The 72089-nt window shown below is 46.1% G+C and overlaps 1 pseudogene; it reads left to right on the forward strand.

Moving 5' to 3' along the window:
- Nucleotides 1-28896: 28896 nt before the first annotated feature.
- Nucleotides 28897-58983, forward strand: LOC121045506 (annotated as a pseudogene).
- The last annotated feature ends 13106 nt before the right edge of the window (nt 58984-72089 follow it).

The raw sequence follows: 72089 nt of genomic DNA on the forward strand, positions 1-72089 counted from the left end.
CCGCTCAACGTCTATACAGGAGAGGGCGCTGCGGTCAAATGCGTATACAATTGCGTTAAACTTTGCATGCATTGGATCAACGTTTATAGATGAGAGGGCGCTGCGGTCAAATGCGTATATAACCACGTACCATACCACACATTCTGTTTCTGATATGGACTGTTGACTCGGGCGGTGGAGATGCGTTCCCACGGCTTCTAACGGATCCAAGCTGATCCGCCAGAAGAACCACTGGCTCTGCGTTTCACCGACCGTAAAGCAGTAATAATGAAGTTGAAACGCAACCCGGAACTCGGCACTACCTATGAACAAAATCAGTATCATCAGCACCACCAGAGCTTTGCCCCAATCAACATCATTCACCACATGGAGATGCGGTCATTTTATTTTGTCAATGTTCAGCTTCTTAGCTTTCAGATTCTTGTTTGGTCGTCTTCATTTGTAGCTCAAGAAGGGACATAGCACTTGGTCCTTAGCTGTTTGATGATTATGTTTCTCACGAATTTTCAGGACACCACAAAAAATTAGCACTTGTGCCAGAGAAACAAGTACAGTTCCCAAGTCAGCAGCAAGTACTTCACAGGTGCCCATGCAAATTACCTCTATTAGTGTGAAACATTCTTTAACTAGGTGTTCAGCATTTCTTGAAGCCTGGATAAAAGCGTGGCCGTGGGGGTCAACACTGGTTAGTTGACGGATGAGGGAGGAGGAGTGAGGTGCTCGACACTGATTCGTTAACGGGGAGGTTGTGACCAGGGGTGGAGTAAAGCAGGAAATACATGAGCAATGAAGAACAGGTGCCGCCAGGCAGCGCCACCAGTATCCATGGCAACCAGTGCTGGCGTCCCTACGTCACTTCTGTGCGGCACCGTGGCACTCGGATCTGGTCGATACAGATCAAAGCCGCGCAATGCGACTGTGGCACGCCCGTGGCGTGGCAAGCAATGAATGTTGCGCGGCACCCACTTCGATTGCTTATTACATGTTCCATGCATGAGGAGAGGTAACTGAGGTGGGAGAGCAGGAGTGGGTTAGAAGGTTCTGGAAGATGACCAAGTTTATCATTTAAAATGTATGCATGTCACTTGTTAAATTATCCCATGAAGAGCTCCGGGAATGTAAGCGTCTCGCTGAACAGGCTAGGCGTGCCGCTAAACGAACTTCACTAAACGTTTAAGATGCTAGAACATTTCATGTATGCTACACAATTGCCTAGCACTTTGCCATATTTTTGAAGACTGAAATATACCTGGACGTCGAGGACATAGAAGCTGGAGATTGAGGACAGATTTGCTAGAGGAAAACCACAGCTCGGCAAATCAGCTCGCAATCTCAGTGATGGAAGGGCTGTGCCGTTCACACCAAATTGCGCCATGAACGAAAGCTTGCTACATCTTGCACCAAAAAGCCATTATCATTGAGAATTGCGCTACATTTGTGCCAAGATGGGCTTAAGGAAAGCAAAAACTAAGCATAATATGTTATTGGTCGACCCTAATATTCAGAGAAGTAGGAGGAAAGAAAAATGGTACAAAAGTAATAATTTACAGCATTTCTACCCATTGTATATTTAGTTTAATTTAGGTCAAAGCAGAAATGAAGTATTGAACATATACAACCACAAACACACGCACTTAAAGCGCAAGTCACAGGACATACACTGCACTTGATTTAGTCGATGAAAGAACACGTACAGGAAGATGGGCTAAGGCCATGATATGTTGATGCCACGCTTTGAGGATGTTTGGTTGGTCCCATTGGCACGTAGCATTGGCTGCACTTTGAATTAAGATGAAACGAAGCATACAAATTGCTTGTCCACTGCACTGGAGGTTGATCACCCACGTCTAAATTTCCATGTGATGTCGGCAATGTCAGGAGCTAAAAGTCCCGATAAAACATTGCATAATAGTAGGATGGCGACTACTGTGATTAGACAGAACTATGGTGTTGTACTCCTGATGCGATCACTTGATTGTTATGTCTGCTACATCCCTCAGTACCGCCTCTCGCAAGCGCGTCGAGCTTCACTGCTTTGCACCGGAGTGCTAGGAGCAGTGGCTGGCATGGGGGTGCTCCTGGGTTTGCCCGATAGGCTCGGAAATTATGCCCAGTAATATTACAGATCACCTTCTTTGGTCTTGATGTTCAGCCACATGGAGGCTAAACAAGAAACTCCTTGTTTATCCACCCGTAGGGAAAACAAACCACACCATTTCTCTGCTCAACAACCACACTGGGCAACAGCAGCACTAACAATGAGTGATTTTTAAAAGCAAACTCTTGTACACTACACATAGCGTAGAACAGCACCTTTAAAAATGCCGTCGGAGTTAATTTAATGCCTTGGGAGTTTCGCGTGACCCTAGGGAGGGGTTTATAGTCACGTGGTATGTACACAGTGCTGTATTAGCTCCGATAAGTTGTGGCGTCGGCTGCAGTCCATTGTGAGGTGAAACGAAATATATATTCCAAAAAATAGGGCAATCGGTGACCTTTAGTCAAACAGTCTATACTCTTTTCACCACTAAGCTGGCAGTGCGGTGGAAGCTAGTGCTCGTTGGATCAGTCGTGTGTTCATCTGTCGCCGCGGGATCTCGGTCCGCCAACACCCACGCGCAGAGAGCGGGGCCATGTGATGTAGAAGATGCAGCTGACTGTGCCTGCGAGCGTGTATCTCCCACCTCACTGTCAGTTTAAGGGTGAATGGACTAGTCCTGTTGTACGTGTGCCTTCTTTGTTGTCCTTGTCAAGTTTGCGCTATTTTAATCATGTCTTGACATACTTCGTTCGTGTGAAGATCAGTCGTGGGTCTTTCCTATAAACCACGAATGGGGCGTAGCCGAGTTTGGGCCCTTTGGTGTGTCGTCTGCTTCTGTTTCTTAGTCTCGAGTTTCCATATTGTTGAAAGTTCACCATTCCTACTTCTAGCTTGCCTGTTACTTTTGTTTCCATGAGATAAAACGGGCTCATCGACGCTGGTTGTCTGACAAAATGATCTTCCTGGTTGAGCGAGGGGAACGGCGACTGTACCACTAACGCTGTTCAATAAATTCCTGAGCTACGGTTGAAAACTTTCGCGTGTTTGTCATTATTCTGTGTTGTCTCGTGACGAGTAGACATGAAGATGACTCGCCAGCGTAAACTCGTTCAGGTTATAATTTCACAAATAATTAAAAGGCGTGTGCAACTTAAGACGAAATATGTAAGCAATCAATGTCGGTAAACAATACAACTGACTGATGTCATCCTTGTGTACTCGTAAACTGTCTGACAGGAATCTAACATATGGCAGAACCCAGGAACGAGCACTTACCTGCGACTTACCAACTGTCATCCGATGGTTTAAATGATAGTTTTCCAAGTCAGTCAAGTGTGGAAACTGCGATTCAAGCAGCTACTTCTCGCCGAACGATTGATCAACGCGGAGGTAGCGGAGGCCCGAAGACAATGTAGGCCGCCATTTTGTTGATGGGATTGATGCCGTTGGGACTTGTTTTGACCGATTTTGAATTGTGAACGCCAGAGTTATTTAAATAAATCATAAATGACATTTATAGCTTTAAATATATTATAATTTATCTAATACTGGATACAAATAATTCTTAGGTTAAAACTAGCAACGTCATTAACCAATCGTGCGTCTATCATCATCACCAAGGAAAAATGGCTGCCTCCAGACGAGCGATGGAACTAAAGTGAACTACACTTTAATGGAACGTACCCTTGCAGGCGTTTGCATGTTGAGTATATTTATGAAATTTGAATGCATAACGTTTATGTAAGCCTAGGTAAAGAGCTAAACAAAAAAAAAGATCAATTTCGTCGCTTTATCTTATTCACAAGCTGCGAGGCTTTGTGACTGTTATTTTATTTTTACATATACCAGCTTGTTTGCGCCATTACATTTAGTGAATTCGTCCTTGTCGTAAACCAATTTTGCCCGTATTGTCCTTCGTGGAATGGGTCATCGGCCCTTCTGAGGCACCGCTGCTTTCGATAGTTCTTAGTGCGAACGTGTTTCCACCACACTAGCATAGTAACTTTTTGAGGGATAAGTTCCAGTGGTGGAACTGCTGCGCCATTTGCGCTAAAACGAAAACCCTGCTAATATACTGCAAAGGTGGTATTTGCGCACAATTTGCGCCAAAAGGGAGCTGTTCTCAAAAAAGAAAACGAAGTGTCTGGCTCGTGGAATTCTTGGCGATGTTACTGAAAAAAGTAATGCTATATGCACTCCAGAGTGCAGCTCGGCCGGAAATTGCTATATGCACTACGTTTGTCTCGTAGAAAATGAATGATCACAACGAGTTTTCCAACCGGTGGCATTTTTTTTTTTTTTTCTTGAACGTTGTTTTGACGAGGCATTTGGCGATATTTATAGACGCTTTCAGGCAGCTGTGCATGGGCGCCGCCATAACCGACCTTCAGTTTTTGTTTCCTCTTTTTCCGTTCGATCCACATCATCATTACCACAGCAGGACAGGTAATTGCCATTTCAGATTCTACCGTGTCCTTCTCCCCAGCATAGGCCCTTGTGGAGACTCGTCAACGCCCGCTTCAGTCGCTCGACATCTCGGTAAGACAAGAGAAGGTCGGCTATGGCGGCTGAATTTGGCGCGCGCTGAAAGCGTCTATATTTCTTTTTTGCAATGAACACTAAAAAAAAAACAAAAAAAAAACACCGAATGTTGTTGACGAAACTTCGCAGACTTCGCAGATCGGGGACAGCGGGGCTTGGGTTGCCGGCTGGACGCCGCGACGCGGCGTGTACTGGTTAACTTTTCTAATTAGCAGCCGCATACTGTCGCCGCGAAGCGGCGTGAACGCAGGCTGGGGGCTGGGTTAACGAGCTCCCCAGTGATACACGCGCAGTTCGAAAAAGGGTGGCCCGAGCGGCATGAGCTCTCAGCGTAGTGCATATAGCAATTTCCGTCCAAAGTGCACTACGTAGTGCATATAGCATCGCTCTACTGAAAATTAAGAAAGTACAGTTGTTTCTTTGGATGCCTAAGTACCATGTTTGCATTAATGCAAAGGTGCAAGCGAGCTGGAAAAGAATAACGATAAGAATGCCTGGAGAAGGGAGTCTAACTGATAAAACCCATTTGCTCTACTGGCATCTAACCCCTGGTTAGCTCAGTTGGTAGAGCAAATTGGACGTTTTAGTGATTTTTACAGCGTAAGGTTGGTCTGCCAGTAGGGGCGACACTGGTTTAAACTGTAGATGAGCAATTTTGCCAGTGCAGTACGACTGCTAACGTGGGGTCTTTAACGTGCTCACGCAGTAGTGATACACGACCGCACGCCGGTACGATGCTCATCCAGATTGGAACGGGCAGGGGTGGGGCTCAAACCCAGGATCCCTGGGTTCTGCAGCGCGAGCTTTCGCTCCACGCGCATCGAGCTGGGTGTGCGCTTCAGCCCACTCGGCCACCGATGGTAGAACACTCCACTGGAAATGGAAAGGCCCCTGGTTCGGTACCAAGACCAGGCGGATATTTTCAGCCGTGCACCAGCCACCTGGCTGCGTTTGGAGATTTGTCCTTTGTCCCCTTTTTCCAGGGATCATTATCGTTACTCTGGTACAGTGAGCTAGAACGCACAAACTGCAATAAGGCAGTACAGACAGCACCATACAAATGCTATCAAGTGCTCGGCAGAGTGCGGAGAGGTATCGCGTGTAGGGGGTGCTTCTACGAAGTTGAACATGCTCACTTCTGCCAACGCTTTCGCTTGCCACCCCCTTGGCTCTGCAATCTGCACTGCCCGATCGCTGTTCACACAATTTAACTCATATCTCGGACCACTGTACTAACCGTTATCCCTGAAAGCCCTTTAATGGTACCATACACTCATGATTTACAGTAGATATTATAATAGAAAGTCCCTACAACACTAAACAACACTACTAATGCTCAAGCTATTAAGAATTTATCCAATTTTTATATAACATCCTATACTTCGCTTCAGCTTAACTCCAGACGCAGCCAATGCTACAAGTGTGAGCATGTGGTCCTGCACAGTGCTTGCAATGCACAAGCACGCGTGCTTGGCAGAAACACTGAAAGCCCAGAGCGCACGCTTGTAGCATTGGCTGTATCTGGACTTAAGCTGAAACAAAGTATAATGGGATGATTATTGATGTTCAAAATGTATAGGCATGATTGTCTTGCATGTCACAGTAAATTTCAATGCTTTTCTCCTTAACTCGGCTAATCTTCTTTAGATTTCAATGCTTTTCTCCCCTACTCGGCTAGTCTTCTTTTATTAAAAGGCATACCAGATTTGCCATGGCTTACAAGAGTGCTGGACTCGTGCCCCCGTTCTCATAGGAGAACCAAAGAGCTTGTAATAATGAGAATTGTTGAGGATTAGGGGAATAAAAAAGAGTATGAGCAAGGAACAGCGATCCAATCTGAGACCAGGACTAGACAGCCAGGTCGGTGGGCTACAAAGGGAGTTGCCTCCTTGTAAGACAAAGCCCCAGAGGTGCCCGTGGGATGTTACAGGCAGTGGGAGGGGGCCAAAGCTCCTTATAGACCAAAACTGGCAACAACCCAACCAATTAACAGCAAGGGAACAGTGCAATTTGACAGAGGACAAGAAAACAAGTGCTCAAACACGCTGCTGACGCTCATTTGAGGGTTTATTTTCAAGAAAACCAAAAAAAGAATACAAGAAAAAAAAAGACAATTCATAAAACAATTTTTAACATGCCATATCATTTTCACACAGATCTGCCATAATTCTTGATAAAACAAAACCCGTCGCCCCCCGGTATACCGACGGAACGCTAAAACATTCGTCTTCCCTTCTCGATAAAATGAAAAAGGCCCTATCGATTTCCGTCTTATTTCTGCTATGCGCCAAGATCGTCAAATCATTGACCGAAGGGATGCAGCCACACCTATTGAAATGCACCATAAGGTTGCCTGAGGGGGAGGAACGGAGAAAAAGGGAATGCTCCCTCACATTCACATACCTCCTTATCTGTCCATGGTACAATCTACGACTAGGGAGGAGGATCTGATACCAACACCTGTGGCACATAGGACAAAGGAAGTACAGTGGTTAACATCAGATTGAGAGTCCTGGGTTCCACCTCGGTTTGCGGCACTGAAAAGACCACTGGCAAACTCTGCTTGTTAGCCAAAGATTTGACTTGGTGAAAAAGGGTGTGAACATAGGGTATCACCACTGGTCTGGATGTCAGTTAACAGAGACAGCCAAACCTTAACAGTCATCACAAAGAAACCCACCGAGGTAAGGCTGGAGACTTGTAAGCATACTGTCCTCGCATCTATGTCAACATGACTTTAACAATGAAGCTCGTTTGCATGATGCAGCAATCACGTGCTTCACCAGCTTAAAATGTGTCGAATCATGTAGCATTAGCCCCTTTTTAGAATGTGGTTCATAGGACCAACAGATGTGAGGGGGCTTAAGAGCAAGCTTCAAGCCTAAATATTGCAAAACCTTACCTGTGGATGTCTCATACTTTGATTTTAACCCGAAGGAACACTCCTTAAAATTGCCCAATGAAAGTGACAAAGAGCGATTAGCTACAGATGTCTGTCCAGGCGAGAACCCAGCAACTGCCGCTGAGCAGAGAGACCGAACAACATTTCACTGAAGACTAGAAAATCAGTTACGGTAATCCAGATTGATCTTCACATCTCATGCAGGGGCGGACGCAGGTATTTTCGAAGGGGGGGTCAGCGTATCATATAATTACCCCCCCCCCCCCCACCTTTCCCGACCCTGAACTTTTACACATGCAGAATTCAAGAGGGGGGTCAGGACATCCGGACCTCCCCTCTGAATCCACCACTTTCATGTGCTGTGAATTGGAAGGGTCACAACGGAAATGGCAAGCAGCCATTATGAACACTTGGGGGGTAGCGCAATGATTTTAATGTTGAAATAATTTGCAGTTTGTATTTTTTATATTGTTTATCAAAGCACCAGTGAGAAAAAACGTGTCATCTTCCCCCGAAAATCTGCTATTCTGCTGCGTAATTGCACAAGAAAAAAAAAAAAGAAAAAAAATAATCGGCCAATTTGCAGCTGCGTGTAGCGGTTATAGAAACTACAGTGGCATGTCACTGGGGTACACGCAAAAGTCAACCAAACCTGTCCCCTCTCCTGCTACACTCACCGGCGGGCTTGTGGCAAACCGTTTTTTGTGTGGATCGCTTGCCACGACCTTTGGCAATTATCTTGGAAAGTCGACAATGGAGCTGGATGGATGGATGGATGGATGAATACGGCTGAGCCCTTTGGATCGGGCGGTAGCTTACGCCACCTAGCCATTTTGTTTTACCGTTTAAGCTTAGAATATTTAAATGTGAAATCTATATTCACTCCGCAGTGCAAAGAAAGTGAGGCTATGAAACCCCCTTGCCATCAGTGAATAAGAAAATACCTAGTTTTCTCTCGATTTCTGCCACCATTCACTTAATCTTTGCTTGGTAATCTCTACAGTCTTGAAATCCACTCTCCCTTCGCTGTCTCTAAAATCCGATGACTTTATTAAATCTATGTTGTCTTCGGTAGGCCTAGGGTGAAGCCCTTTACAGTAGAGTATCAAGTGCTCAGCCGTCTCGTCCTCCTCTCCACAAGCAGTGCACACTGTATCCATTTCCTGGTACTTCACTCTGTATGTTCTGGTTCGCAGAACACCCGTCCTCGCCTCAAACAACAATGAGCTTCCCCTAGAATTGTCATAAATGCTTTCTTTGGCAATAACTGTTTTGTTTAATCTATAGCTTTCCAGAGCCGTCTTTGTCTGCATTCCCTCTAGCCACCAATCTCTTTCTGTGGCCTTAACTTTCTTCTTAACTGAGGCTTGCTCTTTCGCATCTTCGCTATAGCCCAAAAACTTTCCTCTCAATTTCCTAGTGCGCTGTCTCCACTTTGTGTCTACACTCATGTATAAATAGCTGAAAACCTTTCGTGCCCATTGCTCCCCATTCATTTGCCTCAACCTATCCTCAAATTCTATCTTGCTCACCGCTTCCCTACTCTCAAATGACGCCCATCCCATGTCTCCTTGTACTCGCGTTTTGCAATGTGCCCCCAAAGCCAGTCTACCTACTCCGCGCTGTTTTATTTCTAGTCTCGCATGCACTTCGGATTTCATGCATAGCACTGCGTTTCCAAAAGTCAAGCCAGGCACCATGACGCCTTTCCAAATCTCTCTCACCACCTCATACCTGTTGTAATTCCAAAGTGCTCTATTTTTCATTACACCTGCATTTCTGTTGCCCTTACCTATTATATACTTTTCATGCTCTCTGAGATATTCTGCACCATCACATATCCATACTCCTAGATACTTGTATTTACTAGCTCTCTCAACTGTAATATTCTGTATCTTCAGCCTCTCAACTTCATTCTCGTTAAAAATCATGACTGCTGATTTTTCGCTACTGAATTCTAAACCTAGTTCCTCTCCTTCCCTACCACAGATGCTCATTAATTCCTGCAACTCTGTCCTGTTAGCCATTAGTACGATATCATCCACATACATCAATCCCGGTAAGGATTGCTGAATTTTTTGGCCCAGCTTACTGTAAGAAAGGTCGAATCCAAGCCCACTCTTCTCTAGTCTATCCTCCAATCCTCTCAGATATAACATAAACAGCAAAGGCGATAACGGGCACCCCTGCCTAAGGCCTCGTCTTATCTCTATTTTCCCTGTCGCCTTTCCTTCCCATGTTATAATCACCTTGTTATCTTTGTAAATGTTCCTTAATAGTGCTGTTAGTCCTTCATCTAGGTTTAAGCTCTCCATTATGTCCCACAGGTTCCTTTGGTTCACATTGTCATAGGCACCCTTGATATCCAGAAATGCCAGTCAGAGCTGTCTGTTTTCTTTTTGCGCTATTTCTATACACTGTGTTAAAGAAAATAAATTGTCCTCCAACCTTCTTTGTTTCCGAAACCCGTTCTGTAACTCGCCCAGTATGCCCTCGCAATCTACCCATTCCTCCAGTCTGTTCTTTATAATCTGCATTACCAACCTGTAAATAACCGGTGTCACGGTTATGGGACGATAATTCCTAATATCAGACTTATCTCCCTTTCCCTTATATATCGTACTCATCCTACTAAGCCTCCATTCATCTGGAATATTTCCTTTTGTTATCATGGTACTCACTACCTCCCTTAGTTTTGCCTTAGATTTAGGACCCAAATTCTTCACCAGCTTGATAGGGATGCCATCTGTACCTGTCGACGTGCCACTAGGGACCCTTCGTTTCGCCTTTTCCCATTCTCTTTGTCCAAAATCCACGATGTCACAAACTGGACTGCTACTTCTTTCGGTTCTCCTACCTTCTACATGTACCCGTTCACGAAATTTCTCCTCCATCACTGCTCCTATATATTGTATCGCATCATCTCCCTCTAATTGATCTCCCTGATGTGAGAGTATGAACCTCTGTCTAGCTTGCGTCGTTTCACCGAGTGAGTTCAGGTGCTTCCAAAACTTCTTGGCAGCGTTTCTATCTTTCTTACTTACATTACTCATCCATTCCTCACCCTTTCTCTGAATTTTCGCATTGATCAAACTGGATGCCTCTCGGCGACATGTTATAAAATTGTCCCATTTTCTTTTTACTTCCGTTTCGGACTCCCCACTACACTTGGAATACCTGTGTTCTCTAGAGGCTTCCTGCCGTTTTTGTATCGCTTGCTTCACTTCTTTGTCCCACCAGCTTTTTGGTCTATGTCCTTGCTTCCCCTTTCGTTTACTCTGAACTTTGTCTAGTTCTTGAGCAAAAAGCCTAGTTAAGCTCTCATAGGTCCAATCTGTATACCGTTGCCCTGAAACTGCTGCCTCTATTCTTTCAACAACTATTTCCAACTCTTTGTCGCTGCAGAAAGTTTGCTTTGAATTATGTTGTCTAGTTTCAGCATTTACTTCTCTGGAAAAATTCAGCTTAATACGTTTGTGATCACTACCAAGACTTTTGGAACCTTCTTCATCTATTTTCATTACTTGTAACTTACCATATATTTTGTGTTACATGAGTATGTAATCTATAGTTGAATGTAGATTGCCAGTTTCCCAAGTTATGTGCCCGTCACACTTCTGACTGGTATTACATAAAACTAAGTCATGTTTTTCCACCAGTTCTAGTAATAAGCTTCCAGCTGAGTCCGTATACCCATCCAAACCCTCAATATGGGCATTCATATCTCCCATAATAATTATTTCGGAGCCTTCCCCTAGTTCACTAATGTCTCTTGATATGCAATCAATCATTTTTCTGTTTTCCTCTTTAGCACCTGTCCCTGTCCATAAGTAAACAACTCCAAGGACTGTTGATTCCCCAGCGACTTTTCCTTTCAGCCACAAATGTTCGGCGCACTCCTTTCTGATCCTTTGAAAGTTCATATTCTTCTTAATAAATGCTCCAATTACACCACCCTTCCTCGTTCCCTCCATTCTGTTGCATTCTTCCCAGCTTTTTCCAGCAACGAGCGCCACCCGGGGAGTCGTCTTTGAACTACAAATGAAGGGCAGCCCAACTTGCCTCCGCCTGCCAGAATACATTGGCATCATGCCGTTGAATTGATCTTCGTTGCCCTTTTAGGCCTGTTCACACACTTGCAACTCCTTACAACTGAGTGCTTTGAAATCTCTTAAAACTTCTTAGTCAAGAGAACACACTGGCAGCCTAGCGCCATTTACGCGGTGACCCTGGAATTGCATTTCACAAGAGCGGAGGTTTTGCGGTGTTGGGGGAAGCGCACATATGCATGCACATAACATAGGCTGCACCTCTCGAATGGCATGAGCGACCGCTGTAAGTGTTTCGCGCCGAGCCCGAGAGATGGCGCAGCGGCCGCGGGCGGGACAGAGCCGTTTATACTGAGAGAGTTTGGCCGATGGGCGGAGCTTGTTAGCCGCTAGAACAAGCGGATTTCGCGATAACACAATATGGCGTTACTTCTTTGTCTTGTTCATTCCTGAGAAATCGCGTAGAGTTCCTATGAGTCAGAGCCACAATATGGCGGACGGAAGTAGTAATCCCCCGGTTGTCAGACTACGCTGCTGTGGTTGTCAGACTGTCAAAATTTCCTTAAGGCCAAACTCTCTCAGTATAAACGGCTCTGGGGCGGGAGCGGTGAGGCGGGGTGAGGAAGACGAAGTTGTCGGGCGGAACGCGAGGGTTAGAGACAGGAGCGATACCGCTGCGCGCAGGTATGCGAAGGAATAAAGTGTTTAAGAGATTTCTTGCGTGTGAGTACGACCGAGGCAACCAGTGACGAGGTACGTCACAGCGGGACTTCAGAGGTAAAATGTGCGTAATACCTATTAGAAAAAGTTGTATATAACATTGACAAAAGTTTTTCCGAGCCAAGAAAGGATGATGTGCGAGAGAAATAGAAAATATGCAGGACCACCAAGTTCCCACCTGGCAGTCCCGCAATCTACCTGCTACCCAATACAGTGCAATCCACTTATAACGATACCAGATATTACAAGTGCTGCTTATAACGATCAGTTTCTAGAGTTTCAAGACTAGAAATGCCCAGCTTCTAGTCCAGATACAACAATAAAAGGTTATAACGATTGAATTATCAGGTTTTCTAATTATCATTATAAGTGGAGCCCTGCATATCTGTGGATTATCTGCGGATATCCACAGTAAACTGGCGGAAGCAGATAAAAATCAGACAACTTTTGGCGGATTGCGGATCAGATGCGGATGCGAGGGACTGCGGATAAGGATATTTGCGGATCCGGATCTAAATTTTTGCCCGGTGGCGTTCACAGGGGTGGAACTCATGAAAAGCACTTTGGAGCAGCTGAAACAGCTGTTTTGGAGCAGGTTGGGAGCAGCTAAAACTACATTATGCAGCAGGCTAGGAGCAGCTCAGATCAGTTTTCATTGAACTTCAGCTAGTGTCTTAGACAAGCACGGGAGAAATTTCAATTGTGCTTAGCAGCACGGATAACATGAGTGGTTGGGGATTTAGGTAGATGGGATAACAGTGTAACAGATGCAAAAACACTTTGTAAGCCTTAATGAGAACCAAAAAGGAAGTGCCATACATTTCTGAAGACAGTGTCCTTGATTGTTTTTGAGTGGCTTTCAGCTGCTCAAAATTCAAACTGCACTGCTTATCGCACAACCCACACATGCTCAACATAGTAATTATATGTGCGAACCACGTGACGTGTGTAAGCAACGGACCTGCAGCTGCGCAAAGGAACAGGGCAACAAATTTTGAGTTTATCCTGTTGTGTAACTCAATATCGAAGCAGCAGACTACGATTAACGGAGTTATCGTATTCGAAGCGATAAGCAGGAGCAAGGTTAACGTACGCCGAGGAGATCTACCGTTCGCGTAAGTGCTTCTGGCCAGTAACGTTTCAAATAGGACCACGTTTCAGTTCTACCAAATCGCGAATTACTTTGCGTGAATGCGGTTCCAACTTCTAACAATAAAGTACTAAAAGGAATCTTTTGCTTATTTGTTTTTAACTGGCTGACGTCCGGATCCCGGGCCGCAGAGCTTTACGTAATCTGATGCTTAACGACTTGACCTCACCTCGGCCGACTTGCTTAACCGCTTATGGTTGAAGAATAACAACCCAGTCGCAGGTAATGTGGTGCTTGGAATCCGAACCCCAGTTTTTTCGCGCGTTTCCGACTCGGGATACACAGGGAGAGTAAACAAAACAAACGAATCCGAGGCCAACCAGGCTAAACACGCTCATTGTTGCCAGTCAGGTCGATAGAAACCGAAACCAAGTCAAAACAGAATTTTTTTTGCTGCACGTTTTGCGATTTAGTGCATAAAGGCGCAAGGTATTGGCTGTGGCGCAGTTTCTGCAACAAGGTGCAGGATGGCGCAGACAAATGCGTCTGGCGCAAGATGGCGCAGCAGTTCCACCCCTGCACTCAGTTCGTCGACTGACGTTTCATCTACAGATTGTTTCGTTGACACGTGATGTTTGATCAAAAGGCTTCCCGTGTTTGTTTCATCGAAAAACCTGACACGTTTCGTCAAACACAACCCTGTTATTTTCGTAACAAACGTTTTGCGTCTCACCTGGATTACAGGGGAAAGGGAGGCATGGTTTGGTTAGCAGGCCTTAGTGAATCGCACCATAGCTTTTAGCGGCTTAGTGAAGAAATGCGTAGTCAACAATACAACAAACAGTCTGTCCATGAAATGTATGTCCATGAAACGTATTTCCACAAAACGTTTTTCGAAGAAAGGATAGGAATTCTAAGAAAGATCTGATTCTCACTAAAGATCGCTTCAGTTGATGCGTCCCATCTCATCAAAAATGCTATCTGTACAAAAAGCAAAGAATGCAGGGCATCAATCGTCCCGAAAAAGCTAGTACATTGGCCGGGAAAGAGTGGAGAATTTTCTCCAGGCAAAGAAAACCTCAAACGTACAAGTCACAAGAAAGTAGAAGAAACGTCCCCCTCTCTGCAAAGAGTAGTGTGGTCATGATTCCAAAAACAAAGGACCCTGTGGTGGCCACAGTTTGTAAAGTTTCAGAATCAACAGCGCACGCACATAGGCAGCCCGTAAATTGCCTGTGTGTTTCTTTTTTGTATGCTTAAAGTCCTAGCCAAAAAGTCTGGTAGTTCATATTCGTCCAACTACAACGCCCTGCGTCGTGGCCGGACGAATATGAACCTCTTTATTTTTGATTGTTTGATGGAACTGAAATGTCATAATTTAATATGCCCTTTTTTAACTTTTATGTTTCAAAAGTATGCGTCTGCATAAAATAGGTGTTACAAAACAAAAAATACATAAATATATGTATCCTTTTTGTGCGCTTCTTTTGGGCAGAGTGTCGCGGACTCCTAGGATGATCGCATAACTGAGATAATTTTTCCTTTTATGCGTAGTGTCTCGGGAAGGCTGATCGCTTTTAATATAAATATGATGAAACTGATAATGATAAAATGATATCCCCTTAGAATGGTGACCCGAAGATTTCTTTGTACAAAAATAAAAAAACAACATAAAAATGCTCTTTTTTTTTTTTTCAGTTACGCTTGATGTTATGATGTACAATGAATGCTTGGATTGTGAGTTGGATCTGGTTCCACATTTTGCGGATGCGGTTCGGGTTCAGATAAAAAGTCTGCAGATGCGTATCGGATACAATAATGTAAAAAGTTTGCGGATGCAGTTCGGATGCGGATTAATCAAACTGTTATCCACGCAGGGCTCTAGTTATAAGTGGATTGCACTGTAGATGGTGTCAGTGTGTCCTCTCGTTGTAAGATATTTTAAGAGGTTCCAAGGCACTCTGTCTTAAAATTCGCAAGTGTGAGAACGGGCCTTTATGCCCCATACTCGAACAATAGCCAAAAAACATGTAATACGTGCTACGATAAGCGCTGAATATGTTGGTTGACTGGAACTTTGCCCCGCCAAAATGGTGACAGCGGGAAGCAAGAACAAGGAAGGGGGCGTATGCATGCGCAGAAGCTTCTGGAAAAAGGTCCATTGCTGGGGTCTCTGAAGAGAAAACCGAACAGGAAGCCAGGACCTATTTGCTTAAAGCTAATTAACTTTAACCATGGTAAAAAGTTTCCCTGCTAGGTATTTACAAGTACCTAGCCAAGTTTGGCGAGGGCAGAATGAGCGATCTCCATATTTTATTATGGGGGGTAGCTGGTGCTACCTACTGGTTGTAGCGAATGTAAGTAGCTTTCAAGGAAAAGTACCCGAAAAGGAGGGACCCAAGAATGTGCGCTACCGGGTTTTCGCGACGCAGTGCGGCAAACAGCTTAAGAAACAGTTTTTGTTGCGTGTGATACAGATATTGGATAAGGTAAAACCAAATTAACCGTTGTTTGGAAAATTTCTAAATGTTTCGCAGTCTGAAGTGAAGACAAGCCTCATCGAAATTTCGTTCTAAGTTTGAAAAAGGACGATGAACTTCAGTCCCAGAAACGATCAGCAAGTGAACACTGAAAGGCGGGTGGTACACCGGCAGCATGGTTGGTCAGCATGTAAACTATATATAAAACCCATCATAAATTGAAAACCATGTAATTTGGTCTCAGTGAATATAGACCTATTACTAAATTACCCAAGCATCAAGAGAATGCTGAAAGTGTAATTCCACGCTTCGCACGCGCTGGCCTTTCTCATAATAAAGATTCAAAGTAAATTATCATAATAAGACTTTGACGAATGCACATGCAAGGCAAAATTTGTTTTAGGCTTTTGCTTTAGAACAGTTACTACTTCAGACGCCAGCACATGTAACTACACTTTTAGCATGCACCCTGGTGCATGGGAAATTTAGCAAAAGGTCTATTGGGGCACTGTCTGCTTTTGCATGCTATCATTACCCAGCTGATTGAGTCAAGGCAATCCACTATAGTATTCCAAAGACATTGCCATGCCTACAATTACCGTATTCATTTAGGCTTAGGAATGTCGAAAGCAGAAGTGGTAGCCTCCTCCACCATTCACTGCCGACTAACGCGCCTGAGATTGCAGCTACTGATGTATTAGTTCCACACCGAGCAACGCTCCCTCGCAGGGCCACCGCCATTTCTCCCCGCCGTACCAGTCACGTGACCTAAAATTCCTCCTCGTAGGGAAATGTGGTTAACTTTGGACCGGGATTAAAGTTAAAAGGGTAGTCCAACAATTTTTGTACTTTGTATGAATACCGCTCAAAATGAATCCCTGACGTTCATGACCAATAAAACACGCGTTCGTTTTTCTCCCCATGCAATAAACATCACAAAAACAAAAATTATTGAAAAACGAGCAGCGTTGACTCCCTGAACTCGCAGCCACAAGATCTGGAGCCGATAAAGTGCCACCTATGTTGATCATAGCCACGCGCTGAGGTTGGCAAAGCACAGGACACGTGCTAAGTTCCAGATATTGTTAGGCTTCGGCTATTGTCGTCATTGTTGTAATTAGAGACGGGTCACTACCCGTTAACACGCAGGTTCAGGCGAGTTGATCAGTCATTATGTACAGGAGGAACAGCACACCCGCAAAACAGTCACTCAAGTCCACACACAAAAAAAAAAGACAATTACTCAGTGCTGACTAACAACTCTGGTATATATACTTTTTTCTTTGTCTTCTTTTTGTATTATGAACTAGAGCCATGGAAAATAATTGGTCTTATTTTCTTCAATGGGAAGCTAAACTGTAAACTAACTCAAATTGAAATTAATGTAAGGCTACGTAGTCTAATTTTTTATGACAAGGATAAAGACGGAGTACTAAAACCTCTCTCATTATGTTTTGCGGCATTCTCTGCCTCAATGATTTCTCAACTTAAATTAAAATTAATGTAAGGCTAGGTAGCCTAATCCTTTTTGTGATAAGGTTAAAGACTGAGTACTAACACGTCTATCGTTACGTTTTGCTGTATTCTCTGCCTCAATTTCTCAATGAGAGAAACCATTGAGGCAGAGAATATCGCAAAACATAATGATAGATGTGTTAGTACACCATCCTTAACCCTATCACAAAAAGAATTCCCTGTCTGCACTAACTGTGTACAACAGCAAAAGTGGTAGAACATACATTTTAGCCAAGAGTATGGGATGTTGAACGCTATGCAGGCTACTGCTAAAATGAGAGATTGTTTTTGTTATCTCAAATGTGAAGACATGCTTATATTTTTTATGGAAATGAGCTTGCAGTCAGTCAGTTTAATAAGACAAGCTAAAAAAGGGGGATCGGTGGACTAGCACACACCAGCTCGGAGCACGTGGAGCGAAAGCTCGCGCTGCAGAACCCAGGAATCCTGGGCTCAATTGCCACCCCTGCACGTTTCTATCTGGATGAGTATCGTACCGGCATGCGGTCGAATATCACTACTGCATGATGCACGTTAAAGACCCCAGGCTAGCAATTGTACTGCACTGGCTAAATTGATCATTTACAGCAAGTGACTCGTCGCATCAATTATCAAGACAAGCTAAAACTGCTGTGTGGCAGAAGCTTTTGCTGTATGTGCCCCGAGCTGCAATACGGTAGGAGGAAAGCCTTGGTAGGTAGGAAAAATTGCATGTTTTATCTTTACTGAAAAATATACTGGTTGAAGTTTCCAGTTAATAAATGACAGTCAAAATGGGGAGTTTGTTGGCTGTACCATACGGTTGTGCAGGAAAATATATTGTTTGTTGGGATGCTAATGGTCGTTAAAGACCCTAGGCTAGCAGGGGTACTGCACTGGCTACATTTCTCACCTACAGCTGAGACACCTGATGCCCACTGAGGCTGACTAACTTCTGGCTGCCTAAAGACACACACACAACATAATTGTTTTAGGGCTACAAAGTGATGTGACTAGGAAACTGTGTACAGATTGCGTAACATGCCACATGAGAAATTTAGTGCAACTAAATTCTGGTGAAGGGGATCCCATACCTGCCAACCTGTGGACTTTCAAATTTGTAAAAGTTCCGCAGCCGCGGCGGGGGGGGGGGGGGGGGGGGGGGGGGGGGGGGGTGACGCGAAGCGATGTGCAGCTTAATGTCAGCCTGGCCAGCGTGCGAAACGCTCACATCACACGTGCACGTGCTACAGAATCCAAACTTCTCTCGCTTTTTGGGTGGCATGAAGCACGGAAATTTCGAGGTGTAGGACTTCATGAACACCTGAAAGTACCTCTTTTGAGGTTTGGAGTTCGGCATTGCGCCGCAAAGCCACAGTGACCAAGAGAATGCTACAGTTACACGTGCAACAAACACAGACGCCATACTTCTCGCCTCGAAACTGGCCGAAGCAACGAGGCCCAACAACGTCTGAGCACGCCGAACCAACGTGCACCCGTGCACCCGTGCACCGCCGAACACAAGGCTTTGAGCTTTGGATTGGTTTTCGATCCGTGGCCACCGGATAGACAAATAGTTAGAACCACGACGCTGCTGTGGACGGTACCTATCGTCCTTTTGTGACGGTGCAAGATACCGCCAACAACGGAGTTACAAAAACAACAACAAAAAAAAAAAAAGGTTTTTGTAAGGTTTGAAGCAAGATTCGTAAAATCGTAAAATTACTCCCAATTCATACATTTTACGAAAAATTAGAAAGAGTTGGCAGGTATGGGATCCAGCCAGGAATAGGAGGGGCAAACCAACCGGGAGCGAGCAGCTAGTGGCAAGGGTTGAACAACGGAGTCTGGCGTGCCCCGTGCAAGTCGACTCGGACGATAATCCAGATGAGTGTTTCAGCGACAACCAGACAAACTGTAATGACCTGAGGCCCTTGCGGGAATTCTAGGCGGCGACCCCGGGGCACCTGCAGACGAGAAGCTGGAATGATAATTCACCGGCAGGAGCAACTCTTGGCATCGACTTGAAGGAACCCACCCAACTATCTTTAATTCTGGCAGGTGCCCGAGGCATTGCCATTTTAAGATAGGTAGGTGCCTGCAAGTGTATGAATCCAGGTGCCACTGTTAGAGCACCTGGATTCGACGACCAAGCAGGTGAACAGCTGGTTTGCCGGAGCTTCGGGACGGTGACAAGACCGGTGAAGAGAACCGGAAAATCAAGTCCACACAAACTGAGGAGGATTCAAGTTTATTTGCACATTTGTATATATTTTTACCGTTTTCTGAATATACACTTTCTTCAACCCTATAACGGTCCAGCCAACTCGTTTTTCATTTGATATGGTGACAAGAGGGTCATTGTTCGTGTTGAGAGACTGCTTCATGCCTGTGAAGGCCTAGGTAGGTTGAAATAATCAAACGAGGTTCCACTTTTTCGGGAGGTATGCAGTCAACCCGCATTATTCTAGAAACAAATTTGAAGTTGCAAATTTTGTGATACTTCACAAGAGCATGCCAAAGCTTTGATAAGTGTCCCTAAAGTGCGACTATCTTATATTTCGCATATAATCGTGTTAAGGTCCTTCGCAAGCGAACCTGTGCGACTCCGCGGTACAGATTCGGCGTTGCAGTCTCCCGCGGTGCGGAACCCTTCCGAATGTCTCGGAGTTGAGCGAAGGTGGCTGCTATCGTAGGCAGTTTCTCGGATGTGCGCTTCTCGCGGTCGTGCACCAGTCTAAACAACTGTTTGTCTGGGATAGGTTCAGCTGGTCTGGCACTGTACGTACCTTTCGAACACGACATTTATAAATGCAAACAACTTTTCTCCAGTTAGGCTTAACGGCTTCCCTAGCTCGGCGTACAATACAAACAGTATCGCCTCCATCAAACTGACACTGGCATTCTTGAGTGCGGCGTGTTTCAAAGCGCGGAGATGCTCGAGACTATAAAAACACAATTACATAAACTAGAAACCACAAACCTTTGGAAGCGTGCGAGATAAAGCCCGCGCGCACATCAGCGTACACACGTCCGTCCGCGTCGTCTCGGCCGTGCAATCGCATCTTTGGACGTTATTTAATGCTAGCGCAACGACTTTTGTTCCTAATTAAAAGTATCGCGAACTATTTTAACCCTTATTGCAACCCGCGCAACTGCCTATTACAGTGAATTTGTAATTAAAACAAAACAAAAATAAAAAAGAAGCTGCTGCCGCTAAAGAAAACAGCCAATGGCGTCATAGTCACGTGGACCAATAGGAGTCGACATAGTTTTGTTCTGTTTGTTTTTGTTTTTTTGTTGGCTCCGCCCCCCTGTATTGGGTAGGATTTCAAAATACGCCGCCCGGTACAAATGGGATGGCAGAGTCTCGGTCGTTTGCATTTTGTGCTTAGCTGAGAGGTGTCGGGTCCACCCTGGAAGGCGGGAAAGACATGTAGTAGGATCACTGTCAAAATGAGAACGTCGGAGCCTGTATTTCAAACGCCGAGCCTCCAGCACAACGCAACGTGTGCGCACTCGAGGAGCACGAGACTCCCAAGCGTTCTCGAACGCATACTTTTCGATAGGGACGCTGACAGGGTATTTATGCTCGCCGAGGTTTTTATTCGGACATGACCAAAGCCCAACTATACTCCGCGACAACTTTTCTTGGCAATGCAGTGGAAGGTACAGCCGGGAGCAAAAGTTTGCGGGGCACGGGAGCGCGTGCCGAAATGCATCGCTGCGCCGTCCGACGGCGCGTCGCCGCATTAAGGATCCGCGCTTTGCGCATGCGCGCCTTTCGTGCTCGCTATCATGTCTTTTTCGCTCGTTTCTTTCCGACGCACTCCTGATAACAGGGATTGGCGCCAGGGGCAAGGTATATGTACATGGGTAGCGAAGCTTCCATAGAAGCCCACATGTCGGAAAAATGGCGGCCCATGGAGCTGCTTTAGCGCCATCTATGAGTCGTGGGGACACTTCCGGCGGAACAAAAAATCAACAGGAAATTACGACACTTCCGGAAAAAAACGTGACGTCATGCGTGCGTGCGGTTTGGCGCGAAAATTAAACAAAACTAATTCCAGAGATCACAGGTAAATGAACGACATATACACTAAAAAGTCTCAAACATAGCTCCGTGTTTGAGCTTTGTTTGATACTTTTTAGTGTATGTCGTTCTTTTTACCTGCAGTCTCGGCTTTTTCTTGGGGTGTCTACACCTTGTGTTTACTCTATACTGGAATACTGGATCGTTTACACCCTTATTTGCCCTTGCTCTTATATTTTGTTCGAAATGTTTTTTTTTTCTGCAGCCGACTTTTTTAGCCGACCTGCTATGAGAGTAGTTTCATTTCGTCACAACCATCGTGTCTTTGCACTGTGGTCAAACTCCAGCCGCAGTGTTTTGCTTTTTGTTCCTTCAGGATCCCTGGGAAGTATGTGAGAAACCTTAAAGCAAATTTTGTAATGTCACAAAAAAGAGTGAATCAAATTGCTGGAGTGTGTTGGGCGTATGAAATACACAACAGTAACTCTAATGCAAGTCCAACGTCGCTTTAACAGTCGCGTTTTATTTGTTTTATTCACTTACAATCATTCACTCAGATTACTCACTAGAATTATACAATCGGTATCAACTATTTTCAAAAGGTCATGGTCAAAGAAAATTAGTAGATCGGTACATAAGGCACACTGTTATAACATAAGACATTGTACAATCGGCTGGATGTTGTGAGGACATTGACAGTTGATAGTCAGCCACTAATAACTCGGAGGTTCCACAGTGTTTCGACGACAACTGAGGCCACCACTGTAATACACAGAAAAGCCCCACTTTTCTACACATTCCTTGGGCAAGGTACCATAATGCTGCAAATATCTTAACTTGCATCTGCTGGTGCTGCTACACTGCAACGCAGCGATTGTTTGGTGCAGGTCAAGGAAGCCAAGTGGAGTAAACCCTCTTGGAGCCCTGTGGTATGCTGAACTTCATAAGCCAGTGTTGCTTCACAGCTTTAAACTTTATATATGTGAATAAGTTAGAAGACTACATTACTCCTCAAGAAACCGAAGAAAATGAAAGGCTCGAATAGAACATGCCTGCACTGCTTTAAAAAGTACTATGGGTGGTCTCGCATACGTGGTCTGCGCACTTGCAGCCTAGCTTTACACTTTGCTACTGTATGAAATAGTCAGCATTTTTTTTTCTCGCACGAACCAGTGCAGAATGACTCTGGCAATCAGAGAAAACAAATTATCATAAACACTTTCGTCACATACAGTCAGAGACTTTGAAATCTTCTGGTTAAAAAGGACACAAAGAGTCCGTCCTACGTTCTCCTTTGAAATTAGGTTGTTGATACATGTCTCGAAACTTCCTCACAAGCTTCAACAAATAATATGAAAGAAGCAGAAGGAACTGAGAGGATTCTAAAGTGGGAGTCGGCAGTTCCTTTCACACTCAAATACAAGAGCACTTGATTTCCCTAAGAAAAACACGCATTTTCTGTCCTCGAACTCATATTTCTGGGATGTTCCTACACAGAAATGAACCTTGAGGAATATCGATGCCAGCCACCCAGCAAAATAAACCATGTTGTTCTCTCCTATTGCCAAGGGGTAGTTTGAAGGCGAATCGTCTGCCGTGGTAAGAAAAACTGTGCTTCCTAAGGCAAGACGAGGAGAAGGTGCCAAAAGGCCTGCTGGGAACGTATAGCAAGGAGAGACATGTCATCAGCACAGTTTGATTTTTCCGACAGCTTGAATAGGTTGCTAATCAAAAGTTGCCCAGAACGCAGCCTGAAATTGACGGAAAGTGGAGTTCGTTTTTGCACCTGATTTTGAACGTATAACAGCAAAAGTGTTTTCAAGGGTGTCCTTGTTCAGATGGCGGCTTAAAAGGTGAGAAAAACCGAAATTAACCGCGAGGTGACTGCTCAGCAGCAGTAGATACCTAACTGTTAAGCAGAAGCCACAAATGCAGTGCGGCTGCCTTCCACATCCGAGTACTTGCAGGCTCTTAAAAACCAGAATGCACTCTTTCAGAAACTCCTCATGGATAGAGCCGTTACAGATTGCAGAGGCATATGGCGTCTTTGCAGATTTCTGCGAGCTATTTAGGCTGTCAAAGAGACGGTTGATTCTTTCAACGAATCTCGCTGTGTGAACAGCTGTGGCTGGCAATTGCTAAGAAGTAACAAGGGCATACATTGCAGCTGCGCAGTGATTGCTAAACACTTGAGCTGCTAGCTTCAACGACATCTTTGACGAGAAGGTCAAATTAAAATGCTTCTCCTTCAGCTTTGGCATACAACTGGTCTCAAGTTTACGGTCCTTTTCATAAGCTTCCTTGATGTAGGAACTTTACACTATGTAATCACCAACTTTTTAGTCGTATTTAAATAACATGTTTCTTTGTCACTTCAAAAGGTGCGGAGCATCGAAAAGGAAAAAAAGTGGCTTGCCATTGATCTCTACTTAAGGCTTTTCGGCAGTTACGATGCTTGAAAAAGAGACACATTCTGGCACCGTTCATCGCATACAACAGCTACCGGCTTCAGGCCAGCGTCCACAAGGGCGCTGTAGCACTGGAAAAAGAGATCTTTTAGTACATCTGAAGGTGTGCCTTTGTGAGCAAAAAATAACAAAGCGGCTGCTTCCACGGTGTTCGGACTCCTTTCGCCATGAACATAAGAGCATTATTTGCCAGTTTTTTGCCTTGCTGTCCACTATGTTCTTTAAGTCTTTCAAACCTGTCAGACGAGGGGTTGTATGAAAGCTCTTTTTTGATGTGCATTTAATCAAAGACTATGCTGCAGGCCCGATCGGCTCGAGGAAAAGAAGCTGCCCGCCTCTTTATCAGCTCGAAAATGCCAGGGTAAAATCCAATCTTTAGTGGCACACCCTGAAGCCATAGCGGCAGTGACCTTACTAATGGCAGCCTGAGCAGTCGCCTGCGATACTTATAGCCTTTGGGGCTATGAAAGTAGAGGCCTAAAGCCAAGGCTTTGTTGTGGCTGCACCATCTCTGGCCAAACCGGCTCACATTGCTCATTCTAAGCTGGGCTTCAACGAGTGCGGCGACACGAGGAGACACATGAACGCGGACACTCTCAACGACTTTGGCAACAGTCCTCATCTGACGTTGTCGTTGCAGCCTTCTTTGCAGCCTCTTGTTACGCTCTTGAAGCTGTCGCACCTTGGCTCTCAGGCGTTCACCTTCTTGTCGCCGATGCTGCGGCTTTTGCAGGGTGCTGCAATTTGGCAAATGACCCCCAGATTAGGTTTCCAAGAAAAACTTGCAATCGCCATCAGTTTATTAAATGTGTAATCTATTCACGCTCAAGAACATTCCTCAATGATCTGAAGTGTCTTTAAACAAGAACCGCAAGTTTGACAAACTACACACTCAATTCAAGTTTAGGAAAGCAATAATAGATCTTTATGTCGGACTAGGCGCTTCATGTTGGCCAGAGACCTGATAGTCCAAAAAGACAAGGGCGCACACAGAAACATGCAAGTCGGAATAGGCATCCAAACTGTGAAATGCATTTTCTTAAAGCTTGACCATACCTTACTTATGCCCATGGCATTGTAACAGTGAAGCGCTCGCACAACAACAGGCGACTAAAGTTTGACAGATAGGACAAGGGACCATGACAGGCTCAGCATCACACACATATGACCACGGCAGCTTTTCGACAACATTAAAAAACACTGTCTTACTTGAGGTTTTGCGGGAAGACTTATGATTCAGTGAAACCGGTTCAGCTGTTTTGATTTGACGGTGTTAACACCTGCGTGTGGAACATTTTTTTTGTCTTTTTGTGTGCTTGACAATGACAATACCATGAAATAAAAATGTGGTGAACTTTGAACAAACTTCGATTTGTAGCTGCCAGCTAGTCGGTCTGGTGTTATGTGACCCCTTCCGTCATCTGCTTTCAAGATAAAGTTTAGTATCCCCTGGTGTTTTTCGAGCCTTGGCTTTTTATTTTTGCGACCTGATATCTTATAACTTCACAAAAAAAAAAAAAAAAAAGTTTGCGTCATAGAAAGCACTTACATTTGTGAGAAGGCCCAGCAGCACAGCCAGAGAAAGAGTCTCTAGGCGACGGTGAAGAAACCAAAATCTCCATGTCAGCCACGTCCCCGCTGGACTCTTGAGCAGGAGCAGCATCTTGACGTAAAACGTAGCTGTGATCAACCGCAAAAAAAAAAGAAAGAAAAGCTTTTGTAAAAACTGCAAGTAAGAAAGCAAGTGCAACAGAGTGGAAAGTTGGACGAGTTGGTCGATCATTTAAGCTGGCAGAAACAGTGCCTCTCTGTGTACTTTTACTGCGCCTGTCTGTATACTCCTTGTTTCCTGTTTTACGTCAAGTTGCGCTGTTTCTACCACTTGAGAAAGCAACCTCACAAAGAAAAGGGAATAAAAAAGACAGCTCAAGCAATATTCGGCCACCACTTAATATTGGCTCCTAGTCGACTGTTCTCTAGTAAGGTGCACGAGTATGTGTGGTCCAATGAAGCCACAGAAATCCGCTCTGCAAATTTAATGTGAACTTAGCAAAGGAGAAGAGGAAGTCCACCCTTATTCCCCTATTTGAACGCATAAAAAGTATGTTCACCTTCTTTTATGACAGGTTTAATTCAGAAGACTGGTCGTCAGGGTGACTACAGGAACTCCACCAGTCTGAGTGGCCGGAGTATGTGCAGCTCGATGAGGCTGGCGAAATCCTCTCTGCAAATTTAGCGTGAAGTTGGCCATGGAATAGTAGTTGAGTTCCTTCCTATGTGTCTATTCTAACACACGACAAAAAAAAAAATCACCTTGTTCCCACGAAAGTTTCATATCGGAAGACTGGTCATCAGGGTGACTACAGAAGCTCCGTGAGTCTGAACTGCCGAAGCATGTGTAGCTCAATAAGGGTGTAACACTCACCTCTGCAAATTTATGGTGAATTCGCCTATTTTAACACAAAATGTAAATCGCTTTCTTTAATGGGCAGCTTTATTATGGAAGACTGGGTGTCGGCAAGGCAAAAGATGCTCTGTGACGTTGATTATGTCACCTCAAGTAAAACATGTCATTATAAACGGGCCTGAAATGAACTTCTAGCAGTACCTCTGTCCATGTTCAACCAACTTTTCCCAGCTAATCTCACCTAGTTCTTTTGCAAAATGCTCAAGTCATGAAGACCATGAGGTAATGCAGTGGTGCTGGCAGTTGCTGCCACTTTATGTTAGTTTCAGTGAAAAAAGCTCACCATGCAAAACTGCTGAACCTGGAGAGCTTTTGCTGGAAATGTCGCCATGTGTCGTCTCTGCAAATAATATAAAAATGTAATGAGCCCACAAAAGCAATATTTCAACCCCATGTGGTAACCATCTTTCTAAGAGCGGGTTAACCATGCCTAGTCACAAAGTGCACGGAAGGTTTATTAGTCTGCTTACTTTTTGTGGGAAGCACACTTGGCAACGCATTGTGACGGAGGTGTCCAGGGCGCAGGAGAGCTGACTCCTCGAAATGTAAGGAGCAAACTACCCTGTCTCGTAGCTGCCATGGAGTCTTCACCTGTAGACTTCGGTTGTTGCAGAACCGAACCCAGGCTTCGCGCCTGCAGATAATGCATGGTGCTATGTGGGTGCCGTGAATACTTACGAAAAAAAATGCAGCCAAAATGTCCGCAAACCAAAGCAAATCAGTGCAAGGACCTTAACAAATGCATGACATCACTGCTCTGTGTACATGATGAAGAGTAAAAACACGAGTCTTACGCACAGATGCCCTATTATATATCTGTGTTGTACCACTGATAACCACGCCGATGATCACGACACTAGGCTCCTCAGAGCCAGGCCGGTACAGGTAAATTTTAATATCGTGGGCACTTTTATAATGACGGCACACAACGCTGCGAAGTCAGAGTGGCTTCGAACTTAAAACATTCCTAGTATAACATATTACGCCTTCAGGTGTAGTTTCTTGTGCACATCCAGACAACACTAATAGTTTTAGGTAAAACTAACAAGAGTTAAGAGAAGACCGAACAAGGGGCATACATTACACAGCAGGCATGTCACTGACAGTAGCGAAGTCTCACCTTCGAGAGTCGAGGGAAAACTGGTGCAGCGAGATGCCAGCCGTGCGGGTATTGCTTTCACACATTTCCACGGAGCACCGTTTCTTTGCGTATCGCGCTGTGCTCATCGTCGCAAAAGACGTTGAGCCCCTTGGGCGCAGTAGCGTCCAAGATCCAAGCGCACGACAGCTGAGTTCCCGCGCAGGTAACTGGGCTAATCACGCCCGAGCAAACAAAAAAACTCCCGAAACGGTGTTAACTGCCGCTAAAACAATTAAAAGCTAAGAGCACGTGGAGGCCCAAACACAAGCAAGCAGACGGACGTCAGCAGACTGCCTTTGCGCGCGCCCACGAGGTCTACAAAAAACTGCAAATATCGCTATTGCTAGTCGGCCTTTTTGCTAGTGGCGTACAGAGGACGCTAATAAGAAGTATGCATAATATTAGCAAAAACAAAAACAGTTTTGAATTTTGTAGCGCGTTAAATATGATTGATATTATCTAATAATTATATTTAGCTTGTTTAAAAATACCAATGATTCTACTTCTAGTCCCAAACTAATTAATTTTAATAATGTTTGTCCCCACCTCTCCTAGTCGCGCTTCAATCGCATCCTTCACGTGACCCTCCAGGTCGATGTCGCTGGCGATTTGTTTTGAACCGCTTTTTGGCCGAAGCTTCGCTACCCATGTACATATACCTTGCCAGGGGCACGAGTTAGCGCTTCGCTGGCTGTCATGCTGCACGTCTGCTTCAGCCGCCTTTGCCGCCGCGCTTCGTGACGGAGCTCGCAGGGTGGGGTAACCAGGCGCTTTGTCACCCATCCCGGTTGCTGAGGCAGCGGAAGAGGACGCGAGGCGTGACAGCCAGCGAAACGGCAGCTAGTGCCCCTGGCGCCGACTCCGGTTATCAGGAGTGAGTCGGACTGAAACGAGCGAAAGAGACATGACTACCAGCACCTAGGGCGCGCACGCGCAAAACGGGGCTATTTAATGCGGCGGCGCGCCGTTGCACGGCGCGGCGACGCATTTCGGTACGCGCTGCCGTGCCCCGCAAACTTTTGCTCCCCCCGACTGTACGTCCCGCGTCCCCTCTCCCATTTTGAGTGTTCGCGGGCTCTCCTCCTCCCCCATTTCCGGGGAGAGGAGGAGAGCCTGCGTACACTCAAAATGGGAGAGGAGACGCGGGCCTGTACCTTCCACTGCATTGCCAAGAAAAGTTGTCGCGGAGGAAGCCGAACGGTTTCAGTGAACCCGGACTGTGTATCGGTTGTCTGCTATCGTCTCTCACGTCGTTCTGGATGGCTCCACACTTACGCGCGTCGCAGTAATTACCTTTTTCTTCTCGTCACCACATACAGCGAATAACGAAACAATTGAGATATTGCAGGCGCGAAAAGCAAAAACTATTCCCCTACTTCCCAACTCTAAACAAAAACCTGTTTCAGTGGCGCGCCCATCGGCAAAACGTTGTACTTGCGACGACGGTGGTGGTTCATTGTTTTCGGACTCTTTCGCCAGGCCAGGCACTGAAAGTGGTTCAGCGAGCTCTCGGAGGTTGTTCGGAGGTGAGTTTGGTTTCATGTTCTGAGCCTTCTAAAGTTCTCGTTATTCAACAAACGGTTACCTTCCTTAGCAAGGTAAAGCAGGGCTGTGTGTGTACTATCGCGGAGAATATGAGCTGTTTCAGCTCATATTGCTCGCGATAGTAGGTATAAAGTTTAAAAGCGCAAAGAGACGGGGACAATAGAAAACAACACAAACGACAGGGACAAGGCGCTACTCTCAACTGGTTTATTGCAAGACTGTTCAACGGTTATATGGACAACTCATCTACCGTTTACATTTCAAACAACACCAACAGCCAATAAGACATTTTACAGACACCCAGAGCCGTAAATGTAGAGAGTTTGGTCAATGGGAGGCGCGGGCAGAGCCAGGGCGTGCGGCGGACTCGGAAAGAGGGCTTGGCAAGCTCTCTTGACCAACCAGAAGCCGAAAAGAATCTCCTAGTGGTGGTAGCGAGAAACAGTTCTGATCAAAGGTTTATGTTCGTATATGGTTTTAATAAGCGCGTAACAGTGAGGTAGGGTGACCATATTCCTCAAGGTAGAAAACGGGACATCCCAGCCGCCGCAGCGGGAAGAGGGGGGGGGGGGGGGGGGGGGGGGGGATAAAGGGGCGTACTAAAACTTGAGTATGGAAGAAAGATTTTATGAAATAACTTGTCTTATTTCATGACGTTCGCATATTGCACTAAGCCCGAAACAGCCACGCTCACACTTCAGTTGCATGCACTCATTTGGAAGTTACTGCTTCAGGTCCTTTGTTTGTGTGGGCGTAATTCGCCTATGGCGGAAGTTTTCTAAGCAGGACTTTATTCTGCAAGACTTGGTTATAAAAGTCTGCGCACCTTTGTGGGAAGTTCAACCGCACAAGTATAGCATTGCTCGCAATGTTAAGACAAGAAGGCGAAACTTCTCGCACGTCCACATGGAGTTCATAATTAAAAAGACGCGCTCCACTGGAGACGTGCTTCTAGAGAAGCACAGCACCAGTTTAACGACTCGGGAAATCTCGGCGGTGCATACATTCTGCTTTCGTCTCTTTAAGGACTTGCACCCATCCCTCTGAGACCTGAAGAGTTCCTCTTCTAGTTTCTTTTCAATGCTTTTCTCGACAAGGTTCCTCCATTGGTGAACACACACATACGTTTCTTTGGCATTTTCGAAAAAGAGTGCAGTGTCGCCAACCGAGATTCTACATGTGTGCAATATCCAGTAACTTTATATATATATATATATATAGCTCTCTTTCCCTTTCCCTAACTTTAATGCAATAAATTTAATAATCACCTTCTCCCCTCTTCGCTCACAATATATATATATATATATATATATATATATATATATATATATATATTTCTACAGATGCATCTTCGCGAGAGAGAAAGTGTTTGTGGGCAAGAACAGTTCAACATTTTTCTCTCTGGTTAAATATTATAAAGTACCTACGGTCATTTTTGTAAAATATACTTGTAACGAGTAGGCATATTTTTGGTTTGCTTCAGCTCGCTTAGTGTCAATTTTGAAACTATGCACTCGTATGGAAACGGGACACAATTCATTATTGGGACGAAAAGACGGGGCGGCAAAAGCGGACCTCGAAAATGGGACTGTCCCGGCCAAAACGGGACGTCTGGTCACCCTAGAGTGACGTGTAGTAACTCTTTGTGGTTGAAAATAGGGTGCACGTGTTGTTTTGATCATGATCACGCAGAAAGGTGTAAGAAACGAATGCACCGCTCAACTCTGTTTTACGCGGACGGGATATGACCGCTCGGACGGTCGATTCCCGGCCCTCGGCGTTTGGCGTACGGATTATGTCGATCGTTCCGCTAGTCGCACTCTTCCACCATCATTTTGGATGAGCGTGATTGAAACATCACGTGTACTATATTTTCAGCCATCGAGACTTACTCCAATGCAGTTATCAGGTTTGTTTCTCGCGACCACCGCCAGGGTATTATCTCCGGCTTCTGGTTGGTTACATTTGAATATCTGAAGACGCCCTGGAACACGCCCAGCCCGCTTTCGGCCAATGGCGCCTCCTCATTTGTCTCCTATACTTCCCAACGAATGGCTAAACTCTCTACATATATGGCTCTGCAGATGCCCACCTAGATAAGTCACTGGGCGCGTTAAGTTAACGCGCTCCAGCGGTCAGAGTGCACTCGAGTCAAACTAAACGACATTGTCTCACTTCCGGTGCACGGTGGCGGAGCGCACTCCGCGAGCTCTGTCGTCGGAGATAATGCGCGAGAGTTCGAACAGGTCAGTTTCCGGTGAGATGACGGCGTTTCTGCTCTCGCGGCCAGTCTCGCGGTTACTCGCGGTGGTTTCACACGTTGGCAAGGAGGTTATAAGTACGAGGAGGGGGCACGTTGGTGAAGCCTATTCATAAAAAGTTTAAACGATTTTGTGCCCAGCGTGACCGCAGATCTCTCTGGCGATTGGTGCGCGTGACATGTCACGTGTGAGATAGATGGTTGATTGTAGGAGGATCCCTTGCAGGCTTGCGCGCGCTCCGTTCGGTAGGTTTTATCAGATCAAAAGCTAGACTGTGGTGTATTCTAGTACCCCATAGCAAGACGAAGGCTAGCTACGGTCACGTGATGTGGTCACGTTGGCATGGTGAGTGAGGAGAGTAAGGAGGAAAATGAGAAAGAGGCGAGGCGTCAAGGGAGCATGTTTTGTGGAGGCCAGAGCCGTATATGTAGCGAGTTTGGTCAGTGGGAGGCGCGGGCAGAACCAGGGCGTGCGGCAGACTCGGAAAGAGGGCTTGGCATGCTCTCTTGACCAACCAGAATCTGAAAAGAGTTCCCTAGCGGCGGTAGCGAGAAACAGTTCTGATCAAAGGTCTATGTTCGTATATGGTTTTAATAATCGCGTAAAAGTGAAGTGTAGTAACTCTTCGTGGTTGAAAATAAGGTGCACGTGTTGTTTTGATCATGATCATGCAGAAAGATGTAAGAAACGAATGCGCCGCTCAACTTTGTTTTGCGCGGACAGAGTGTGACCGCTCGAACGACAGATTCTCGGCGCTTGGCGTACGGGTTATGTCGATCGTTCCGCTAGTCGCACTCTTCCACCATCATTTTGGATGAGCGTGATTGAAACATCACGTGTACCATATTTTCAGCCATCGGGAGTTTCTCCAATGCAGTTATCAGGTTTCTTTCTCGCGACCACTGTCAGGGTATTATTTCCGGCTTCTGGTTGGTCACATTTGAATTTCTGAAGACGCCCTGGAACACGCCCAACCCGCTCTCGGCCAATGGTGCCTCCTCATTTGTCTCGTATACTTCCCAACGAATGGCCAAACTCTACATCTACGGCTCTGGTGGAGGCTACGCGGCCGACGTCATACCCTCTCCTACCTTGCACGGTGGTCTCAGTGGTCTCGCACGAGATGGAAGAAACATCAAAACCCAAGCGTTTTGGGCTCCGAGCCGGGCCGCCGGGCCACTCTGGACCAGGGGCGTCGGATGTGTGCAATCCCTGGCGAGCGAGTTCGCTTCCGAACGCTCCGAGGATGCCACCGCGCTCGCCTCGCCAAACCTCGCCTACCGCGACCGCATCAACCGAACCCCGCGGCCGAAAGGCTCCAGCCTAGCAGGAACGGCACCGAGGTAGGCCGGTCGTGGGTAGGAGCTGCTTGTTCTGCGCTACCATGCCGTGCTCGGAGCTTTCGGCGTCGTTCGTGCTTCCGCCGAAGCCTTTAGGGACTCCCTCGGACGCGCAAGTCGCGCCTGCTCGGATGCGTGGATACTTCGAGGGCGATCGCTTGGCAGCTCGTGCCCGTCATCGTGGAAAATAATAAAGTATGGTGCTGGTGTAGAGAGGCATGCATACATCCTTCAAATGCTTGTCAAAGCTGTTCATGTACCTTACCGCAATTTTAGAATCAGGCGAGCTAATAAATTCGGCCATTCAGCCGTCATTCTTTAAGGCTTTAGGGAATTCAGAAGGCGTTCGGCGTACCTTTAATCGCCGCACCAACAGCGTGCAGCACAAATACAAGCTCTTGCTTTTGCTGCCGTCTCCGCGCTCTTATTTCATCGAAGTCGTCGTCGAACAAACTTTTTCGACGTTTCGACGAGACGGGAACCATGTTTAAAGGGACACTGACAGGGTATTTATGCTCGCCGAGGTTTTTAGTTGTATGTGACATATGAGAGCTCAACTACCCAGAACAGAATTTGCGGCTCGAAATTCGGTTTCTTTCCGCCCGAAAACCACGGATCAAGAATTGGCCGGTTCGAGTCTCGCTCACTCTCTTTTTCGCGGTCACGGGCCGTTTTCTAAGGTATCGATGCGACCACCAAATTTAATCAAAGTCGTGGGTCACTGAAGGCACACACTCAATATTAAAAATAGAAAAAAATATGAAACCCATTTTTTGTGGCTTCTAAAAAGCTGTAAATACGTTGATTGAAAAAAAAAAAAAAGTTGCGCAGACAACCGGAAGCATTCTGTGCGTTCGTCGTTTCGCGTATCGTGGGACTCGCGGGGACGGCGATGGCAGCGGACGACGGGCGTGGGACCTCTATTTCAGAACTGTCGTTCACGGTACCGGCGAATTATGTCTTCCGTTAAAAGAGAAATTTGGGACTGATCAAAAGATTTGGTATTCATTACGTACGACACGCCCGACCACCAAGCCGATTTGCACGAAGACGTCGCCGAGCCGTCGCTCCCTTCTCGTGGCTGAAGACAACGCTCGTGCAAACGTCAAGCACGACGTGTCTACTTCAAGTTGAATATGCACGCGTACGATTTCTTTACTAGGTGCGAATGTCCCCAAAGCGTGGTGCTTCCCGACTTCGACCCGGGAGTGCTTTTGCTAGAGAAAAATCGACAGCAAACTTTCCAACTTACAGTTTACCGGCTGAATTATTACTAAGGAAAGAGATCTACCAGAAACGAGATGCCCCAGTAGCTCAGTGGGAAAGACGTCCGCTTCACACGTGGTAGGACCAAATTCGATGCCCCGTGAATTTTTTTTTTTTTTCAAACATTTTTTGATGTTTACATATCTTTTTCTTTTTTTTACAATCATCACTGAAGAAACAAACAAAAAATAACAAACAAATGTTGTGGACGGTACTTCGCTGAATTAAACGGTATGGGATTTCCGTTTTGACACCTGCGAACTCAATGTAATCACTTTCTACAAAATGCAAGGAGCATATAAATCAGGTAGCGTCCGCTTTCCAAGGTGCCCGTAAATGTTCTACAGGAATTGCAGCCAGCTATTGGTCCCGATCCCGTTGGTCTTTAGGAAACTCTGTCGCACAATGCCACTTTTTTTCGGATGCAGGACATGTGAGCCAGCTCTTCACGCAACATCTTGGGTTTATTCTTTTCGAAGCCGATCATGGAAATTCACCACGGGCACTCACTGCTCATCTCCAACTCTTCAATGTACAAAACAACTCATCTTGGAGTACAGAACAACGAGCGGAACAAACATAACTGCAAAAGAATCGCACGGCAAGCAGTTCCCACACGCCGCATCGCACGCCGCATGTCGTGTCTTCTGCCACCGGAGAGGAGAAAAAAAAACAAAAAAAACGCACGGTCGGGTGTAGCCACGTGACTTCCGCCAGTCACTCTCTTCTCTCCACTTCTCCGACCTCCGTCGGGTTTCGGTTTCGAGCAGTTGCGTCTTTTGGCTTTATTAAAGAAATACGCTACTCTGTTGCAAAATATTAATTGGGTAGTCCTCCGACACCATAATGAAGCGCCTGTCAAAAAATAAAAAAATTTTTTTGGGGGGTGTCAGTGTCCCTTTAAGCGCGCGCCAGAAAGCCGGAACCGGAAACGTTAAAACAATTGGTGTCAGATGGCGTCTCGGTACCGAAGTGCGCCGTTAAGCTACGCTCCGAACCCGCGCGCTCGAGCGCAGATGTCCGGAGTCTGGAGCTCACTAACTTAACGCGCCCACTTTTTTTATCTAGTAGGCTAGCAGATGGCGCGCTGATGCACTTGTCATTCCTTTTAGGCTGTGTCTACAGTGCCGTCCGACGGCACTCCAATCGCGCCTACAACTGTCGTCCGAAAGAGGCGCACGGCGCCTGTATCACTGGCAAGCTCGTTAACACAGCCCCCTGCCTGCGTTCACGCCGCTTCGCGGCGACAGTATGCGGCTGCTAATTACAAAACTATTGACCGACTTGACCCCGTCGTACGCGCCGCTTCGCGGCGTCCAGCCGGCAAACCAAGCCCCGTTGTACCCCATGCACCTCTGGAAGCGAAGTCCCATACCATTTCGTTCAGCGAAATATCGGCGACAACATTCGTTGTTCCTGTGTTAATCGTAAAAAAATAAATGTAAATATCGCCAAATGCGTCGGCAAAATAAAATGTGTGAGAAAACAAAAACAAAAAAGCAAGCCCGCACTGGGGATCGAACCGGGGATCGTTTACATATGAGACAGGCATCTTACCACTAAGCTACACTCCGCTTCGAAAAACTCGTTTTGAGAACTTGTTTTTTACTAGACTTTCAGTCGGCACTTGAACGTGTGAGTGGAGTACCGTCGGACGGCACTTGAACGCCCTGCAAGAGTGCCGTCGGATGGTACTCTAGACACTACATTCTTTTTAATAAAGATAGCCTCTATAATCTCTCACTCTGTTTTTTCTTTCGCTTTTTTCAAGAACGTTGTTGACTCTAAAAGCGGTTCACAGCCACAACGCGTTCTTGAAGAAAGCGAGAGAGAGAATGAACTTTATAAAAGCCTAACAAGATCCAGAACGTTGGGTTCCTTCTCCTACGGCCAGCGTGGTGCCTCCCTTGCTGAGTGGCTGGGCGGACTGGGCCGGGCGGCGACTTGCTCGGCTCTTGTGACTGCAGCGAGTTGGATAACGCAGTTGGAGCTGAGCAGCAGGGTCGTCCACTGAGTGTCTTGTTGTGTCGAGTGTCGTGTGAGGGAAGAGGGTGGGGGACTGGCCGGGCAGGACCAGAATATGTGTTCGATCGTGGCCTTGTTGTGTTCGCCGGCGTCCTTTGTCGGATCATAGCACTGTTCTTTTAGAGCGCAGCTCTTAGGGGCCCGTTCCCGGCTTGAGCGGCGTCGGCGTAACCAAGGTCATCCCAAGGTCACGCGGCCCCCTAAGGTCATCCCAAGGTCACGTGACCCCTCCCCCAGGGTCACGTGACCTCGGGGGTCACATGACTTTGGGTGTCACGTGACCTTGGGGTGACCTTGGTGGTCCCAAGGTCCCCCCCCCCCCCCCCCCCGAAGTCACGTGACACACCCCGAGGTCACGTGACCACCCCCAGGGTCACGTGACCCCCCGCCGAGGTCACGTGACCTCCCCGATGACGTCATCGTCAATGATGACGTCACCGGCATCCGCATCGTCGTCATCATCACTGATGACGTCATCAGTGACGTCACTGATGACCTCACCGGCATCCGCATCGTCATCATCACTGATGACTTCACCGGCATCCGCATCGTCATCGTCATCATCACGGATGACGTCATCAGTGACGTCACTGATGACGTCACCGACATCCGCATCGTCATCGTCATCATCGCTGATGACGTCATCGGAGTCCGCATCGTCATCGTCACTAATGACGTCATCAGTGACGTCACTGATGACATCATCGGCATCGTCACGTGACCCCCCCCCCCCCCAGGTCACTTCACCCCCCCCCCCAGTACCCTTCCCTCCTCCTCAAGAGCTGCGCTCTAATTCGGTGTTACAGGTAGTTGTAAACGGCTTTCACTTTTTTAATAAAAAAAAATAATAAAAAAATGAAAGCCGTTTACAACTCCCTGTAACGCCGAATTGGTGCAGCTCTTGAGGAGGAGGAGGGAAGGGTACTGAGGGGAGGGTATACCCCTCCTCCCTCCCCCTCCCTCGTGATCCTGCCTGCTACTCTACCTCCACCCCCTCCTTCTCACCTCATCCTTCAACTTCCGCCCCTTGCCTCCTTCTCTCCTCCTCCATGTCGCTTCTACTGCTGGGGGATCACGTGACTTGGGGGTGTCACGTGGCCTGGGGGTGTCGCTTGACCTGGGGGGGGTCACGTGACCTGAAGAGGTCACGTGACCTCACGGTTACGCCACTGGCGACGCCGATGCCACTCAAGCCGGAAACGGGCGCCTAAGAGCTGCGCTCTAAAATGAAGTCTGCCTCAGTGGGCGTCTGGTGTCTCAGCTGTAGATGAGCAATTTAGCCAGTGCGGTACAATCGCTAACCTGGTGTGTTTAACGTGCATTACGCAGCAGTGGTACACGACTGCACGCCGGTACGATGCTCATCGAGATCGGAACTGGCAGGGTTCAACCCAGGTCCCTGGGTTCTGCAGCGCGAGCTTTCGGTCCACGTGCTCCGAGCTGGTGTGCGCTAGACCACTCGGCCATCGATCCCCCCGAGGAATATCCCTCATCCACCGGTTCTGAACTCGGTTACACGAGGGAGGGGGACGTCTGTGACTGGACATGCTAACCCACCAGTTCGGATAACGTGGATGAAGGCTAGTGTTGCAGAATCCAGGGTTTAATCCCTGCCACTGCCAGTTTTAATCTGGATGAACGTCCCTACCGGCATGCGGTTGTCTGCTGCCACTGCGCGATCCACGTTAAAGAACCCAGGCTGGCAGTTGTGCTGAACTGGCAGAATTTCTGATTTATGGTGGAGACGACAGACACCCATTGGGGCTCACTAACCTCCCGCTGTCTAAACATGCAACGCGATTACAGTTACAGGAGCCTCATGGAAAACAGCTTGGCTTCAAGTAGACGGCGTTTGGCGAGTGCCTTTGGAGCCTGACCCCATCCAACAGTTCGTATGGAACCGGATCAAGCTTCAGGTCACGGTAAGTTCATCGTTTTAACCTGTGGCTTTACAACAACCGGTCGTATTCTAGATCAGCTCCTCTTGTACAACTGTCCCCGGCCACTTAGGGGTCTGTGTTAATTCTGAGGTCCTCCGCCAGGGAGGCTTTCTCCCTAAACTCCAAGTGCAGTTCCTGCATAGGCTTCCACGTGCTGCCGCGCCGCTATTTATCGAGACCGATCACATGAGGAGCAAAGAATCCTTTGGCACGTGGGAAAGTCTGTTTGCTGATGTTTTATGCTAGTGCACTGGCATATGTTCTGTTTTTGCCTCCTTCTCCTCCTCCCCTGTTTTCCAAGCGCAGTGCCGTGCGCGGCACTGTTTCATTGAATTTGTCACTTGACCAGCTGCAGTTGATGCAGCATGGCTCCTACACGTGCAAAGAGTGGCTTTCCTGCATCACTTCAGATTTTAAGATGGCTGTACTTGCACCTCTGGGTCCCTATACAGAAAGTTCAAATCCCAGAAAAAGGTGTGCATGGTGATAATGGTTGGGCTTACAGAAGACGAAAGCAACAAACAAGAAATTTTAAGGGAGGTTCATAGCAGTGGTTAGTGAATGTTGGGCAAGTTAAGCATCGAGTTCCTATACATGGTATTCCGGGCACTTTTGGCTTCCTTGACAGGGGTCGAAAATCCTTGCTGGTTCCGGTTTTCATTGCAAGCTTTTAAAGGGAAGCTACGGAGCTTCTTGAAAAAACTGAGTTAGAAGTGAATTCTAGTGTATTTTTACCTCGTGAACCCGAATACCAAAACCATTTTCCGCGCAAGTATTTTTAAACGCGAGAAAAACGCGAAAGACAGTCGCTGTACGTGACGTCATCGACGGATCTTTTGGCTTGCCAAGGCTAGGGAGGCGGGGCTTCAGCCCTATTTTCAAATTGCTCTTATGGCTCTCCGGCGCATCGCATTGAAATATAATTGTGATATCTGTTACTCTAAAGGCCAGATGAACGCAATTCAAACGTTTTTTCTCAAATGTAGAAGTGCCCCATCTTCCCTTTAAAGGGGCTTTGCAATTATATTTAAGCGTCTTAACTTTTTTGCGGTTCCAAGTCTCTTGGGCTTCAAGCGAGCCAGCGGGCACGGAGAGAGTAACTAAATATCAGTGCGTCATATTTTAACTGGACGATGCGGAAACCTTTTCCACCTACAGGAGCGACCCGTGGTGCCGAAAGTGCGCAATATGTGAAATCTTTGGTACTGGCCTTACTGCATGTCGGGGCCAGTAAAAGCTTTTTTTTAGTTTAAATACAAAATATAAGTGGCGCAAACCGTTTCAATTATTTATGAAGTAGTTTTTGTTCAGTATTTTAGATCAGGAAATGAAACATATGCAGTTTATAAAGTACGGAAACAAGAAATGACCTGTCGAGATACCCATTACCAAGCGGTGGAAAAAGCGGCGCATACTAGAAAGTGGTAGTGGGATCAGGCACTGAAGAGTGGCAAGTGTAGGAAGGTCCCGGATGTATGTGGTGGCGCTGCGGTCGTATACGGGCTCAAGGATCCGACTGGTTCCGAAGGCCGTCTGCGAGTAGGTTTGGCTTGCGATTTGGCCGTTTGGCTGTATGGCAGTGCAAAGTGGCTCCCGTTCTGAACTGATCTTCACCCCATGTTTGCTGTCATTTGTGGCCAACGAACTGTCATGCCCAATTAGTCCTTAATTGCACAGCAAATGCAATGCAAACTACCCTGGTCACCCACTTTATACAGCCTATCCAACACACGCTTTAGTGACAGCCTCTCGAGTCGTCGACGCTGAGTGCGGCAGCCGTGAGCGCTCGCTGAGCTCACTACCCCTCCTCTAGTTCATGGCCACTCGAGACACGACCAACGACATCATGAAGGAGGTTATTTTTTGCTTGTTTTTGTAATTTTAATTTGCCTATGACTTTTAAAATAAAGCAATATTCGAGAAAGGAATACTTTCATTATGTTACTACGTTCAGTGTGCTCAGGTTTGGTGCAAATTAAAAACCGGTCAAGAAGTTGTTGCAGGAGGCAATATCTTGGAAAAGTTTTGTGGTTTGCATTTCAATTGGTGGTTACGACGATGCAGTGGCTACGAAGATGCCATAGTGGTGTGCAGTTGAGCGCACATCTTCGTTACAAGAGATCTCTGTGACATAAAAGACTCTGCAGGTCGTGGCTCTCGAGCGTAGCCCGGGGCTCAATTGTAGCCCAGTCGCTTCGAATGCACATCAATTTCACGAAGGCACTTGGAATCCTTGCCTTATTTTTATATTGATGTTGCACGCACCTGGCTCTTCCAGTAAGTGAAGGCACTCGCATAAAGCTTACAAGAATAATTTATGTATGCCACTTCCAAAAGTTCAGGCAATGAAAAATAGAAATAAGTTTACATTTTAGTTTGAGGCATATGCTGCCATAGGTGCCATACATGAAAAATTGCTGACTCTATTTTGAGATGTTTAATAATGCAATAATATATATCCTCCTCAGACCTGGTGCCAATTACGCATATCGATTTGAATGAACAAGTGATACCTGGAGACATTGTGATTAGAAGAATTGAACTAAAAAAAAAAATTACAACCGTAAGCCCGGTAGTTTTTACGCAGGAACATGTGCATTCTAATGATCATTGGGTCTCAATATACACAAAATTTGACGTTGCACAGGCTGCTTGCTGTATTTATTTCAACTTACTACAACATGGAACTGAGTGCTTACATAGTATGAAATTGCTTGTAACAGTTTCGAGATGCGGTTATACAAAGAAAATTGTTGCATGCGGAGCATCTGAATTTTGTGCGCTGGGAACACCCTGGATTGCGGCACCTTGATGAAGAGACTTGATTGACGAGCTCAGGTAGATGCTTTGCTTGTGCCATTCTCCGAGGTTCAGGAGGTAGTGGCACAATCTGTGTCTTCGAGAGCTTGAGTGGCGGCTCGTCTAAAAGGTCCTCATCTGTTTCCTCTACTGAGAGCAGGTAGTGCGCATGCGTCATCTTGAATTCTAGCAGTCCGAGGATATGTTTTTTTTCGCCGCTTCAAAAGCAGCGAGTCATCCGTGTACTGTAGCCATGCATTAACGGCTGCCAAGTCGATGATGAACAACATTGTCCTCACGGCCCACTTCTTGGTCCTTTGAGTTGTTGGATACAAACTCGGCATCCTGTCGGACAGGTCCACGCCACCCATGTTTTTGTTATACTCTTCAGCAATGGCAGGCCAAGGAACATCTTGGTACGCCTTATCTTTTTTGGACCATCTTCGGCAACTGCCAATTGGCTCCTCGCCAATGTGCATGGAGGCGAGTGTGAATACCTTTGTGTCAACCCACCTAACCAAGCAGACACCTGCCACGTTGTTCACTACCTGCACGCTAGAACTCCTTCTCTTTCTTGGATAACGACTTGTCGTCCTCAATGCTTGTTGGTCTAGGGAGCCTGTTTTTAATGATTGTTCCAGTCCCGCGCAGGTTCTTTGCTCCGAGTGCTTCTAGCAACGGGAGGGTAGTGAAATAACGGTCAAAGAACAGGGATGTTCCCGGCGGCAACGTGTGTGCTAGTCGTAGCACGATGCTGGGTCCCACTCCAAGGTCTTGAGTGCTTTCATCTTTCAAAGATTGCTTGCCTTGATAGGCGTCAAAGTCAAGTACCATGCCATTTGGGGTTGCAAGCACGAAGTTCTTTAGGCCGGTAGGATGTGGCTTCCCTGGCACGTATTGTTTCAGGTCTGTGACACCCGTGAAGGGAATAATTTGCTCGTCTATGCTTGCAGATGGCATCCTTGGTAGCTTGCGGCATGCTGACTGCAATTCATTCAGCAATGGCCGCTCCTTCCAAAGCCGATCACTTCTTTGTTCGTCGGAGAACTCCAAATCGTTTACCGCCTTGAGGTTGCTCCTCAGTGTGAAAAACCTGTCTCTGGTGATCACGTTAGCAAGTGAAGGAACCCTTGTTCCCGCTGCCCAGCACAGCCGCATTTGGGGGAAGCTTAGGCAGCTAATCATGAACATCGCACCGACAAAGTGCGCCATTTTGGCACGTGAGCTGTTGAGAAGCTTTCCGTTCCTTTGGTGATATGCAATGGCTGTCTTCTCTTGCAGGTTTTCAAGAGTGCTTTCTGATATGTACTGACTGAAATAATCACTCAGCCTCCACTTTTCACGTTGCTCAGGGTACGTGTTAGGCTGGTTTGGCATATCGCAAACCTCCGAGTGGAATGTTGTGTCACGCCGCCAGAGTGGCCCTCGGCTGTCCTTTTTAGGTGCAGGTGGCTCTGCTTCTACTTCGCTAGAAGAATCTGCGCACAAAAAAAAAATGTTTGTCCATATCTTTTTTTTTTTTTGGAAATCAGGAATGCGGTTTTTTGGAATTCAGAAATGCGGTATGCTAAACTTACCATCATCAGGAGGATCCAGTGCCACGCCAGAAACAACTACTGTTGGATCTTCCGTTTCGTCATCGGACAGCTCAAGGTCAGATGAATCTTGACGCGCCATAGCTTCGAGGATTTGTTCCGCAGTCTCTTCACGCATTTCTGAAATATTAAACAAAAAGAATTTGCATCTTGTTTAGGGAAGGGTGAAAAAAACACTTGAAAACAGGGACGGGAAAGACTTCAAAAGGGGAGAGGGTGCTTTAAAAAATATTATGGATTGTAAAAAAAAAGGAATGATGATATTTTAGGCTAGGTGGCGCAAGCTGCCACCCGCTTTGAACGCTACAGCCATTACAATTCATCAATCTATCCGCTCCGTCAAGCTGCACTCGATTTGCGTTGATACGCACAGCACGTCGCATTGAGACCGAGTGTACATTCTATTGCACACTGGCCGAAAGTAGCCTCTAATAAAGAATTTAACGGAAACCAAGACGACATCTAGCGCTCATTTTATCCTTGCAGTCATTAGGAAGTACTTTTAAGTCATGGTTGTCATCAAGTTTTTCATTTGAGGCTAAAAAGAAGCACTTACTTGGACGCCGTGAGTAGAACGACGAACACGGAAAAGTCGCCATTTTGAAAACTTCCCGGCGGCGTCTAGTGGACATGGCCTCCTAGATCCCGAAGCGCGCAAACGCTTCTCCGGCCGTCCCATTCGTGCGGAGAGGGCGTAATTGAAAAAAGAGAAGGAGGCGGCGTGCCTCCGCGGGTAGGCGCTCCCAACCCATTCATCGACAGCGTGGCGCGTAACAGAAGAGTTCAAGAAAAAGTCTTGTTACGTCGAGTTGCTTTGGGGACGTAGATAGAAAATTTGTGATGCTTATTTAATTATTTAATTTGAGATATTCATCTGGACATGTTGCGGCTAGCGCTACAAGCGGGTCTTTTGATATATTTGATTGCAATCTTTAGCATGTATAAAACTAAAAAAAGAAAAGTTCCGTATATAAAAAAAAATAGTTCTTCCCTAAATAAAAATATTCATGCTGCAATATATTTTTTTTTTTGCCTTCGCACATTGTTTGCTGTAGCTTTTTGAGCCTCACGAGGTTTAATACTATATAGTGAAGTCCGTGTTGTTCTTGTTTTAATATTTTTATTATTGCGCAATTTTTGCGAGTCGTATTGCAGTGTTTTTTCTTCTACTAGAAGTACCTTTAAGCCGAGGTCACACTGCTTATACATTGTTCAAAAGACAGTCTGCAGATATCAGTCACCGTGGTTCAAACGCTGCGTGCCAACTGTCTAATTGAACTCGTTGCCTTGCGGCATTCGAAGCTCAGATCTCGTGGTGACTCGAGTGTGAATCTGTTCGCAGACTTTCTTTTGTGTGATGTACAAGCAGCGTGACCCCGGGTTTGGGGGAAAACCTTTGGCAATGAGGTACAACCACCTCGCAATGATTTCGCCATTTTTTTTTATAAACTTCGTGATAATTGTAGGTACTCATTGAAAAGGTGGGGCGTTATCTTATAAACATCTAGTTTTTGGCACATGTAGCACAGAGCACCATATCCCGTAATGCACTTTGTGATATAACTTAATTGATATGCAAACAAACAATGGGATCTCAAGAAAAAGAACTCTGGTTTATCCGCTATTCATTTCCGACAGCCGGCACAGCCCGACCCAAAGCTAACTTTTACGGGCATGCTGCGCTTTATTTTAGCCCAGTATGAATAGCTCACAAATTGTGCTGCATGGCAGCTCGCTTGCAACTGTTACACATAGGTTGATTATGATGCTTACAGTAAATATTGTAAGCATTTTATTTTTGCTGATATTATTCGACCAATCTGCAGGCATAGGCAGCTTGTTAAGAAAGATCACCCGATCTTCCTGTTCTGCGACCAAACACGCGCGTAAAGGACGGAAAAAACAAAAATGACAAGTAGAAGTAAACAAAACCACGTGTCACAGTTGGAAAGGAAGGGACACATCGCGACGGGTTTGGACAAAAGACGGGCAAAGTTCTAAATTAGCCTCTCTCGCTGCACACAACCGTCAAAAAAAACAACAACAAGAAACAAAAAAAAAAAACAGCAATGTCGTCGTCGCTTGTGGTCTGCGAGAAATTGTTCAGGAAAAGTACCCCTTCGGGGAACCTCTTCACCCCTATTGGGGATGCAAGCACTCGTGCGTACAGATGGTTTACGCCGGCGAGGGTGCACACATTGTTTAGGTGCGTGTATGTGCATGTTTGTGGTGAGAAGCGCTTGTATGATGGTGGCGCCGCTGGGGACAAAAAGAAACGCCGTGCCGCTAGTCCTCTGGAAGACTGCACACACCGAACCGTACAAAAACATATACCCACACACACATGCTTCAGCATCTTTTTATCTCCCACTGTGGTTCCTCTCCCAACCCCCGAACATAATTCCAAAGAACAAGCCGTTAAAAAATTAATAAATAAAGTAATGGTCGGTTTGGCTTGCTTTGGCCCCTCTTGTAGATGTGAATACAAGGCCCGTACCCGGCCCGGTCCTTTTAGATTGCAATCAAATATACCAAAAGGCGAGCTTGTAGCGCTATCCACAACATGTCCAGATGAATATCTCAAATTAAATAATTAAATAAGCACTACAAATTTTCTATCTGCATCCCCAGAGCAGCTGTTCACCGTTCTACCACAATACACAAAAATTTGTAAGTATAAGTTGCAGTAACTCAACGTAACAAGACTTTTTCTTGAACTCTTCAGCCTCGTGCCATGCTGTCCATGACTGGGTTAAGAGCGCCGCCTCGCGGCGAGCGACAAAGTTAGCGCAATTACACTCTTCTGCTGGGGAGCGAGACGAATGAAACGGCCGGAGAAGCCTTCGCGCGCGCGCTTCGGGATCTCGGAGGCTATGCTTGTGGACATGTTACTTGATAAACAGCTTTCCAGGTGGCAGCACAGGTTGTACACTGTGATTGCCACTCTGTTTCGGTTTGTAAAAAAAAATTTTGTACCTTTTAAATGCAGTCAGTATGAGTGTGCATTTTAATGTATGCGGGGTCTGACGAGGATATATTTTTGTTAAAGCAAAATGTTTTTACTCACATTAGATTGCGACCAGACAGCTTATGTGACAGTTTTGAACAAACACCAGCTAAGGAACACAGAAAAAGAAAGGCGGGAGACAGAACAACGAGGATGGAATATGGCCGGCGCACAGTCCTGAAAGCAGCAAGCTTATACATTCCTTGTAAATAGCTTTAAATAAATTAGTCTGCGTTATTTAACGATACCATTTTCGTTTTTACACAAAATTGTTTGCGCCATTAAATTAAGTTTATGTCACTGCACCAATAAAATAAAACCACTCTGCAAGTTTTTTTGTCTTTTTTTACAGTGTTGCAAACAAAACTTTGATCACAGTTTCTTTAAATTGCTCCCTAACCTATCATTTTCGCTTCCGTCACATACAGTGTAAATTTTATTTCCGATGCACTCCCTACATCTGATGTTTAATTTTTAAGACACCCAGTGATGTGATTGCTGCACCAAACTGCGCTCGGGGGCTGGTTCCTGTCGCCTTTCAAAACCGAAACTAATCTGAGTACCGTAACTGAGCATGCAAGAGCTAGGTGGCGCAAGCGCCACCTAGCTTGACACCAGAGCCATGTATGGGGAGAGTTTGGCCATTCTGTATTCTCACCGCCGTAACGCCCCTCTCCCGAGGAAGCCAATCAGCCAGTGGCGCAGAGCGAGAGCACTTGAAATCTTGGCTGCTTCCAGCTGAGCGGAGAGGGCCGCCATTTTCATTCATTCGCCTTGTGGAATGCATGGGATCGACATCCAATTTTCGGTTCTTTACTTATATTTGGCAGGCTGTGGCAAGAAAATGACATGTTATTCCTCAGTGGCTTAAAAAGCTAACAAATTAAGTTTTGCCACGTTTGAACGCAATCTTTGAGTCAGGCGAAAGAGAAATAAGCCCTGAGCAGACGATGCATAGTCTCAACAGTGCTCCGCGTCGACAGCGTTGCGTCAAAATGGCGGTCATCTCCTCTTTGCTCCCTTCTTTTTCTTGGTCCTTCGGTGCTCTCCTTCCTTTCCTTCACTTCTCTCCTCTCCAGCGCCTTCATCGCCACACCCACTAGCCAGACTCCCAGTATACAACTGTGATCGACACAAAGAACTCTGCATCAATCGTCCATCACGTCTTTTATTGTTTTTTCCGCCGTCTCTCGTTCCGCGCTCTCGTCGTCTCGTGGGTCTCGTCTTGCGTCTTTAAAATTTTTACGATGGATGCGAGCGTGTGCAGGCGCTCCGACGCTAGCATGCCGGGTGTCAGCCATGCCGCCGTGCTTTGAAACGAAACCATGTTTTTGCATGGCGGGAGTTACTTTGTGAACTGAAGCACTCGCTCTTGAAAGCAATGGCCGTCGAAACACTATATTTGGTCCCTGCCTACCAGTCACCGTGGTCGCATGACGTCGGGTGTTGCCGTCCCCACGTTACTGCAGATATGGCGCTTTCTAAACTGAAACGTAAGGACCACCGCGAGGTCATCAACATTCCTATTGTTTAAATCATACGCTACTACAAAAATCCCTCTTTAATTCGGACTGCTGTCTCGAAGTATTGATTACCTAGGTTTTTCTTGGTGGGCTTTCTTGTGAGAGGGACCCCCGATACGTAAAAAATCTGCTGCAGAAGAAAGTTGGCAAAGAGAAGTGAGCTAAGCAAAGAAAACAGTGTCTGCACACTGAACCCACACAACGTGCTTGTTTGTCTCGAGTTCAGTCGTTGCACAAAGTGGTGATTGAACTTCTTGACCCTGGCTCGCAATGTCTTGCGCAAAAAAGAACCTGAGCGCATTGGCGCTCAGGTTCTTTTTTTCTGTGCGTTTAGTTTGTACCTCGCCTGCAGGCCTGGCCAGCACGCGCTGCTGGACTGTATTTTGTCGCATGCCAGACAGTTACACTTTGCATACAATTTTGGGAACCAGTTGGCAACGGAGGGGAGTGGCATGTTTTCCGTTTCGATCGAACAGCCATTGTCTCCGCTCCCGCGACGAAGCACGCTCAACTGTAAGCCTGTCGAAGTTGCCCTCACGTGCATGCAAACATTATTGCACGACAAAGGCACCAGCCGAGACGCTTGCAGTCCATTGCTTTACGTTTGCTTAGTTTTGACGAAAATCTGCCACGTCAGGTACTAGTAAAACGGTGGCAAGAGGTTTTTCGGAGTTGCTTGGTAGCGCCTGCAGCGGGATGTCTCTGTGCCTCGTAGGAAACATTGAAAGTGGACATTCATTACTTGCCGAAGGACTTGCAGCAGCCTTGCAGAAAGTTTCAAAAAGCAAAAAGAAAAGCACCCATCTCTTTGTAATGCACCTTTTTCTTGTGTACAGTTTCACATTGCACTGCAGTAGTTATGTGTTTCATCAGTCGGAGGCTTTCAGTTTATTATAGTATATAACTAGTCAACATAATGCTGTAATATTTACTTCTGAGCTGGTCATTTTCAAATAAATTTTAGTATCTGCAGTTTCACTCTTTTTTTATCAATAGTGGGTACATATATATGTATCATTTAAAGGGACACTGACAGGGTATTTATGCTCGCCGAGTTTTTTAGTTGTACGTGACATATGAGAGCTCAACTACCCAGAACAGAAATTGCGGCTCGAAATTCGGTTTCTTTCCGCCCGAAAACTGCGGATCAAGAACTGGCCGGTTCGAGTCTTGCTCACTCTCTTTTTTGCGGTCACGGGCCGTTTTCTAAGGTATCAATGCGACCACCAAATTTAATCAAAGTCGTGGGTCACTGAAGGCACACACTCAATATTAAAAATAGAAAAAATATGAAACCCATTTTTTGTGGCTTCTAAAAAGCTGTAAATACGTTGATTGAAAAACAAAAGTTCCACAGACAACCGGAAGCATTCTGTGCTTTCGTCGTTTCGCGTATTGGAAACTCGCGGGGACGGCGATGGCAGCGGACGACGGGCGTGGGACCTCTATTTCAGACCTGTCGTTTGCGGTACCGGTGAATTCTGTCTACCTTTAAAAGAGAAATTTGGGACTGATCAAAAGAATTGGTATTCATCCCGTACGACACGCCCGGCCACCAAGCCGATTTGCACGAAGACGTCGCCGAGCCGTCGCTCCCTTCTCGAGGCTGAAGACGTCGCTCCTCGCAAACGTCAAGCACGATGTGTCTACTTCGAGTTGAATATGCACGCGTGCGATTTCTTTACTTGGTGCGAATGTCCCCAAAGCGTGGTGCTTCCCGACTTCGACCCGGGAGTGCTTTTGCTAGAGAAAAATCGACAGCAAACTTTCCAACTTACGGTTTACCGGCTGAATTATTACTAAGAAAAGAGATCCACCAGAACAGAGATGCCCCATTTGCTCAGTGGGAAAGACGTCCGGTTCACATGCGAAAGGACCGGGTTTGATCCCCCGTGAGACTTTATTATTATTTTTTTTTTCAAACATTTTCTGATGTTTACATATCTTTTTTTTTTTTTTCCAATCATCACTGAAGAAACAAACAAAAAATAACAAACAAATGTTGTGGACGATACTTCGCTGAATTAAATGGTATGGGATTTCCGTTTTGACACCTGCAAACTCAATGTAATCACTTTCCACAAAATGCAAGGAGCATATCAATCAGGTAGCGTCCGCTTTCCGAGGTGCCCGTATATGTTCTACAGGAACTGCAGCCAGCCATTGGTCCCAATCCCGTTGATCTTTCGGAAACTCTGTCGCACAATGCCACTTTTTTTCGGACGCAGGACATGTGAGCCAGCTCTTCACGCTTCGGAGCCGATCATGGAAATTCACCACGGGCACTCACTACTCATCTCCAACTCCTCAATGTACAAAACAACTCATCTTGGAGTACAGAACAACGAGCGGAACAAACATAACTGCAAAAGAATCGCACGGCGAGCAGTTCCCGCACGCCGCATGTCGTGTCGTGTCGTCTCCTACGGAGAGGAGAAAAAAAAAAAAAAAGGCACGGTCGGGTGTAGCCACGTGACTTCCGCCACTCACTCTCTTCTCTCCACTTCTCCGACCTCCGTCGGGTTTCGGTTTCGGTTCCGAGCAGTTGCGTCTTTTGGCTTTATTAAAAAATACGCTACTCTGTTGCAAAATATTAATTGGGTAGTCCTCCGACACCATATTGCAGCGCCTGGCAAAAAATGAAAAAAGGCCGTAGCGCTCTTCTCGTGACGTCGCAAAGGAAGGCCATCGGGGTCGCGTGTCGAAGCGAAGGCAACGCGCGTGGATCGACCGTCGTAACGCGTTTTTAGTCACATAGGTGCGTCATATTAGCTAAAATGAAAGCTGCACATAGCAACGGGTATAGAAAACATTTTATTACACGAGAAAAATATTACACCGCTAAATAATCGGTACGAAATGGCACGAGGTACGCGTATAAGACGTCTATAGAAAAATGTGATTGTTTTAAGTCGAAAACATTGAGTCATGCAATTATTGTTGTAGGAATGCATACTGTATACAGAAATACTTGGACAAAATGGCGAGACACGCAGTGATTTGGAAACAGCAAAACAGAACAGTTAAAAATCAGGTAGACTTAGCCAACGCGGACAAGGCAAGACAAGTGTTTCTCACGATCACATAAGCGACGTTATCGCGTGCAGTCACTGAATTCTTGCGTCATACCCCGGCCACATGGCAAAATAAATGTAATTTCGATCGAACGACATTATAGGGTCGACAAATCCGCTTGCGGCGCTTGTATAATCACTCAAGACCGCGACCTGATTAAATCCTATATGATTGAATGAAAATATATTAACTTTTCCGTGTGGCAGGGGTACTAAACGTACTACTTAGTCAACTAATTTACTTCTCCCTATGGGCTCGAGCTGCCTTAGAAACAAATATAACCTATTTTGTATATAATAATATTGTTACCTTAATACAGTTAAGATTCTAGTACAAACACGGCAAAGGCAATAAATTAACAGTATAAATAAGTACAGAACCACAAACAACGCACTTTCAATAATCACACAAACTTGTTTTCCGCCTTCCAGTGAAAACTAGATTACCGCGCATATTTACAAATGTCGACGCAACTGTACAAAAATCACGACAAAGAACAGAATTCCAATCTATCAAGCGATTAAAAAAAACGATTGCAGCATTTTGCTTGCGTCCTACATGACCAAGAAAGCCCGTAAATAAATTGTTTCTCACCTGTCGATCGTATCCATACGTCCCACAATATCCGTGACAAACACATTTGAACACGAACTCCAAGCCTCTCTCTGTCGAGAGAGGTCTATCGATTAATCGACCAGAGTCTTCGTTGGCTAGTTGTCACACGTCACTCAAACCGTAGCAGGACTTGTTTCACGAATCCACGTAAATGCCGTAGTATCCAAGCGAACACAAAAAAAAACTACCTGAAACTACGGTGATGACAGAAATACGACGGGAAACAAGTCTCAAAAGTACCACACACGAGAGCAACGGCGACGAAAGGCTTAACGTTGTCGACCCATCTCTTGCTGGCGTGCGCTCCCTGCGACAATGACTGGATTTCTTTTCGGTTTCCTTCCCTTCTCAGATGTCTCAACGTTCCTTTTCAGACAGTCAGCAGCTCACACACAACGTAAATTTACCAGAATTGAAGCCATGTGGCATCGGCAGCATCGCAGCCGGTCCTTTCGAAAAGTGTGGGGTGCTGCGGAACTGCACGTAGTCCCGCGGTTACGGGGATACTCATAAATATAAATTTGGTACTCTCAACCTTAGTAGCGCGTTGTATATTACGTTTATATTGTATATATAATAAATTGTACAAGACTGCGCCTTTAAGACATATAATAATGTCGGATAAACGCGCATGAACGGACACCACCGCACCGCTTGTCAAGGATCATTTTTTTCACGTCGATAGCGTAGTTTCACGTAGTTGCGCCATGGACTTCCTTCCTCCGCCATTGTGACGTAACCTCTCGGAGCGCTATGGCCTTGTCTTCTAGGAGGTGTTGGTGTAGCCACGTGACTTCCGCCACTCACTCTCTTCTCTCCACTTCTCCGACCTCCGTCGGGTTTCGGTTTCGGTTTCGAGCAGTTGCGTCTTTTGGCTTTATTAAAAAAAATACGCTACTCTGTTGCAAAATATTAATTGGGTAGTCCTCCGACACCATATTGCAGCGCCTGGCAAAAAATGAAAAAAATTTTTTTTTTCATTTTTGATTTTTTTTTTTTCAATTTTTGAAAATCTGAAGTGGGGGTCGACTTATAATTAGGGTGTGTACTTTCCGGTGTTTATTTGTGAGAAAAATCGGCGGATGTTTTTCGGTGTTTATTTATTTTCAAAACACCGGTGTATTTCGGTGGAACGTCTCACGACGAGGCTAAAATCGGTGAATATCGGTGAAAAAAAGCGATTGATCACAGGCAGAGAGTTCCTGTTTTATTCACATAGTTCATACACTTCTTCTCTAGGAAGCAACTATTTCTCACACTTGGTTATTATAGTAGATGCAAGCATACTTTCATGCTTGCATCTACACGCAAGGAACGTGCTGCCGTCATGGCAGCACGTTCCTTGCGGTTCGCAACCCGCAATTATGAAAACGCACTCTCCTGTACGACACGGACGTTGGCAGTGTCTTCCAGGAACCACAGCAACCTCTGAATACAGTCGGCTCTCGTTAATTCAAAATCTCTTAATTCAAACTTTCGGATAATTCAAACTAACGTGCAGGTCCCATCCTATGTGTCTCTATGGGAAGAAACTCCTGATAATTCAAACTTTGCTTTATTGAAACAAATTTTCGGCCCCCCTCGAGTTTGAATTAATGAGAGTCGACTGTACATGGCTTTCACCGACATCACTTGGCCAGACACAATGAGGAAAAGGCACGTGAGAGCCTACCCTCCAATGTGTTAATTTTTCCACAAAAGGGGGCCATGGGAGACACAATAGGGGAAAGGCATATGAGAGCTTAGCTTCCACTGCGTTCACTAGACGCTTTTGACCCCCAGAAAGGAGGGCGGACTGACGCTACCTGCAAGCCATGTATAAACACTGGAAGAACGCAGGATCCACGAGATAACATGTTTGACGAACCTCTACGGGGAAAGGGTTTCGCTAGGTCGGAAACTAGCAACGACCGGTGTTTTTCGGTTTTAACCGATTTTATATTTTCGTCACCGACGGATGTTTATCGGTGTTTTTCGGTTAAAACCGGAAAATACACACCCTACTTATAATCGAACCAAAGCATTCCACCGCCGGCGAAAACGAAACAATCGCGATATCATGGACACCTCGGCTTGTTACGAGTTCAGCCGGCTGTACCCCTAGCATTACTGTTTTGTGCGCTCATTTTACAAATTAATTGTTTTTTTTTATCTGCACAAACGAGTATTATTGGTAGCGATTCACAAAATAATTTGAATGCACAGCGGTGAACTGCGGTGAACAGAGCACGGAGCGCCCGACTCCCGGGGGATGACGGCACTTCTCGTAAGAGCTACTCCGGAGGCCGCTGGAACAGCCTCACGGCTCGCTTGGCTCGCTCACCCCGCGGCTTCGCAGTTTTTCGTACGATTCACGGTCGCACATCGTTTGATCGAGTACGAGATCATGCTAGTGCGCTAACTATGTTCATTTGTATTGAAACTCGTGATCCGGGCAGTTTAGGTTTTCGGTGCTCGTTTATGGCCATTCTTCACCCAGAAGCAACCAACAACTGCGCTGTTGGACGCAAGTTCGACCCGTCGGAGTGGATGATGCTCCAGTGGAGTCTCCGGTGGCGCGGAATCTTAAAGTGCTTAAAGTGTGACGGCAAACGAAGAAGCTTCCGCAGGCCAAAGTCTGGATGGGTGGGGATGCCTTCCGGAGGTGGGGATGCAACGGTACGCCGCAAACGTGCGCAATCGGTCCCTACCCGTGACGTCCGACGCAATCGCCGAGGAAGCGCGGAAGATGCGGTTGATTCTACCATTTGCGAAGTGCGAGATTTCACTGCATGGCGCCGACGACGTGCTTCGAGAGCGTAGCAGTGATGATGACGGGACTGACATTACTAGTGCGTACGAGTCGTAGTCTAGTTGCGGATGCAGTGAGAACGACAGTGAGCAGCTTCAGTTGTCCCGCCCCCAGTGTGAACCTCGTAGTTCCGATAACGCCTGGCCATCTCATGCACCTCGCACGTGCATGCGCAGCCAAAGCACGCCAGAAGGCATCGATCGCGTGCTGGAAGCTCGGCTTTCGAAACAGATACTTGTGGGGGGGGGGGGGGTCGACTTACAATCGAGTCGACTTACAATCGTGTAAATACGGTACTGAAAATAAAATAGCTCAGGCCTTGCTGCTCGGCCAGGCCGTTACGAGATGCTTATGTGAATTCTCAAAACTTTCCACTATCGTCTCAGATAATGTATTATTTGATTGCATTTCGTATGAAAGGCTGACAGTACTCTGAAGTTTTGCAACAACTCTCATGTTCGTCGTCTGTTCTGCTGGAGGATTAATCTCGTTGAGTGCGCTTTTCCTCGCGCACTGGTGTACTGAAGAGAAGAGAAAACCACAATGCGATCATGGTAATTTTGCGTGCCTTGCTTCACTGCAGCACACCACCGTGCTAAGGGGAGAGCACTCCCCCAGCACGAGACACGACAATTTCTGAATACAACTTTGGCTTGTATGTATGGTAGACCATTATATCCTCGTGGTATCTTTTTCTAATTCGAGATTTAGCGAGGATACTTTGGTATTACAGGAAAATTTATATGTGCTCTTTCGTATGTTTATTCATTTATGCCAACTCATTTGATTAGCTTTCACTTTTATATAGACGTGAGTAAATTAGAGCTAAGGTGGCAGGAGTAGTGGATGGAAGCTCGGTAACAACCTTAATGAGTTCGGCGGGATTGCTTTCAAGTTTTGTTCACATCCCGGTTTTGTTACGAAGTTCACATAAAATGTAATTGACATTCATAATCAAATACCAACTGCTTTGTTTTTTATGTTTATTATAAATTGCTGCTTTGTTACAACCTTTAGAACTCAAAGCAACCGTTAATTTATGGGCTCTATATTATTTTATTTCAGTGAGATTCAGTACCTAAAATAATCATTCACAGCAGTTTGTGCTGTCCTTCACTCACCTTCTTACCCTGTCTAGTGCTTCTCCATGCAAATAAAATGAGTTCTGTGTTTGAGGGACTCACTCCTGCTGTTCAATTGATGCTATGGGTTGCACATAAGTCAGAAGGCAATGTGGACATTGCCTTTTAATTGGATGCGCCGACACATTAATGTTAACAGAATGTCTGCATTGATCTGAATAAAAATGATGCTACAAAAGTTATTTTGGCTGCTCCAAAATTGACTTTTGACTGCTCCAAGAGCTGCTCGAAAATGACTTGAACCAATCACATCACTGGATATGTAAAGTATGATTTAGAAATCAAAATAAAAAATGTACAAATTAATTTTTTATGATTTTCACTTTTTAAGACTGAGGACTCCCCTTAATGGTGCCAGTTCATTTGATTGCTTCCATAAACTGAATTCCAAAGTGCAGCAAAATATTAAACTACAGGTGTGGCAAAACTGCATCATTGACTACTCTTTCACAAATTGGCTATATTGGTTGGGCTTTCCTTGTGTGCCAATACATATTTTATTTTCTTGTAGGTGATGGAGCCCCATTGTTGGGAGAGACCAGCTGCCCACTGAAAGTCACTAAGGACATCTGGTTTGGATGCTGTTTCTGCACCTATGTCACCAGAGATCAGCATGTAATTGTGAGCCACCTGGCTGCCCATGGTGAACAATCCAAGTGTCGGCATCCTTCCATGTCTGGCTCTAGGTCCCAAGTGCTCGGCAACACTCAAAAGGACAAGAGTAAAAAGCCATTTAAATGCAAGCTTTGCCCCCGAACGTTTGCTTATAATTCTCTTCTGACCTGTCATAATCGAACACACACTGGTGAAAAGCCATTTAAGTGTATGCACTGCCCCAAAGCCTTTGCTCAGAATAAAAATCTGATCTACCACAATCGAGCACACACAGGTGAAAAGCCATTTAAGTGCAAGCTTTGCTCCAAAGCGTTTGCTAGTAATTCCCTTCTAACCTACCATAATCATTTGCACACTGGTGAAAAGCCATTTAAGTGCATACAATGCCCCAAAGCTTTTGCTCAAAATTCCATCTTGCGATGCCATGAACGAATGCACACTGGTGAAAGACCGTTTAAGTGCAAACAGTGCTCCCAAGCCTTTGCTCAAGCTTCCCATCTGCAAAGCCATAATCGAAGGCACACTGGTGAAAAGCCATATAAGTGCAAGCAGTGCCCCCTAGCCTTTTCTCGAAATTGTTATCTGCAAATCCATAATCGAATGCACACTGGTGAAAAGCCATTTAAGTGCAAGCACTGCCCCCTAGCCTTTGCTGATGGTTCGTCTCTGAGAAGTCATAATCGAACACACACTGGTGAAAGGCCATTCAAGTGCAAGTGGTGCCCCAAAGACTTTGCTGAGAGTAGCAACCTGATCCACCACAATCGAACACACACAGGTGAAAAGCCATATAAGTGCAAGCAGTGCCCCAAAGCCTTTGCACAAAATTCTGCTCTGAAACGTCATTGTCAAACACACTCTGGTGAAAAACCATTTAAATGCAAGCAGTGCCCCCAAGGCTTTGCTCAAAATTCTCATCTGCAAATCCATAACCATTTGCACACTGGTGAAAAGCCATTTAAGTGCAAGCAGTGCCCCAAAGCCTTTGCTCGAAATTCTCATCTGCAAATCCATAACCATTTGCACACTGGTGAAAAGCCATTTAAGTGCGAGCAGTGCCCCAAAGCCTTTGCTGATAATTCGTCTCTGAGACGTCATAATCGAATGCACACTGGTGAAAAGCCATTTAAATGCATGCAGTGCCCCAAAGTCTTTGCTCTAAATTCCCATCTACAAATCCACAATCGAACACACTCGGGCGAAAAACCATTTAAGTGTAATCAGTGCCCCAAAGCCTTTGCCGACAATTCTCATCTGAGACGCCATTATCAAGCACACTGGAAAAAAGCATTTAAATGCAAGTAGTGCCCAAGCCTTTGCTCGAAGTCCCAGCCTACAAAGCCAGAATTATTTGTGCAGTGGTGAAAGGCCTTTTAAAGGTGTACTCCGCCGATTTTTGAGCTACCTCAACTAACTATATTTTCTGACCCCCAGGCCTTTACCCTTTCTGGAATGCTATTTAATATCGTGAAATTCATAATAGTAATTGCGAAATCGGCAAATGAAAATGATGCAAAAACAGACATTCAAATATACCCGCCCTTTTCAGGGCCGTGACGTCACTGGAAGTTCAGCTTGCCAGTCGGGCGAGTAGTCTAAAAAATAGAATATGCCAATTATTTGTTCCGTGCTGGAGCGCGATGACTGGAGCGAGCTTCTAAGGCATTCATTTGACACCATGAAACTGCTTCGAATCAGTTGGGAACAAATTCTACAGTCCAAAGAGTGAACCCCTGCACTTCCAATGACGTCACTTTTTCATTGTTGCCAGTAGAGACTTTCAGTTTGAAAAACACGGTGAGGACCAAAATTGTAAATTCAACAACTTCGTGAAAAAAAATTATTTTGACCTAATATTTGGGATACTATTTTGGCGATGTTGTTTGGCGAGTTTAGCAAAATTTAAAGCAAATCGGGGACCATGAAGAAATCGGCGGAGTACACCTTTAAGTACAAGCAGTGCCCCAAGCATTTGTTAATAATTGGCTGTTGAGAAATCATAATAGTATGCACACTTATGAAAAGCCATCTATGTGCATGAAATGCCCCAAAGCCTTTGCTCTAAATTGCTATCTGCAAAGCCACAATCAAACACAGCTGAAAAGCCACTTAAGTGTGATCACTGCCTCAAAGTTTTTGCTCAAAATTATCTTGGATGCCATTATCAAACACTAATGAAAAACCATTTAAGTTCCACAGTGCCCCCAAGCCTGTGCTCAGAGTAATAGCCAAGCTCACCGCACTGAAGCGCTTATGCTTAATAGGCCTCTCAAATTCCAGCAGCGTTCCAGGCCATTTTCTGATGGGCTTGCCTCATTGGGCACATGTTAACATATATAGGTAACAAACCCTGAGGGCAAAGCCTGCAGCAGGTAGGCCTTTCAAATGCCAGCAATATCCAAGAAGATTTGATCATTATTCCAGCTTGGTTGGCTACACTGCCAGATTGTTTGGCATTGCTCTCCAGCTTTTTAGCCGAATGCCATCATTTGTCATCACACAAATGTATCGGTGCATAGGAAGTGATTCTCCTCCAGCTGTGATCTAGAGGCTGGGTTAATGAATAGGAGACATTGTTTAATGTTTTGCAGAGCAGCTACTCTTGTGTGTTGCACCTGAATGTATGTTGGGTCATGCTTTAGCTCTTGCTCCAAACTCCCTTGAACTTGCTTGAGGTGTGCTCTTTGAGATAAGGTCTAATATGTTTGTAAAAATGTTTTTATTCATTTCTTTTGATACTACTCTTTTCTATCTGAAAGATATAATCGTGCCAATAGTTAATGTGGGACCAGAATTCAATCTTGCTTATCAAAAAAAAAAAAAGAAAGGTTGGCAGTTTTAACTTTTACAGCATTGTCTCTTTCAAGGTACTGAAGTAACGGCTGGTCCGCACGCTTGTGGCTGCTTACAACCGGAGAAACCTGTTTTTAAGCCTCTTGTGTGCGCTTACAACTTTCTGCGCTGCTCTGTGCCCGGTCTTGGGCAGTTACAAGTGGCTTGAAAACTGGTCTTGTTTCGGTCGGTCATATTGAAACACAAGTGTTTGCATGGGCCATAAGTAGTGTGAAGTATCTTTTTCCAAGATTTTCGTTTTGACGTCCTGTACAGTGCTAAGACCTCATTTTTGGCAGTTACCTTGGTGGGAAACTAATCGCCGAATTTGTGTGTGCACCGCTACACTTTCTGCTATTGGTTGGGACATCACTATAGTTGAATATCCCTCGCAATGCCCAGCAGGTTTTGCTATAAATTGGCACTGTATCCATTTTGAATACAATGTAATGCCCCTTCGGGACTGCAATGACGAAAGTTGTGGAAAATTTGGAACTGACTGACACGCTCATACTCAATGTTTTGCCTTCCCTCTTTGCACTGGCATCTTCATAGTCATGTATTTATATGACACCTGCTTTCAGATATCACTTTCCTTTCTGTTAGGTATTCCCAATATTTTCTTGCTCTGTGTCCATTATCCTGGCAGTTGTTTCTGTGTTGCCTGGCTGTCTGCATCGGAATTATCAAACCGTAGGTGTCAGTGTTTGCTAAAAAATTCCTTTTTTTTTTTTGTTGTAACACAGCAGTTTGTTTTTCTGCTTCTTTGATGGATAACATTCTTAATTTCTTTTAAAAGAATGAAAAGGGTCGGTGAAGCTAAAGCATGGAACACATGAGCGGTGAAACTGGGTGCCACGTGCAGCAAGGAAGTGATGTAGGGGTGCCAGCACTAGTTGCTATGATACGGTTGCGCAGCGCCCTTTTTTATTGCACGTGTCCCCTGCTTAAGTCTCAATGAATACTAACTCGGCCATGAATCGTCTTTGTTTAGAGTATCTTTTGAATTGATTCTCAATGTGTGATTATTTTTGCATAGTGTAATTAATTTGCAAAGATGTCTTTATTGTGGCTATATTTTTCTTTTTACTTTTATGTTTGTCTTGAACGAAACTGCAGATGTTAAATATGTAATCAGACTTCTGTTTCACTGTTCCTCAGAAATAAAGGCTGGCAGTCAAGCTCCCGCAGTGTGGTCTTTCTTTTTCTTCCATTGCATACCTTAGCTGAAGCAAATCTGCTGCAGGCAGAGTAGCTCTTTAGAGAAGGTTCAGACTTTGCCGTCCTGCACAATGCTGGGATCTCACATTAGCAGTTTTGTCACCAAGAAATTGACTACCAAGTGAAATTCTGTACCGCAGAACATAATATAAAGTGGCAGCTTATGGAGTCGGTTCTGACCATAGCCTAATTCCTGCCCTAAAGCAAGTTTATGTAGGAGGTGACACCATGTTTGCATCACGCTGCATTCTCGAATGGTCTATGACAAAGAGACGTGGGAGACTAGAAGAACTTCGAATCAATTTTATTGGGCTGAAAGTCCTCAGCGTGGGCACCTTCATAATTGCATATTGTTAAACGACAGTCGCTTGTTTTTGACCATCACTACCTAGCACTAATATGACCGCAATGTTTTGCTGCACCAGACATCTGTTCCTGGGGGCTATAGTTGTGGCTCCTGGCTCTCTCCACCAAAATGTAAAGATGTGATGTTGTCGTACAAGTTGCAGTGTTTCTTGTTCATTATCTTATAGCTTAAAAGGACACCGACGTTATTTATGCTCGTGGAGGTTTTTATTTCACCACGACCTATGAGAGCCTAACTACCCAAAACACCTCTCGAGGGTCGAAATTTGTATTCTTTACGCCATAAAACCGCTGATTGAGAATGGACCTTTTTCATAGATCGCTGGGCGCATGCGCCAACTCTGAGAGGGGCAGAAAGGGAAAGGCGCCATTTTTGGGGGCTCTCTTGTCTGCTCAGTTGCTCGGACACTGCTGGTTTGGCTTGACTCCCTCCGCTATTCTCGCGGCTTGACTTCAAAGTCGTCATGCCTCACCACTGCGCAGCTGCTTAGTTGCACAAATAGAGACAAAAATGTTTCACGTGCAAGATTTCAAGTTCCAGCAGCCTTTTGCGGTGGTGCCTGAAAGCACCCGATGTCGAACACCCCGCCCTTTGTGCCCCGCTTTCAAAAGCCCCCGTTTTAGAAGCCTATGACGCAAATTTTCCTTTTCAGCCAAATGGGCCCTCAATGTGACGGCGGGACATTCTGATTTCAACTAAAAGACAGTGTGCGAGAGAGGTTGTGTAGCATAATCATGTTGTACCCAGTACTCAAGAAAATAATAACTGGATAAAGCTTTCCGTTTTTCAGGCGTACGCTATACACATTCATTTTCTGCCATGTTAAAATGAAAAAAAAAGAAAGCTGTGCAACAATTTTAACGTTGAAAGAATTTGCATCATATACTTTTGACATTGTTTATCTTGTTACAAAGGACAGAAAACACATCTTCGAAATGTTGCGATTCCGCGGCGTAATCGCGAGGCAAAAATTTGAATATTTCCCGACCTGCAGCCGCGAGCGGCGGCCATGAGAACCACGCGGAATGACATCAATGGGGGCCTTGTAAAAAGATAAGTGCTCGATAAAAGATAATTTTTCTTTAACTTTTGTCGTTCCAACATGAATATAAATACGTCAAAAACCTGGTATCGGCGACAAAACTTTTATTATACGGAGCTTTAGTGGCGCCATCTATCCGAGGTGAACAAAACCGTCGGCTCTATCTGCTATGGCTCCGGCTTCTGGCGGCTGTTCGCTGCTGCGAACGGCCGCCAGAAGCCGGAGGGGGACGCCGGACCCTGGAGACACTTTCCTCCTTTCGCCATGTTGATCGCGCTCACTGATCTCAATGACCATTGCTGGATCGCGCTTGCCGCTCCCGCAAGTGAAGCCACCGGACGCAACCCCGCTGGGATACAATTTCCCGTTTTGCTAGCCTTTTGCTGCGGTTTTCCAGCGTGCTGTAGACATGTTTTCTACTCGTTCGTCGTCATTCGCCGAGGAAGTTTTTTAGAACTCTGTGTATTGTTGAGACTTGCCGTTGTGAACACGTGGAAAATTTTACGAAAGTACAGTGTCGCAGGAAAAAGGCACAACGCGTCGAAAGGAAGGGCTGGCGGCGTGTTCAAAGCTTCCTTGGCACGCCGAGTGATGTATCTTTGTGCCTTCGCCCGCTTGGATACCGGTCAAGAATTGACGCGTCGCCAAAGTTCTGAACGTGTGTCGCGCGTAGATGCCTTTAGATCATTTATATAAATCGGCCACGGAGTTCTGGATCGTTCAGCTGTTCTGGTGAGTTGCTATCAATAAAAGGGGGAGATCTGTACGTGTTCTTACGTACTATATTAACCATGGCTATGTCCCAAATCTACTCTAATAGATTCCGTGGGAGCACGAATAGGGCAACGTTGTGGAGCCAGGGGGGTTTTCGAAAGCAAGCAAAAGTACAAGACGGCGAGAATGAAAATCTTTGAAGCGCGGCCGATACGTCGTGTGCAATCTGTTGACCAATTACAATTAGGCGAGCCGCGCTCAAACGTCAAGTGCAATTAAGTAGGTTGATAATAAGCCAGCACTGATCAGTGATGAGGAGCTGTTGTGCACGGTATTGTGTAAATCGTCTAAGGACGAAAAAAAGGCGTACCTTCCCCCCATCTCCCGTCGCTAGTGGACGCTCGTTCCTAAACCACGAGGGGAAAAGACGCTGATCCAGAAGCACGAACAGCTTCATGCACATTGTACTCGCTAAACACATACATACGGCGTCGGTTCTTGGTCGGTATCCAAGCGTGCGAAGGCACAGAGACACGGCACTTCGGCGTGCCAAGGAAGCTTTGAACACGCCGCCAGCCCTTCCTTTCGACGCGTTGTGCCTTTTTCCTGCGACACTGTACTTTCGTAAAATTTTCCACGTGTTCACAACGGCAAGTCTCAACAATACACAGAGTCTCAAAAAACTTCCTCGGCGAATGACGACAAACGAGTAGAAAACGTGTCTACAGCACGCTGGAAAACCGCAGCAAAGGCTAGCAAAAACGGCAAATCGTATCCCAAGCGAGTCAAGTCCGGTGGCTTCACTTGCGCTGCAGCGAACAAGCGGGGAAGCGCGATCCAGCAATTGTCATAGAGATCAGTGATCGCGCTACGCAACCACGTGGTCGTGAGCGGGTGAGTTCTCACTGCTCACTGGTGGCTCCAGCTAGAGAGAGAGCTTCACCAGAACCTCGCGCATCCCTCTTTCACGTCGCAGCGCACGTGACTCGGAAGATTGTGAAGGAGTTGAGAGGTGCCGAAAGCCTTAACCTTTGTAAATTTTTAAAATAAAAACTATACTTCGTTTTAGGTCAGGTCCGAGCTCGGCCGATGTTATGAGCCGAAGGGCCAATCAAAAAGCGAAAGAAGCACAATGTCGTGGCGTGCTATCTGCAGTTGATAGGACCAGCTGGTATTTGCCGTCTCTCTGCGTGCTCCTTCGCCGGCTAGTCCTAACACGCGCAGAGAGCGCGCCATGACGTTGCGCTTTTCGCTCAATTTGATTGGCCATTCGGCTCATATAACATCGGCTGCGCTCGGAGGCAAGATGAAACGAAGTATAGGACATGCAGGCAAAAGCGGTTTGTTGTTCTTTACTTCAAAAAGGTTGAAACACCAACTCCAAAATCATTTAAGCAAAGCACTAAAATTGTTGCACAGCTTCAAAGCATGCGATGTGGATTCGGGCCCTACGGCAACAGAACTTTGATGAGTTCACGCTTGGTTGCCTTGGCAACCAAGCGTGAACTCCCATGTTTGCGGGGCCACTACGTCAGAGGTTCGTAAACGTGCTAAATTCAAAGAGAGTTTCTTTCTAAATACCGTTCCTTACTATTTGACAGTGCAGACGGGCCTTCACGATATCAAAACCGCCCGGATTTCATCCCTTCCGAGTTTTCTTTACAGGTTCCGGGGTACGGCCGCGATGCCCCTTGCACTCGCGCGGTACACAAAGGAGAGCGAAATCAGCTGTTGCCGGGCTTCAAATGGAGCTCTGAAACTCCGCACAAGGTGGATAGTTGGGTCGGGATTGAAACTGCAGTGGTCACCGTAACTGTCACTTTCCTAACAATTGACCTATTTTTCAGTTGCTTGCACGATGCGACATCGAAGTGAGGATTAAAGGGCAACTCCGGTCCATACTTTCGATTTTGGGATTATGGCTGTTTTTGGTGCAGTTAGCGCCCCTGAATTGCAAGGTGTAATTTTTTTCTCGTTATTGTGCGTAGTTTTAAAGATATCGACGTCTCAAAGTTTTGTTTGGGGCGCGTCCGACAAAACCGAAACTAGCCGCTCGAGGTTCCGGCAACACTGGAAATCAGCTGCTATGTGAACGTGACGTCAAGATCGTTCTCGTTCAACGAGTACGCAGTCCAAGCGGCACCTACCTCTGTTGCCTAGCCGTCTAAAGATAGAAGGTAAGCTGATTTTGTTTTAATTCTGTATATGTGGTAGTTATCGAGCATATGTAGCAAGAGTTAGTGCGTATACCCAAAAGCCAGCGACTGGAAAACCCGTCAACTCGTTCTGTGCCGTACACGGCGGCCGCCACCGCGCGTGTGCTAGGCCGTGCCGTACTCGTTGCTTGTATACCCAAAAGCTAGCGACTGGAAAACGAGTGAACTCGTTCGGTGCCGTACTCGGCAGCTGGCGGCGTGCGTGCGGTCTCCCGCACTCGTCGCTAGGCCTAAATTGTCATCGGGGCTCCTTGGATGGAGCGGCGTTGCTCTACGCCACGCTGCCAGTGACGTACAGTACTGGGGGCCCTCTCGCTTTCGCGCTGCGGGTCAGTCCCAGACACGAAGCTTTGAGGCTCTCCGGCGCGGGCCGCGACGCCCGAACAGATGTGTGCTAAGCTGTAGACGTCTGTTTTTTCGTTGTTTTCCTCAGGCGCGTAAAAGCCGAATTTGTAAGCTACGACACTAATTCATCACATAAGTTCGTCCAGGTAGTAAATCCTTGTACAAAAAAAAAAAAAAAAAAAAAAAACTTGCCGCACTAAAAAATAAAAGTTCTTTGGGCAGTCATTTTCTTCTCAAGGCTAGCAAAAGTTTTTGTGGGTGATAAAGGAAAACAGAGAACGTTAGCAAGGTGAGAACACTTTCTTTCCCTTCCGCATTCCGACCCCCACCCACAACAATTTTTTTTTATTGGAATACATAAGGATTTTAAGTTTTCCTTCGTAACTTTTGACTAAGGCAAATTTTTTTTTTTTTTTGCATTTTTAAATTTTTTATTTATTTCCAGCCTAACTCGGGTAAATCAGAGAGTTGTAAGTTACAAATCCGAACTTTCGCTATTTCTTTGAAGTCCCTTGTGGTATCCACAAGCGCAATGTTAATTAATACTGCTGCGTAACGGGTTCGAACGATTGGGAGGCGAATGTTTATACCGCATGAGCTTCACGAGCCGGCTGTTCGCTAGTAGTCGTTACGGACCTGAATACTACGCACGAGATTGCGTAGTAAACAAGCAGGGACGCAAAGCAGAACATTGTTTTCCTTTTCATAACAAACTTCAGTGTTTGGAGCTAGTTAGTGGTTGTACTCTACACTGTTAGCAAAAATAACACGCCCAGACGTGTAAACCGTTGTCCCATAGCGGACACGTCGAAACGTGTTCGTTTTACACGAGGCCATCTGTGTTTTTCGTCTACACATGAAGGCCCCTTCACACTCTTGCGACCGAGTACGACTGAGAGAGACGAGTTCTTTTAAAACTTGTTAAATGTTTTTAAAATGAGGGAACAAACTGGCATTGTGGCGCCATCTATGCGGTGACCCTGGAACTGCATTTCACAAGAGCGAAGGTTTTGCGGGATTTCCGAGGTCAAATGTGCGTAATACCCATAGAAAGGCTCGTTTATAACATTGACAAAAGTTTTTCGAGCCAAGAAAGAAAGGATAATGCGCGAGAAATAAAAAAAAATATGCCGGACCGCCGAGTTTACACTGCTTCCCAATAGATGGCGCCAGTGTGTTTTCTGGTTTAAGAAGTTGTAAGGAACCTAGGTTTAAGGGGTCGCAAGAGTGTGAACGGGCCTTGAGTTGCTGTGTAAACTTAACACGCTACACCGTGTCTGCCTTCCGCAAAACCGTTTCGAGCGTGTTCCTTATGAAGCATGGCGGCCAGCGGCCGAGAACAGGCGAGAGACGAGCCCAGCGAGCCGCGCGCCTTTCAGCCGAATTGAAAGCACACAGGGCGCGTTAGTTCTCGTTCGATGTCTTTTATACACAGTAAAGTCTCCAAGCGGCGGACGTAGCTACTTGCAAAGGTACGTACTAGAGTGCCTTCATGTGCGCTTCGCATAGAGTGATGCCAACTGCTTGTTTCCCTTTCCCACACCCTCTTCCAACGCCATTTTGTTCCTCTCATTGTTTCCCCGTGCGCCGGAAAGTGGCCTTTGTGTCCATCGGTAATCCCATCCGAGGGGGAAAATGCTAATCCTCCCTCCGTGGGTTCCACAACGCTGCTCCGAACTTCTGAGATAAGGTGCTTGTTTCCGGGAGGGTTATAAGCCCCACGGATTATCGCCGAGGAACAAAATGGCTGCTGGTTTGTCGGCGAGTGGTATTACAAAGGGTGGCATCACCCTAGCAAAGCGCACATGAAGGCTCCCTAGTACGTACGTGTGTTGTCGGCGGTCGGCGGCGTCAATAGCTTCAACGAGCCGCTAGACAAAAAAAAAAAAAAAAAAACGAATGCCGAACTCACATGGATTAATAACTTGAGCAAACTATTTAGAATCGGGCGATAACTTGCGCCACCTATCGAGATTTCTAGCAGCCTGTTTTAAAAAAAAGACGAGTCTGTTAACACTGGGAACGACCACGGCCACACAGCAACCCTACATACAGCGCAGGCAACACAGCACACAGCTACAAGACCTTTTCCACAAGGGCGCCGCCATCTTGAATTGTCGTCACTTCCAGTATGGGCGACGAAAAAAAAGTAAAACGTTTCAACCTGTAACTAGTAAAAAAATAGAGGCGAGCCAAAACGAGAATGTGTGACGGTTAGGCTTATATCCTAAATGTCTTCTATTGGCGTGGCAACGGCAAAGTTACGTTTTCGCCCATACTGGAAGTGACGTCAATTCAAGATGGCGGCGCCCTTGTGGAAAAGGTCTATACACAAACACAACAACCGACACAACTCCCGACACAGCGCCCGACACTTCCTACTCGATATCCATTTCTCCCCGCGGCGCTTGACATGTGCGGGTGAGCTCCTTGGTCACTGACCATTACAGATTTATAGAAGAATACACAAAACACGGCGCAATGGACAGCCGTGTGTTAGAACTGTTTGCATTTAAAAAGTATGGAGGCAAAATCTATAATGCTAGTCCGTTGCAATAAATAATGATATGTTAACAATAAATCTTAAACCGGTCATGAAAAAGTTCAAATTTTTGTTATTTTCTTGCTTGACCAGTGTTATGAGCAGTCCGACTAGCATGAATCAGATAGAAAAACAAATTATTGGGATTTTGTCATTACGTATACAATAATAAATGAAAATGATCCTTGCGCAAAGCATTTTTTATATATTTTTGTGAAGGACATCCGGACATCCGCCCAACACTTCACTTCCGCTAGTTGCAGCACGGGAGCAGACGCCTTCACTTTTGGGGCGTTTTGATGCGGTGGGGCTTGGGAGTTTGTGACCGGTGTTATTCGTGAACACTGGTGTGGGGCGCTGATGCATCTTTTTTTTATACTGCCACCATCCCGAACTTTGAAGATACACTGGCCCGTAGCAGTGTATTATGCTGAATCGCGAGCTCCTTCTCTGTTGACGTCGCTTTCCTGGTACCACTCGTGGATACTGCAAGCGTTTAAACAGTGTGCACCGTCTCGCCTACATCCCCGGTGACATACTCGACCTGTTGAAACTTATTGCTTCCGTCATTTTAGAGTACGCGCAAGACAGTTATCTCGTTGTTCTGGTTTCGGTTATAAAAGCAAGGCAAAACGCTCGTAGTTCCCGCCCTCAGTACACGTTGGACATCTTCCACACTTTGACACCAGATAACTGAATGAACGAGGATTTACATTCACTTCCGAGGTTACTCTCGCCGCTTCCTCACCGTTGAGCAGCAGGATGAGCTGGCGACAAGCCGCGGATGAAAGGCTGGAGCATCAACAGCCCAAGCGCACTCGGTGCCGATGCGGGCGACGCGGGTTTCTGTCCACCGGGAGGCCAGCACAAACCGTGACCATTCCAGCTCTTCGTCATGACACGGTGTTGCAGAGAGCAGGGTAAAATACAGCTACACGGATCACCGAAGCAAGCGACTGCTATCTTAAATCTTGGCTTGTGATTGCGCCTTTGTAGTAGATCATCTTATTCGTTTTGCTGGAGAGACGCAAACGACGGGCGTAACAAAATCGCTTGCATATTCCGCATATCTCACAAAAGCATTTACCTTGTCACCTTGCGAAAAGCGCGAAACACGGAGTCCGCACCGTCCTAAGCTTCCCGTTTTATACCTGCTTTAGAGCAGTTTGTACCTGCTAGTAGATATGCCTACTGAAACTGAAACAGGGCAGTGCCAGAGAGAAAGAGACAAAGTTGAGAAAGCTTGCTCGCTTTCTAATTTCTCAACTCTCAAGTGATTGTACCATAATAAATGCACCAACGCGTCTTCCAAAATAAAGAAAGAGCACTACGTTCACAACATAAAAAATGGTCTCAGTACATGCATCTGTGGGCAGGTAGGAAACCTTGCCCTTATTTATTCACGCCGCATGATTGCCGCAACAAACTCGTTGCAGGACCGAATCATACTCGAGCGGTGTGCGTCGCTATGCAAACGCAGTCCAACACGAAGCATAAAAAACGGCAGATTTAAGACAACAATCAGGAGTCCATTATTCAATTAAAACAACGTAATTTTGTTGAAAACGCCCGCTGCTTCTTACTCACGGTATGTGTCGGGATACTTCCACAGTTTGAAACGGAACGAGGGAACATTTACTTTTAACCCCTTGCCTACTAATAACGAGTGTCACTCGTGCCGCCATTTACGGACCATAAAACCCGACCACGAGTGTGACTCGTGTTTCGGTTTCAGAGCTTGTTTTGTGAGCTCTGCGGCAGATGGCAGCACTATCCCTGTTGCTCCTGTTTATCTTGAGTTCTTTTCTTGTTTGCTTTGCCTTTTGACAGAGAGAGGGCGCTACATTGACAAAAAGTAAGCGCGCTTTTGTAAGCAAGCGCGCCAACAACATGTCTTCGGCGCTGAGGTCTGCTTTGGCGGACGAAGATATACAAAGACTTCGTTTTGAAAGTGATGAATGTGCCAGTATTTCTGACGACGAATCCTGCTGCCTTTCCGATTACTCGGAATCCGATGAGAGTTCAACGGACAGTGAGAAAAGTGTTGAAAACGATGCGAATCCTGGAAGCATTTCATCGACTTCGGCGTCTGCACGTCAGTGGAACTGGGAGAAGAGGGACAACCAGCCTGCTCAGTTCACCTTTGTAGAAACCCCAGGTGTGTCAGCAAGGGTTCAACGCAGTCTTGGTGAGAAGACAAGCGCCTTGTCGACCTTTTGCGTGTTCGCAAGTCATGATTTTTGGGTGTCTGTCTCTGCTGAGACAAATCGCTACGCCGAACAAGAGATGGGCGACAAGGATCGTCCCAAGAAATGCTATGAAGAGCAATGGTTTGACACCACTCCGGATGAGATAAAGGCATACTTTGCCTTGTGCATCATTATGACGCAAGTGAAAGAACACACAGTCAAAATGAACTGGTCCAAAGGTCCATAGTGGAGACCCCAATTTTCGGCAAAACGATGTCCTATGTGAGGTTTCTGCTACCCTCTCGATTTCTATCATACTGTGAAGAACTACTGAAGAAGAGGAAACGACCAGAAGTCCTGGTATAGAGCACGAGACTACGCCTGAAAGTCAAGGAAACGTTTTTCTTTATTTTGACGCAAATTGCTTGATTTAAATAAAGCTTTCTGTACGATCTTTAAAGAAAAAAAATGAGTAGGCAAGGGGTTAAAAGCGCTCGCTGCGTCCTCCCGGACCAGCTGGACCGGATCAGCTGACGACGACGGGACTGTACCCGTTGAACCTCCACCACGCAACAAACAATTTGCGCTCCGTGTTAAAAGCGTGGTTCAAACAGACCCGGAATACAAAGCACCGCACCACACACGACGAATGTTTCAGCTCTTTTTCGCATCCCCGGGTTGCACCAAACAGAACGAGATCGTCGAAGTCAACGCCGCGCTGTCGTGAACCTTGGCTTGTGGTTGCGAACTCGTGGACCCTGTGACTCCCTTCGCTTTCAAAGCACACACGACGATTACGAATGCTACTTTCCGTCTTCCAGGAACATCACAGGGGCCCTTCTCCGGTCACGTCTTCACTATGTGCTCGCAAACTCCGAAGCTCTATGCGAAGCTTCTCGCGTCCCGTCAAACCAAAACAGTAGCGACGCCATGCGTACTTGCCAAATTTTCTCCGGTCAAACAAAAACAACGAGAGCCAACCGGCGCTTGCTTCCAGCGTACATCGGCGTTGCGCTTGCGCCGTGTCCAGATCGCTTGCAGTTGAAGGTTGAAGCAAAAACGAAACCAACTGCAATGTCACGTGTTCACATCGAGGATACGCTTTTTATATCCATTTTAACTGTTTGGAACGAATAATTAGACCCATAACTTTATTTGTGGTGTCTAAGAAACTGTTATCAGGACCCCTAAACTAAATACAAACATGGGCGACATGAAGCGAGCCGCATTGCCATCGACCAGAAGATGGCGGCGAGCCCGGTAAGTGTGGGTTTCGCCAACGTCCTGCGACATGGCGCAATTGCTTTTGGTGCATATCTGTCTCCGAGACATGTTTCTTTCCGCGGCATTTGTCTCGACGGTCCTTTCTAAGTGTGTCCCCAAGCATTCCGGTGCTTCGATAGCCGGTAGTGCCGCGGTCGTCGCCGGGGGCGATGCGTGTTTTCGAGGTCGGCTACACGGTTATGCGTGTATGACCGAACCAAAACACGGTTTTTACAACCTCGCATGATTTCTGAACGAATTATCCGTTACTCATCGTGTAAATTTATGGTAATTTGTGTAAATGGCGTGTTTTTCACCCCAAATATTCGCCAAATACACGGGACTTGCTAACAGTGTAGATGCCCACCATTCCCCATTCAACAGACATTCAATGGAGCGTGAATGCTCAATCTTCAACACTGCACTTGACAATGACTTTTATTTATTGGTCAAGATACTTTTATGATGTTTACCTTTTCTGTACATGTACGATGGGCAAAGAGCGACGGCACGGCATCCTTTTTAAGCCTCGACCCCTTCGCTGACAAGCCACAAGCAACCAACACCTGTGGGTTTCGTTCGTAACTCTCTGGCGAAAAATGATCGGAGCAGAGCATCGATCTGGGGGTCGGCGTCCAAGGCTTTCCAAAGTCCACTCGTCGAACAGCGTTCACCCACACCTTCTCCAATTTCCGATCCGTTGGAAACTTGTGAAAAAGCACCCCCGGGTTGCGCAGCGGGTTGTTTGAGCAGCCCACAGCGCTTTAAGTTGTACTCGGCATCTTTCGAAAAACAGCTGGGCAGTCTTGGGCGCACCGAGTTGCTCGCTAAAACGAGTCTAGGAGTCCTCACAAGCAAATAAACAAAAGGCTATACCGAAGCTACACGGGCTACAGGTAAAAGCTAGCAACGGCTAAAGACGCAATCACAAGCCGAAGTAGCGGTGGTAGCGGCACCAAGAAGCGCGCGCGACGGCTGCGCCGTGCGCCCGTCCGGAACGGAGGAAATAAAAGATAACGATGTTGACATCACGGCCCAATGTTGCTTTAGCGATCGGCAACCCGTTGGCCGCCCGCTAAGGAGCAGCGGCTCGCGGCGGGTCGCATTTTTATTATGGGTATTAGTTGAGAATGCGGCGTCCCACGGACGTGAAATTTTGGCTGGGGTCGTATTTTGTGTCACTAAAACGATACCAGTAATTTAAAGGGGTCATGAAACGCTTTTCCAACTTTATCCTGTTTAGCTTTCCTCCTCAACTCATAAATCGCGCATTCCACCAAACAGTTCAAGAAGACGAAAAGGGGGAGTCCCCTCTTGCTCGCACTCTCGTTTGCGTAATCCCGGACACATCCATTCTCCCCCTAGAAGATTAGCCCGTCGCTCAAAATTCAGACAAAAGTTGCTTTCCCCACCCCGTTCATTCCGAAACTGACAGTGCTGTTGAAGCTACGTGCTCGTTGGGCCAGCCACACTTGCCACGTGAGCGTGGCAAATGTGGCTGCAGAGACAGAAGTCAGGTGATGAAAGGGAGGCGGCTGATTGGTCCGGCAAGCGCGTAGCTTCCACCACAATGTCAGCTTAGGGGTGAAGGGAATAAGTGAGGTCCGGTTGCGTGTGACGTCAGTTTGGACCCGATGTCGCGCTTTTGGGACCGCGGATGTATCATAGTGAAAAGGCAGAGAGGTTGCGAAGGGGAGGAGGTACGAAATAGTCCGCTCTGTTTTCAAATTTTCGCACTGAAAGTCAGGCTTTTGACTTTCTACCTTTTTTCTTTTGGCCCACTGAACGATGTGCTATTAGTAAAATCCCAATCTAAAATGATTTATCCCAACCCAAAAATCGTTTCATGGGCCCTTTAATTCATTTTGAGTTTTGGCCGGAGTTGCCCTTTAAGTGACTTCGAGTCGACGGTCGGAACCGATGCGGCTTCGGCGGTCTACAGGGTGTCACAAGAGAAAATTTACACGGTCTTTTTTACCGCAAAAAATAAACTAGGCATCGACGAACGCTCATTCTCCGCCCAAAGGTAGAGCTAGAGGTCACAACCAGATGCCAAAGTTTCAGCCCGATCCGATAACTTAATCAAAAGTTATAAGTGATTTTCTAAAAAATTCAATGGAAAAATGGCGGCCGGCGGAGTTTTCAAACACCAGAAACCGAAAACGGGCCAAAAATGGGCTCCATTTTCCCATTGAAATTTTCAGAAAATCACTTATAAAATGCTTAGAAAGCACCACTGTAGTCGAAGTAAACAAACACGACGGCACGGGCGTTTCTGCTATCTTGAGAGTGCCGCCACGACATCGCCGCACGAGTAGGTGGATGTTCCCTTCTAGTACGTGCTGGGTTATCATAGCGACACACGACGAAAATTCACAGTCAAGGACAGCGCT

This window comes from Ixodes scapularis, unplaced genomic scaffold (assembly GCF_016920785.2).
Source record: "Ixodes scapularis isolate PalLabHiFi unplaced genomic scaffold, ASM1692078v2 PGA_scaffold6__148_contigs__length_123643588, whole genome shotgun sequence".
Lineage (NCBI taxonomy): Eukaryota > Metazoa > Arthropoda > Arachnida > Ixodida > Ixodidae > Ixodes > Ixodes scapularis.